This window comes from Microcebus murinus, chromosome 23 (assembly GCF_040939455.1).
Source record: "Microcebus murinus isolate Inina chromosome 23, M.murinus_Inina_mat1.0, whole genome shotgun sequence".
Taxonomy (NCBI): domain Eukaryota; kingdom Metazoa; phylum Chordata; class Mammalia; order Primates; family Cheirogaleidae; genus Microcebus; species Microcebus murinus.
Window position 1 is genome coordinate 31,758,080 of NC_134126.1, and position 69,542 is coordinate 31,827,621.

Here is a 69,542-nt window from a genome sequence, read left to right on the forward strand (position 1 = left end):
GGGGCGGCCCCGCCCCGCGGCGCTGCACTCGGGCTGGCCCGGGCCACGCTGGCCACACCTGCAGGACAGCCGAGGCCCAGAGCAGAGCTCTCTGCAGAGTCGGGCCTGGGTGCCACCTATCTGGAGGAGACCCGGCTGGGCTGGGGCTGCTCTTCAGGAAAGTGTCCCCGGGCTGCGATTGTGCTGGGCTTGCTGAACCGGGGCAGGGAGACCTGCTTAGGATGCGCTGCCTCGCCCGACTGCTCCCCACCCGCCGAACCCCGCCAGTTCCCGGAAGGCTGCGGGCAGCTGGGACGCACGCAGGGTGGTGAGGATAAAGGGAGAAGATCGCTTCACTTAAGGGCAAACCAGGGTTTTCCCCTCTGAACTCGGCACGGAGACCTCTCTGGTCCCACGTCTCCCACCTCCTCGGGCCCAAGTGAGGTGGTGAGCAGTGAGTGGGTTCTGCTGGGACACGCTAGGCATGACTTATAAGCCAGCTACTAATAGGTAACACTAATAGATGCTGTTAGCCTCTGTACATTAGGCAGCTGCCGCGTGCTGGCGCTGTGCAATGCAATCGACACACACTGTAGTTACAGTAATGTGCAAAGGTAGGTGCCACATAGAAACTCCCATTTTACACGCAAAGAAACTGAGGCCCAGACAAGTGAAGTGAGCCATCCAAGGTCATACGGGGCAGGATCCTGATAGCTGAATTTTTATTACAGTTTCAAGATTGTGTGCAGGGCACACTGCCCACCAAATTAAGTCAGGGGTCCGACAGAAACAAAGAAAGGCGTATTTTCAAGAAGTCGCTCCTGCATTAGAGCCAACAAATATTCGAATGATTTCTGATTCTGCCATGCAAAGTATGTGCACGTCCATCCTTATCGTGGAAAAACTTGTGTGAGAAATAATGTTCAGATCTGACTATTGCAAAATTTTGGTCACTCACCTGGGCAATCCCCGGACTATGAAGGTAGGGTTTTACCACTGCCCCTCGCTCACAGAAAGTGACTGGTGGATTCACGGGGTCCCCATCCCACTCGGCTGTGCTGGGCGGTGCCCTCATCTCTGCCCCCATCTGGACCTGTCTGTCACGTCTTGAGCCAGGGGCCCTGGCTCCCTCATCTGTTGATCCCAGGGCCCTCCATGCTGAGATGTTGAGTGAACGAATGAGGAAATCATTCTCAGATTAGATGATCTTGTACAAGATTCCATCTTTTAAATATCAAATATAGAGACAGAAATTATGAACAAACTATCACAAGATTAGGGTTGTACTTTTTTACAGTTGTCAAAGTGCCGTAACAGGTCAAAACAACGGGCACTTTAGAAAAAGAGTAACTTTGGTCTTGAACGGGTCCCATGTTTACCTCATTCATGTCAATGTACACGGTGACAAGCAATGACACTACTTGTCAATGTTTCTATTGGAAGGCTTCATTGATTCATTGGCTCAGTCTTTATATAAATCCAGCATGTGTTTATTGAGCACATACTGTGTGCCGGGTACTGGCTGGCTGTCAGGGTTGCACCTGGGGACAGACCAAGATTGCTCCCTACCTTCATAGACCAGGGGAGAGAGATATTAAACAGACATTAGGCCGTGCACAGTGGCTCACACCTGTAATCCTAGCACCCTGGGACGCCGAGGTGGGCGGATCGCTCAAGGTCAGGAGTTCGAGACCAGCCTGAGTAAGAGTGAGACCCCGTCTCTACTAAAAATAGAAAAAAATTAATTGGCCAACTAAAAATATATAGAAAAAATGAGCCGGGCATGGTGGCACATGCCTGTACTCCAAGCTACTCGGGAGGCTGAGGCAGAAGGATCGCTTGAGCCCAGGAGTTTGAGGTTGCTGTGAGCTAGGCTGACGCCACGGCACTCTAGCCGGGGCAACAGAGTGAGACTCTGCCTCAAAAAATAAATAAATAAATAAAATAAACAGACATCAGGCCAATGACCACTTAGACATATAGATAGGCATTAGATACATACACACATAGGTACATAGATATATTAATAGATATACGAACATATATATACACACACACACACACACACATATTTTTTGAGACAAGATCTCACACTGTTGCCCAGGCTGGAGTGCAGTGGTGTCATCATAGCTCACTGCAACCTCAAACTCCTGGCCTCAAGTGATCCTCCCGCCTCAGCCTCCCACAGTGCTGGGATTACAGGCGTGAGCCGCCTTGCCAAGTCTCCAGCGAGTTTATGTAAATCTCAGTGCTCAGAACAGTGGCTGGCACCAGGCACAAGCGCACGCTCATTCACTGGTGTCTTGGGGACATTGTGAGATAGGAAAGGTCCCCTGCCCTCAGGATGTCTCCCTGTCATTTGCCCTTACTTGTGGTGCTCGCCCCTCCTGCCCACCGCCCACTAGGGCTCCTCCCCCTCCCAGGCCTGCGGCAGAGGGTGGGCCTGACTGGGCCCCTCCTTCCCACCCTCTCCTTCCTCCCAGCCCAGCCTGGGCCCTGCCGGTCATGGGAAGATGCGCCTGGCGGTGAGTCAGTCCCGCCGCCTTGCCCCGAGGCGTGCAGCCAGCCAGTGACATGGTGACAGGGTGCGGGGCAGCACTGCGGGGACCCCACCTCCCGCGGGGACCCAGAGGTCTCCTCTGGGAAGTGCAGGGGCATGAGCCCAGGCCCCTACACCCTCTCCCCAGGGATTAGAGCTGGGTGTGGCTTCTAGGCACTGCACCTGAGTTATTGTCAGCCCCACCTGTGCAGCCCCGTTGCCAGCTGCCTGGCCTGGGCGTCTGTCTGTCTCCCGCTGCCCCTCCTCGCTTTCAAACCTGTGCCCCAGACTCCGATGGCTCCCCCTTGCCCGCCCCTCCACGCTGGCTCTCGCTTTCACGCTCCCTCCCCACATTCACACCCTTCTGCAGCCCAGCCCTGCTTTCTTGCATCTTTTCCCTCTCTGACAGGTCTGCCCTTCCAGGAAGTCCCCCCAGATTGGCCAGGACCTCGCTGCTCAAAGTATGGCCCACGGCCCCGTGACAACAGCACTGCCCAGGGGCTTTGGGTTTTCACAAGGTACCCTGGAATCCACCTGCCCCTCTGGCTGGAGAATGATTGAGCCGGGTTACCTGTGGTCTAAAGGCCTGCTGGAGCGCCCCCTGCCAGGCCTCATGCATTGCAGGGTCTCTCCCAGGCCATGCCCACCTGGTTTGCCATCTGACCTGTTCCAGGATGACCTTTGCCCCCATGGGATCCCGGAATCTTTCTCCAAAGTTAAGCTTAGGCCGGCGCAGTGGCTCACACCTGTCATCCCAGCACTTTGGGAGGCTGAGGTGGGAGGATCGCTTGAGGCCAGGAGTTTGAGACCAGCCCGGACAACATAGTGAGACTCCGTCTCTACAAAAAATTTAAAAAAAAATAGGCATAAACAATCTAAGTGCGGCTGTCATTAACTGGTTCTCCCAAGGTGGGGTTCTGTTTAAAAGTTTTCTGCAATGAAATAAGTCGGGAGGGGCTTCATGCCACCCCTCTGTGTTTTTCTCTTCCTGTCTCTGCCTTGATACATATTAGCACACGGATGCTTCTGAGATAATGAGTAAGGAAAACTAACTGTTCAACCCCGTTTAGCCCAGAGTCTTTTCTAAGACTCGGACCTCATTTGTCACTTAGCACCTGTGAACAGCCTGTGGAACTGACTTCAGGAAATGCTAATCTAATTTCCCGCCCCCCATCCCCCACACACATTACTGAGATTTTCCTGTGAGGCTCTTGGGATTCAGAGGGACCTTTGCACCCCTTTCCCGGGGTGAGAAGCTGAGCCTGGTGGTGGTGGAGACAGGGTCTGCTGGGGCTCCTCCCCCAGTGCCCTTCTGGGCTGGGATGGGATGGTCCAGGCAGCGCCACCTCACCAGGGTCTACGGGGCAGGCTGTTCCCACCAAACTTGATTTCTCAGGTGTGCCAGGTAGCTCAGCCTTTTTTTGAGTTTCCAGTGCTCTTTGTTCTCTCGAATCCACCAGCCTGGTGCTGGAGCCCGGGTCCCCGCCAGCAGGGAGAAGACCATTCCTGTGAACCCCTGGGCCATTGTCCGAGGCGTCACCCCCAGCTGGGGGAAGGCAGGGAGGACTTGCACAGACCCAGTGCCGGGGCTGGGTTTATGCGGGAGGGAGGCTCATTTGCCTTCCCCGCCTGGAGAGCGTGTGGTGGCAGAGCTTTCCAGCCAAACCCCTTCCCCGGCTTCTGCTGACACCGAGGTTAGATGGAAGGTGGAACTGGCAGGGCCAGTCTGACAGCCTGACTCACGGCTTCTGGCTTCTTCTTCGGCCCCTGCCATGGGCGGGTGCAGGGGCCGGGCGGGCTGGGCAGGGGCGGGCGTGGGAAGCTGTGCAGGAATGCTGAACTGGAGGCTCCCAGCCCTGGCCCGGGAGCCGGGGCAGGCTGGGGCCAGGGTTTGGGGTTCGCCGGGATTCTGGGGAACGAGATGGACATGGGGGAGGAGACCCTGGGGCGCGGGCGCTCTGAGCATCGCCTGCAATAGCAGAGAGCGGCCTCGGGCTGCCCAGGCCTAGGACACCCACGTGGAGGTCTCCGTGGACTGGAAGGGACCCCAGACGCCCCTCATTTTAGCAGAAAGCAGCCGGGCGATCAGGGTTGCCCAAGGCAACCAAGGCGTGTCCTGACAGTTGCATGGAGACATCACTGCTGTGGCACCTGGGCTGCTTCCCCAGCTGGAACTGCCGCGCTCAGAGTCACCGGGAACGGATTCGTCCCCAAGCTGGAGCCGCCGGTTCTGGGGAACCCCGTTTCCCAACCAGCACACACTGCGCGGGTCTCCCTACTCCTCCCAGGAGGCTGCGGAACAGGACCCCGCACAGCCCGAAGCAGCGGCATTGCCTGGGGCTCCGCAGTCCAGAAAGACCATGGCGTGAGTTGCCGAGGAACGAGAGCTTGGAGACCCCAGGCTCCGGCCGTTTCCAGGCCCAGCAATGGAAAAGACTAGAAACGGAGGCCTCAAATAGGAGAGAGTCCCGCCCCGCTGTGCTTGGTGCTGCTCGGACCGCAGCTGATGTTCTTTTCCCTGTTCAGGGCTCCAGTTCTTAAAAGGGACGATGACCCCCTGAGACGTGTTCAGAGAAGGGTGACCAAGGCAGGGAGAGGGGCACTAAACCGTGTCTTCCAGGAATGGCGGAAGAAGCTGAGCACGGTTAGGCTGGACACGAGAAAACGCAGAGGCTCAGGGTGGCTGTGTGCAGACACTCTAGTTGCCATGGGGGACGGGGGACCTATTGTCTACAGTCCCAGGGGGTAAGGACAAGGGCAGTCAGTGCAAGTGGAGCGATATCAGAGACAGGACTAACAGGACAGCTGACTTCCTTTCTCTGGAGGAGCTTGGGGAGGCGCCATGTGGCCGTGTGGAAGACTGTTCATGGACCTCCAAGGGTCGGATGAGGGAGGGAGGCCTGGAAGTCTTTTTTGTTTTTTTTTGAGACAGAGTCTCACTCTCTTGCATGGGCTAGGGTGCCATGGCGTCAGCCTAGCTCACAGCAACCTCAAACTCCTGGGCTGCAGCAATCCTCCTGCCTCAGCCTCCCAAATAGCTGGGACTACAGGCATGCGCCACCATGCCCGGCTAATTTTTTTCTATTTTTTTTAGTAGAGACGGGGTCTCATTCTTGCTCAGCCTGGTCTCGAGCTCCTGAGCTCAAGCAATCCTCCCGCCTCGGCCTCCCAGAGTGCTAGGATTACAGGCGTGAGACACCGCGCCCGGCCAAGGCCTTAAGTCTCTTAAGGCCAGTGCAATGTGGGAGTCTGTGAATCTCGGGGTCCTCTTTGATCTGGTGCATGCTGGGCACGTGCTGGGCGCTGCGCCGAGCGTTGAGAACGGACACAGAGACGAGCCAGTCGCCGTCACAGAGGGCAAACACAGACGCCCGGGCAAGTCGGGGCACGCCAGGCCTGCACACCGGTGCGAGCACGCAGGTTGCACGGAGGGGGTGGCATGCGAGTTGGGCCTCCCGGGATGAATAGGACTTTGACAGGCAGAGCCGGGGAAGGGCATGCCAGGCAGAAGGAACGACACAACACGAAGCAGTGGCATCGAGCAGGCTCTTCGTGTCTGGGGAGATGCCTGCTGCGGGCGGGCGGAGCGAGGGAGAGAACGGGAAGGGGCGGGACGGGGGAGCGTGTGCGGGGGCCAGCCTGGGAGAGCCTGGGGTGCAGCCGGAGAATCCCAGCTGCAGAAAGCCGGGCACTGGCGGGCGTTTAGGCAGGGGAAGGACTCTGCGAGCATTATCTGTAACGATCGTGCTCGCGGCCGCACATCTGCGCTGGCTTCCTTGCACGCACCCTTACCTCCCTCGCTCCTCTCTTGCCCCATCACACCCACCTGCAACCCCCCACACCCCCACCCCCGCTTAAATACGCTTCACCTGCTCTGCACCTGCACCTGCGCGGCAGCAAAACCTGGGTGGAGAAAATGCACGGCGATTCTGGCAGGTCTTCCTTTAAATTCGTGGCCGCCAACCGCAAGAGGGACTTAGTGCTGCCTGGCGTTCCTGCTACATCTCGCTGGTTGTTTAGTTCTCCTGGAAAACGATTTCATCCCTTCTCCTCTCTTCCAAACATCCAACGTGTCCTCCTCTGTCCTCGCTCTCAAACTGACAAGGCTTCCTGTGTCACTGAGAATGTGGACGCAATAGAACGCGCAATAGAACGCAGGCTCCCAGCGGGCTCCCACCCCTCCCCCGTGACTGCAGGTGAGCTGCCCACAGCCCATCCAAGCGAGCCCCTCGACCGGCGCATCTGCTCCTGACCCCTCTCATCTGCTCAAGGAAGCCACGCCAGCAACTTCTCCCTCTCTCCCTCGGGTCCTGGATTTCTCCTTCCCGGTTATATTATTCACACCGGCATACAAAACATGCTTTTATCTTTACAGAAAGGTCTATCGTAATGTCACATTCCCTCCCCACAGCTGCTCATTTCTCTTTTCCCCTTTCAAAAAGAAAAAATCTTCTCAGAAAACAGGCAATCCTCACTCCCTACAACTCCTTTCCTTCCACTTTCCCCGGCACCCATTCCAGCGAAGGTTCTGCTCCTGCCACTCAACCAGAATGGCCCTTGTCAAGGCACCAGTGACTTTCATGCCTCTACATCTGATGATCAGAAGCTTGCATTTCCAGTAACAGTGAAGTAGCTCCCATCAAATCATCTTTCCTGTGAATTGCAGCTATAAACAAACTCTGGGCAAAAATATGAAAAATAGCAACTACCTGAAGACATTGGAGAGTGACTCAAAGCAAGCAGAAACTGAAGGAGAGCTGACACCCAGAAGAATAAAATTTCACGGTGTCAGTTTTCTGATTTGCATCTTTCCACCCAAGGGCAGGCTGTGATTGGCTCCATGAAGGCTATGCAAAACCCAAGCAGAAGCCTGCAGTCTGATTGGCTTGAAGAGCCAGGGGACAGAGATCAGGGCAGCTGGAATGTGGAGAGGGGAATATTGGGAAGGAAAGAGTCACAGAGAAGTGCCCCAAATTCTGAATATAAACTCTGCCTAAATCTCTGGCTGACCTTCTAACTATGCAAGCGTGGGGGAGAACCCAAGCCGTCTAACTGGAACTAAACTCACCACGAGGCAGACAGAGTTTGAAGTTTGAGTTCAGCCAGTTAATTGCCTGCTGAAACGAAATGTCAATACCCTTCAGGTGAGTGAAGGGTGGAATCCAGAAGCTATACAGTGTGTCATTCACAAAGCCCAGGATGCAATCCAAGCTTACTAACATAATAAGAAAACGTGGCCTACAACTGAGAGAAGAGACGATAAGCGAGGACTGCTCATAAAATGATTTAGACACTGGAATTAGCAGACAACTATTTTAAAGCAGAAATGGCAAATTTGCTTGAAGATGTAAAGAAAAATATGCTTGTGATGAGTGGATAAATACGAAATATTATAAAACATAGAGGTTATTCATTAAAACCAAACAGAAATTCCAAAACTGAAAAAATATAATGTATAAAATAAAAATTGACTGCATGTGCTCAACAATCCATTTACAATGACAGAAGAAAGAGTCAGGGAACCTAAACACAAATCAGTAGAAATAAACTAATCTGAAGAACAGAGAGAGAAGAGAAAAACACAGACGCTCAGTGATCTGTGGAACAATAGCAAAAGGTCTAATATACATGCAATTGGAGTCCCAGAATGAGAGGAAAAAAACACAAGACATAAAAATAATTGAAGATATAATGGCCAAAATTTCCTCGACATGGTGAAAGACACAATATATCTACCTGAGAAGCTCAGCCAATCCCAAGCAAGATATATACACCTTATAGTCAAATTACTATAAATCAAAGGCAAAGAGAAAATCTCAAAAGTGGGCAGAGAAAAATGATACAATACATACAGGGAAACAACAGTAGGAAAGACTGCTAAATTCTTACCAGAAACAATGGTAGCCAGGAGAGGGTGGAACAAGATCTTTAAAGTAATGACAGAAAAAAAAGACACCATCAATCGGAATTTTATACCCAGAGAAATTGTCATTGAGGAATGAAGGTAAAATAAAGACACTGAAAGGTAAATAAATGTAAACTAAGAGAATTCACAGCTATCAGACCTACACAACATGAAAATAATACCAGATGGAAATCTGAATCTTCAGGAAGAAATGAAAAGCACTAGAAATGGTAAATGTTAAAGACCATTTTTCTCTTAATTTCTTTCAAATGTATATGACATTTTAAAGCAAAAGTTACTGTGGGTTTACAATATATGTAAATAGAATACATACGACAGCTCCCACGTAAGGAAGGGGGCTGGTAAGCAGAACTATATGTTGGCAAGAGTTTCCTTATCTGTGACACGGGAATGGCTGTACCTGCTTTTTGGCATCCATAGGAAGATCAAAGGTGATTAATACGTGCCCATCCCTGGTGGTGGCCACGGAACAGGCAGGCATTCTTCTCCAGGTCTGCACCTGTCCCCCACGGCCCAGCTGTTCTCCAGGAAAGTTTTTTTTTTTTTTTTTTTTTTGAGATGGAGTCTCACTCTGTTGCCCTGGCTAGAGTGCCGTGGCGTCAGCCTAGCTCACAGCAATCCCAAATTCCTGGGCTCAAGCGATCCTCCTGCCTCAGCCTCCCGAGTAGCTGGGACTACAGGCATGCGCCACCATGTTTGGCTAATTTTTTCTATATATATTAGTTGGCCAATGAATTTCTTTCTATTTATAGTAGAGACGGGGGTCTCGCTCTTGCTCAGGCTGGTTTCGAACTCCTGACCTCGAGCAATCCGCCCGGCTCGGCCTCCCAGAGTGCTAGGATTGCAGGCATGAGCCACCGCGTCCAGCCCTCCAGGAAAGTTTTGGGCCAGAATGCAGGAGGCTGAGCCCAAGAGGATCTGGAACAACATGTGTGCACCCGGGGCGGGCCCCGATAGCCTTGGAATGCTGGCTGCAGTTTCCTTTCTGAGAGAGCGTGGAGGGCAGGATTGCATGGCCTCGTGGAGGGGTGGCATTTATGCCCCGGAGACTCGGAACCATTCGGTAACTGCTGAGTGCTTTAAAAAAAATGTTTTTAACACATTAATTCACCAGCCATGGAACTTGTGAATGGTCGACCTAAGGGTTTGGGATGTTGGCGGCATGAAATTCTTTCTGTGTCCTGGGTGTCCCTGCTGCACCACCATCGGGGCTGGTCAGCTTTGACCCACTTCCCAGAGAGGATGATGTGTCGCCCGGCAACACTCACACCCTGCTGATGCAGTGGCAGGTGTCTGTGGGATGTCAGGTCAGGGTGGGGGACCTGCAGGGTCACTCGGGTATTTTTCACCCTGTGGCCTTGGCCTCATTAGCTCATATTCTAATCCACCCACCCACTGGCCCCGGACTAGGACGATCCACATGGCAGTTTCTGGTGTCTGACAGTCCAGCCATCGGAACGTGCTATTTATTGGCAACCAAAGCTCATGAGACGTGCAGTCCATGCACAGCAACCAAAGCTCATGAGACGTGCAGTCTCACGGTGCCTGGAGGTGCCCTGAGCTTCTGATTCAGGCAGGATTCGATTACGCAGAGCGTCGCCTTTGTGCGGGGCCTTTCGGAACGTGTTCCCGCGCTGTGGGGCTGCACAGCCCCGTGTGAGCTGACCAGAGTGCACCTGGGCTGGGACAGGGAGACCCGGGTCCTCGGCCACTCAGTCACTGTCTCTCTTTGGGTCTCAGTGCCCTCATCTGCACATTGGAATTTAACACACTGTGCTCTGCCTGTCTCACTAGAATGGAGTAAAGATCAAAACAGAGAATGAGTCTCCAAAAGCTTTGAAAGGGAAAGGGGTCATCGCATGGCCCCTCGAATGCAAAGGCAATTGTCGTCGTTAATTACGTCTGTTCACTCCTTTTCCCAGCCGTGCTGGGCAGCAGAAAGCACCGCCTCCTAAGAAGAGATGCCCAAAGAACGCTTGGTCTCCAGTGGGAGAACAGGGCCCCGGGCCAGGCGAGGTGCAAAGGGGACAGGAGGAAATGGCTTCGAGGCTCAGGGGCAGATGGACTCGGGGGCAGCTTGGACGTGGGGTCTGCGAGACTCGGCCTCTAGGACCGCAAGACCTTTTCTGTGCCACGGTCCAGGCTTCCAGCCGCCCCTGGTGGCCCCCCCCCAGTTTGGCCTTGCCCTTCTGTTCCTGGCCCCTCTTGCTCTCTTTGGACGGTGCCCTCAGGGGCCAGAAGGGCCTGTGACCCTCTTGGCCAGGGACGGCAGAATCAAGACTTTGCAGCCCTTTGGCTGTCCTACACGCTAAATGCACCCACAGCCCACCTAACATCTAACTTCTTCACTGTTACGATTTCTCAGTGATCACGTCATCTCTGGGAGTTTGGGGGAATGGAGACAACTAATGCACAAGTCATTTCTCTGTTTGTGAATAAGAGCTGTGACAACGGTGGCGATGTCATATTGCATTTTGCAGCCCAGTTATGCATGGATGGCTGTGCAGCAGTGATCACGATGTGCAATAGGAACGAGTGAATCCTGCAGACACATTGCTGAGCTGCAGAAGCCAGACACAGAAAAGACCCTCTACGGCCTCCCTTTCTGTAAAGTTCAAAACCAGGCAAAATTAACATATGGGGTTAGAAGTCAGGCTAGTAGTTACCCTTGGGCATGGACAGTGACGGGAAGGGTATGAGGAAGGTTCTGGGATGACATTGTTCTGTGTCTCCAGCTGGGTGCTGTTTGGTTTGGGAAGGTTCACAGAGCTGCACGCGTGTGGAATTATGCACATGTCTGCGTGCATGCTACATTTTAATGAAATTAAAATAAAAATGTGAACATTTATTGATTTTGAATGTGTAATATGATTTCACATTTTGGAGCCAATACATACTTTTCAGGTCTCAAAACAGTCGGATCTCAAAACTATTTAGCAGTCTGGGCCATAGACATGCCATCTTCCCCCACTGGGCTGTGGCACAGCTCTGCCACCCAGGCCGGCCTGGGCATTGCAAAACTTCAGGATGATCCGGGAGGTCAGGGCCGTGGGCTGGAGCCGAAGGGCTTTGCCTGGCTGGGAAAAGCTCACCTCCAGCCCTCCCCAGAGCACCCTGGCCTCCTCCACCCCGCTGGCCTGCACACCATCACTTGGAATTTACCATGCGTGTCCCAGAAGGTCTGGTCCCTCGTGAACCTCTTTTGTGAGCCTCCAGCACTTGATGTAGCACCCAGGCAGAACAGGCATTCAATCAACACACGCTCCTTGCACTTCACTCTTGAAGTCCTCTTTGCTGCAGAGACCCGCCTGGATGGGTTCGCGCTCGGGTGGCTTCTCCAAGTACAAACTGAGTGGCACTGGAGATGCCTGCTCCCTCCCCAAGCCTCACTCTAATTATTTGTGCCATTAGGATAGGAATCCCAGGGTCACCGAGCTATGGTGAGGCTCAGACAGGCCAGCACAGAGCAGGTGCCTACGAGCGGTGTCCCTCTGCCCCCTCTACCCCCGGTGGCATCCTCAATCCCCGTCTGGCACAGAGCCAGTGAGAGGAGATCTTGGAAGCCGATGAGTAGCCCCTTCATTCCTCAACAGCGCCCCAAATAATGCACCACTTGGAAAAGTCAAAGAAACGCTAGCAATTTATTGATTTCCTACATTTCCAAAAGAGTAAATACATAGCGTATCACACGGGAAAACTGGGCCCGGCCAGAGCAAGGCTTTTGTACAAACATGAAGCAAGGGGCGGACGGGCTATAGGGAGGCTCCCCCTGCCCCCACCTACCGCTAGCCCCGGCCGTGCCCCTCCCAGCCACCCACCCCCCAGACGAGCCCCGAGGAGGACAGGCAGAGGGAACATCATGCCTCTTGGGTCCCCAGGAGGAGCGTGGAGTCTGGGTTGCTGGTCTGCCCCCCACCCCCGGAGAGGCTGCTGCTGGCCAATAACTGGATTTGTCTTCAGCACGGGACCTCCTGGGGTCAGGGTGGGGACAGAGCCTGTGCCTGTCTTCACTCGGCCTCAAATTGGAACTTCTTGTTTGGGGTGTCGATCCTGGTACGTGAGGTCAACGTGGACTTAAATTATTGAGACTGCCTCGGAGCCCAGCAAACTCCTTCTCTGGGAGATGCATCCTCAAGCCCTCTTGGTGTCACCTCTCCCAAAGTGACAGGCATGGGTCAGAGGCCTGGGTGACCAGGCCCACCTGGCTGGCCTGAGCGGGCACAAGCGGTTACCGAAGTCAGGCCTGGCCCACCCGCCCTCCTCGGCTCGCCGAGGGTTGAAAAGCTGCCTCTTTCCCAAGGCGGAGGGCTGGGCCCGCCAGGCTCTTCCTCCGGGGGACGAAAACGAGCCAAGAGGTCAGAGTGGTGCTAGGGGGAAGCGGCATCTCCCGGCTGACAGCGGTGTCACGGGTCACCTGCAGTGCGCACAGGCTGGGGCCGGGCGGCAGGTGCCCTGACAGGCTCCCTGTCACGCCCCCAGTGGGTTTCACAGAGAGGAGACGGGAGGGCCGAGTGCCAGGGAAAGGTGGGGACGGACGCTGGCTGCAGTGTGGGCTTGCTGGTGCCCTGAGATGACACTTCCCTGTCCTGGTCTATCCTAATTCTCTTCCTCCAGGGCTCCTGGGACCCCACACCCCCTTGCTGGACTCACAGCAGGTTTGGTGCGGAGCATCTTCCTGGTTAATTTCCACCCCCCACCCCTCCCCTCCCACAGGAAGCCTGAGCAGGTGCATGCCCCACCCCGGCCGGCCCCCTCTCCGCTGGGAACGAAGACGAACGGCCATTCCCTGCACACCTCTTTGGCTTCCTTGAGCGCCGTTTCCGCCTCCTCTGTCCCACAACGAGCCGGGCTTTGCCGGCCCCGTCTCTCTGGCTCCTGCTTCCCCCCGCAGACCTCACACAGCAAAGCCAGACAGGAAGCCCTGCTGTCTCTAGAAAACACACCCTGCCACCCCAGTCCTGTGGCACTGCAGGGAGGCGGCCTCATCAGACACACTAAACTTCCCACGCGATGCACCAAACCTCCCTGTCTGCAAAGCAGCCTCTCACGGGGGGCGGGGGGAGGTCAGCCCGGCCTCAGGGCCTCTTCCTGCCGCCCTGGGATGGCTGGCGGGAAGCCCACGGGCCTCCTGCATGGGGGGGAGCTGGCTCACTGGAGCCCCCCACCCTGGCACAGTGCCTTCCAGGACCCACAGGCAGCTCACCAGAAAGCACATGCCATCCTTGCCTATGAGCGAGAAACACGGGAGAGTCTCTTTCACCACCCGATGAGCTGCGCTGGAATAGCTTGCCTAGCGTTCTGCAGTCTGTGGTTATGGTTTTAGGCACGCACGCACGCACACACACACACACACACGCACATGCACATGCACACACACGCACACACATAGGCACACACACGCACACACATAGGCACGCACACGCACACACATAGGCACACACACGCACATACATGCACACACACACGCACACACATTTCCATTATACACATATATATATATACCATTTCTCAGGGAAAGAAGTATTGACATCAGACATAAGCCCCTTTAACTCAAGAAAGCCCCCCAACCCCCTCAATCCCCACTGCCTGCCAGTTCCCCCAAGGAAAAAAAAAATAAATGAAAGATATTTCCATCATCCTCAGTTTTCAGGTCTCCTCTCAGTCGCATTTGAACTTTTCCAAATACTGCACAGGATGGACAGAGTGACCCGTCCAGCAAGGCCTGAGGTCTTCTCAACTGGGTCAGATGTTTCTGGAAAAAGAGAAGGCCCCGAGTTAGCATTTATAGCAAGATGGTTCCACCCCGGTGAGTCCGGCCAATCCCGCCGCCTCTTCCCACTGTCATCTGCCCCGAGGTGCGCTCTGGCCTGAGCCTGGACTCGGGGCCACACCTGACGCGTTGATGGGTGGCTCCTGTGGATTGAGAAGCTTGTTACCTTCGCTCCCCCCCCCCACCCCGTCCACTCTGCTAATTGCTAAGCACAGAGACCGAGCTCATTAAGAATCCACTGAATTGGGCTGGGCGTGGTGGCTCACGCCTGTAATCCTAGCACTCTGGGAGGCCGAGGCAGGAGGATCGTTCGAGGTCAGGAGTTCAAAACCAGCCTGAGCAAGAGCGAGACCCTGTCTCTACTAAAAAAAAAAAAAAAAAAAAATAGAAAGAAATTAATTGGCCAACTAAAAGTATATAGAAAAAATTAGCCGGGCATGGTGGCACATGCCTGTAGTCCCAGCTACTCGGGAGGCTGAGACAGGAGGATCGCTTGAGCCCAGGAGTTTGAGGTTGCTGTGAGCTAGGCTGACGCCACGGCACTCACTCTAGCCTGGGCAACAGAGTGAGACTCTGTCTCAAAAAAAAAAAAAAAAAAAAAAGAATCCACTGAATTGAATCTTTTCTTCTTTTCTGTTCTTCAAGCTGTTGCAGCCCATCTACCAGGAAAGAGCGTCTGCGGTCTCATCTCACATCTGTCTGGACCGAAGTTACAGCCCGGTCTCCCCACCAGGACCCTCCGCAGGTGCCGGGGTTCGGGAGGGTGCTGGCAGGCAGCCTGCGCTAAGAAGGTCCCTGTGCCTGGCTCGCCCTGTCCTCGTCCCGGGCTACTTGCAGATGGCTCCAAACAGGGACAGCCTCTGAGGACCCTCTCCAGGGTCGATGACAGCTGATTTGGGGATCTGGCTGCGGTTCTCGGCCGGGCTGCATCAGAAATACTTCAGATGCTTGTTTAAAAATGCATTTTCCTGGACCCTAGACCACGGCTACAGAGTCAGAACGGCTGGGGTTGGGGCCAGGAGTGCGAGAGCCGCCCAGGTGACTGCAGTGAACAGGAAGGCCTGCGAGCCTTTGGCATAGAATCGCTTCTGAGGTTTTGGTCCCTAGAACCGTCAGCAGGAAATAAGCTTGTCCACCCTAGGCACGTGCAGAGACTGGAAAGTGGACTAGAAAAAGGATAAAAAAGTGAGCTATGAGTGGCTAACCCCAGAGTGACATATTCTATAATTTCTGTTGCATATATCGTATCGCATGCTGTCTTCCACGTGAATGGCACCGCCTGTCTTGTGCAGTGTGCAACCTACACATTTGTGCCTGACAGTCCTGCACAGAAACCTCTGGCCCTTCTGACATTACCAGGACATTGTGCACCCCTAATATCTTGTGGTGGGACGGCTCATGCTCCCGGCCAAGCTGTCTACACAGCTGCTGGCGTTGGCCGGAGCCAGGCTTTCAGCCAGGCCGAAGGAGGCTTCTGTGTCCCGGCCTGTCCGCGCTCTCTGAGACGGGCGGAGGCTGTTTGTTGCGGTGGTCCTGGAGGCATCCCTGGCCCTGCGGGAGGGGAGGTTCTTACCTGCAAGGTGAACTTGCTTGGACAGCCTCTTCCTAGAATCGGGAGGTGAAGTTCCTGAGGCTGTTGGCCCCGGCTAAGGTCCCCAGCATGTTCCTATCGAAACCTTGCTGCAAAGACAGAAACACCGACTGTGTGGCTCAAACGCAGCGTGGGGCTTGCTGTGGGGCAGACACTGCCCCCCCAGAGCACCCCCGGCTCATACGGCCTCTGGACACGCGTGTGTCCTGACCACTATGCACAGGTGTCAGGGGCTAGAACCGGCCACATGAGATGTGCAACCAGACATAGCGCCGCCGCTCTCCGTGGGTCGGGGAACGTGTTTGGGCTTCCATCGGCGAGATCGAAGTTCCCGCTTGTCTTTGTACGAAACCTGAATCAAGGCGTGAGGATTCCGGCCAGGACCCATGAGGTTAGAGAGGTTGTTGGCCGTTCCTCCTTCCGACCATCCCTGCCTGTCGTCGTTAATTCCCACAGGAGCTCTCGGGCAGGGTGGACGTGCGTTTCCCAAACACAGGAGCGGGCGGCCGGCAGTGAGGCCGCAGTGCGAGAAGGCTCTGCCTACTTGTCTGCTCTCCACCTCCGGCCCCGGAGCACCTGCTGCATGGAGACCGAGTCCTGCTCCTGTCATTTGTCCCAGCGAACAGCAGGTGCTCCGTGAACACGCTGGGGAGCGAGTGAGCAAGGACAGCATAACGTGACAGCAGCAGCAGGCCCGGGTCCCCTTGGGAACAGGGGGAGACGGCACAGGGGACTCAAAACAGCAGCTGGTGGGAAGCCCGGCTGCTCCCGAGCTTGTGCTCGTTTCCCCTGCAGACCTGCCTGCTGGGTCCTGCTGTGCTTGGCTGCATTTGGCAGATGGAACCAGGGCGTGAAAGGCACTGGATCCCTGCCTTGCTCTTGCTCTAACCCTAACCCTAACCCTAACCCTGACCCACCTGTCTAGCCAGAGTGCCCAAATGACCTGTCTGCCTTCTGTCCACCCTGTTTTCCAGTTGCTCCCACCCCAGGCCTCTCACCCATTTCCTTGGTTTCCTCTGCGCTCCACACACCCAGCACCCCTCAGAGAGCCCCGAGCCCAGAGATCCTGTCAGAGCGCGTATCACGCGATGCATCTGCACGCCCACGCTGTCTTGGTCTCTCAGCCGCTCTGGGGTCTGTCCCGTGCAAGCCTCACGCAGCTGGCTGGGGCAGGCCCCCTGCCTCCCTCTTCCACCCACCTGGCCTTCCCTCCTGGCAGGGAAAGGCTTTGCCGGGCCGGGAGGAACCACCCCGGCAGGGGTTGCTGACTGACGGGGCTCTTACCTGTCTGAGGACGCCCTGCAGCTCCTTGCTGGCCCACATGTCAGACAGGAGAAGGCGGGCGGCCTCCGCGGCCTTGGGCGAGGCACTGGGCAGGGGACAGGCGTTTGTAAGACGAGGTTCTAGCAGGCACGAGAAGGACGTCCCCCCTCCCGCCCTCGGCCCCTGGTCTTGGAGATGGTGGGGAGGGAGAGGCCCCAGGGGTGCAGGAGAGAGGAGCCCAAGTGGGGCGGGCTGAGCCCTGGTCGCTCTGCACAGTGGGGGCAACCCCAGCCCTGCCATACAGGGGCCCCAGGACTGTGCTCAGGGGCCATGGGGCGGGCAGGTGGGAGGGCCCTCCCCACCACAGCCCTTGTCCTGGGGGGGGAGGGCCTCATGGGGCAGGATAAAGCTCCCCTACAGTTGGGTCCGCTGCCCCTCTGAGGACACCGTGTCCGCGTCCCCCAGCTGAGAAGTGTGCCACCGCCCCTGTCCCCTCCGCATAGCCCGAGGCCTAGGTGCCGGGCCCCCGGCTCCACTCACTCTCAGCATCTAGAACTTCCCCAGCCCTGCCTCCCCCGCCCTGGGCATTTGCCCCGCTTGCTCGTGGAGAGCTGCAGGGCCCCTGCTTGCAGCAAGGCGGGGAGGGGTCGCCTGTCCCGCCGCGCACCTGCCGCGGCTCAGGTTGATGACGTTGTTGAGCATGCTGCTGGTGAGGAACTGCTTGGCCATCTGCGGCTGCGAGGCCATCAGGTTCCGCACGGTGTAGCAGGCCGAGGACAGGATGTCTTCGGACTTGTTGGTGTTGCCCGTGTGGCTGGTGAGGAGCCTGGTCACCTCTGGGAACACCTGGTTCCCTAGGAGACGGAGGGGTAGGGGCGCAGGGTCAGGACGACCCAGGGGAGGAAGGGTTCCCTCCGGGGCCCCGGTCTGGGGCCGCCTCCTGCCAGGCTCAGGGCTGGGAGCCCGGGCGGGGCCTCTGCAGACCTGCGCCCAGCCCCAGGGGACCGGCGGCCCTGTCTGTCTGCACACCTGTCTCTGGCAGGCCTCCCCTCCTGGGACGCTCCCCCCGGGGGGCGGTGACGAGGGCGACCCTGCAGCAGGCTCTGCAAGGCGAGGGGCCCGCCGCGCCCTGTCTGGGGGTGGGGGGAGGGACGGGTGGTCTCACCCATCACTCTGTGCAGCACCGGGTGGCGGGACATGTTGCTCAGCAGGGAGGCTCCGGACCGCACCACGTCCGAGTTGCCGGACTGCAGGAGGCGGGCGATGTGGGGCAGGCCCTTCTCCTTCAGCCCGATCAGCTGGCTCATGCCGCTGGACATCTGGGGAAGGAGAGCCCAGTGAGGGGCCCCGGCTCCCGGCTGGCCCCGCAGGCAGCAGCGGCCGGGAATCCCAAGCACAGGACCCCGGGGCCTCTCCCCTTCCGCACTGGAAGGGCCAGCAGGTGCGCAAAGACCTGCTCCCACGCGGACACCTACGGCGCACCCAGCGCCACCCGGAAGCTCCCGAGGGCAGGGACGTTTCAGCCCCGCATCTCCCTGGTGCCCGGCCCAGCCCCAGCATGCACCGGGTGTGCTGCCCCCGTCTGCAGGGTGAGCTCGGACGCCGTGTGAGCCGCGTGGACGCGGCCGGGGGAGGCCCAGGGAGAAGCAGGGAGCGGGGCCTGGCCCGTGGGCGGAGGCCGGGAGTCCGCAGGGGGGGGGCGGGGCTGCTCACCAGCCCCTTGCTGGCCGTCAGGTTCTGCAGGGCGCCCGCGCAGGCCTCCAGGGTGGCATCCTTCTTGCTCTTGGCCATGAGGTTCAGGTAGGTGCGGATGGCATCTGAGTGGTACAGCCAGCCGCTGCCCTTGGGGTTGGCCTCCTCCTCGGGCAGCGGGCAGTCGTAGTTGTTGTTCTGGGAGGAAGAGCAGGTCAGGGGGGAGGCCCGGAAGGGGCACAGCCCGAGCGTCCGGTCTTCGTCCCCCCAAGCTCGGGGGTGTGGCTCCGGGTGGGAGGGACCGAGGAAGGGCCCACCGAGGCAGGGGGCCTAGAGATGCACCCCGGCGCCCTTTCCTCTGTGCATGGGGGCCGCCCCGTGGGGATAGGGACAGGCTATGGGCCTGCAGACTGTGTCCAGAGGGCAGGGCACTCCCGGTGTCTCGGGCCCTCTGCCCCAGGGCGGCCCGGCCAAGCCTCCAGCGGTGTGAGGCTGCTCCGGGCCGTCACATCGAGACGCTTCTGCCCTTCCCAGAGTCAGAACGTGGGTTTGTGCCCCGTCCTGGGCCTCCAGGGTGGTCCGGGGCCTCGACTGCACAGCTGGGCCCAGCGGAGGAGGCCTGACCGTCCCTCTGCGGCACCTGCTGCCTCCAGGGAGACGGCCGGGAGGGCTCAGGAAACCGTGGGAGCCAAGGCCAGACAGGGGTCAGAGCTCTGGCTGCCCCCACATCCTCAAGGGCAAGGGAGAACATGGGTGAGACCCGGCCCATTACACAGTGAGGGAGACTGAGGCCTGCCAACAGAGGGCTGGAGCTTCGGACCTCTGGGGCAGTCTGGGCTCCCGCAGTCCCGAGCACACAGCTGGTCTCTGCGTGCGAGACGGAACGAAGGCCTGCTCCCCGGCTCCCGGGCGCAGCGTGAGCCCCACATGAGGCTGGGGTGTGGGCCCGGCCCCCAGCGCCGGGCTCAGGCTGCAGCAGGCCCGAGAGGAAAGGGCGGTGGGGCAGGGGGCCGGGCGCGGTGCTCACCATCATCTTGTCGCTCTTGTTGCTGAAGCAGCCGGTGGAGGACTTCTCGGTGTAGGCGTTGCGGGCGTTGTACTCCAGCTGGCGGTAGCGGGTGGGCACCTCGGCGTCCAGGCGGTAGGAGAGGTTGTGCAGGACGCACATGCAGTTCTCCACGGACTGCGGACAAGCGGGAGTCAGCGCCTGAGCCCCTGCCCGGCCCGGCGGGCTCCCGGCTCATCTCCTGCCCACACAGGCGGGAGCAGCGGGTGCCCCCCACACCCTCCGTCTGGAAATCGCTCCTGGGGACACTCGGGGACCTGGATCTGAACCTCTCACTCCCAGGCTATGTGAGCTTGAGCGGCTTGCCTCGGCTTTCTGGGCCTCAGTTTCCACCGCCTCCTGCACTGGGCGACGGGGAAGATGAAAGGGGGAAGTGCCCGCCATGGGCCCCACGCGTGGCAGGACACACGGACCTGGCCACTGTGTCGCCTGCTGTGGACGCAGCGCAGTGACAGGCGTCTGCCCTCCTGGAAGGGCCTTTTGGAAGCGGCCTTGGTGTCGCTAGGCTCCGAAGCCATCGAGCCCCCTGCCTCTGCCCTTCCCTCTCTCTGTGACCAGCCCTCGGCCTCCAACATTAAAGGTGCGAGGTCCGGCCGGGCGCGGTGGCTCACGCCTGTAATCCTGGCTCTCTGGGAGGCCAAGGCAGGAGGATCGCTCGAGTTCAGGAGTTCGAGACCAGCCTGAGCAAGAGTGAGACCCCCATCCCTACTATAAATAGAAAGAAATTAATTGGCCAGCTAACATGTATATAAAAAATTAGCCGGGCATGGTGGCGCATGCCTGTAGTCCCAGCTACTCGGGAGGCTGAGGCAGGAGGATCGCTTGAGCCCAGGAGTTTGAGGCTGCTGTGAGCTACGCTGACGCCACGGCACTCACTCTAGCCTGGGCAATAAAGTGAGACTCTGTCTCAAAAAAGAAAAAACTGTGAGGTCCACACAAGGCCTGGAGACTGGTACTCCGTAATGGCAGCCGGGCCCACACCGTTGTCGTTTTGCCGTGGTGAAGCCACCAGGCTCAGGTTTTGGGGCGGTGCAGAGGATTTGCATTGTTTGGCCACTGCTGGGGTTTGAGGGACTCGGGCTTCCAGGGTTAGGGTGACATAGGTGTAGGGGACGTTGCCCACTGGAACCAGGCTGAGCCTCCAAGCAACAAGGCTGACCTTGGAGGCCCTGCTGTCACTCCCAGGGGAAGAAGCAGGAGATAAAATCCCTCCTCCTGGAGACGGTGCTGAGGACCCAGGTGCCAGTCCCCTGGAGGTCTGGGGACCGCTGCACCTCCTCGTCTCCCACGTCACCGTCCTGCTGTGCTCGAAATATCCCAGCCTTCAGTCTACCCGCCCGCCACGACCTTTCCCCTCTGCCTCTTCGTGCTGGTGTGTTGGAAAATCCAGGGAGGGCAGGACGGTGGCTCTGCCAGTGGCGATTTTGGAGGCAGCGGGAAGACAGCGGTGGCAGAAGGAGCCTTGTCTCGGGGAGGACCAGCCCTGGGTGCAGCTGTGTGGATTGCTCCGGCCGCAGGGCAGGGCTGGCACCGCCAAGGATGGCGAGGCTGGCAAATGTGCGCTGGGCGCTTGGTCTGAGCCTGTTCTTTGTGTTTTTTTGAGACAGAGTCTCACTTTGTTGCCTGGGCTGGAGTGAGTGCCGTGGTGTCAGCCTAGCTCACAGCAACCTCAAACTCCTGGGCTCAAGCGATCCTCCTGCCTCAGCCTCCCGAGTAGCTGGGACTACAGGCATGTGCCATCATGCCCGGCTCATTTGTTCTATATATTTTTAGTTGCCCAATTAATCTCTTTCTATTTTTTTAGTAGAGACGAGGTCTCGCTCTTGCTCAGGCTGGTCTCGAACTCCTGACCTTGAGCAATCCTCCCGCCTCGGCCTCCCAGAGTGCTAGGGTTACAGGCGTGAGTCTCGGCGCCCGGCCTGCTCTTTGTGTTTTGCTTCTTAACTAATCGAGTCCTTCAAACAACCCGTGAGGTCCATGTGACCGCGGCCCTCTCCTTAGAGTTGAGAGTGAACTGGCAGCAGAGAGGTTAAGCAGGCAGCTGCTGTGTCCACTCAGTGTCTAAGTGAGGGAGAGGGAATTCGCACGGGCGCGCTGCCCCCAGCGCCTGCCTCTGTCGCCATGGCGGTAGTCCACATCCCTCCACTGCCCCAGACTCTGCCGCTGCCGCCCGGCCGGTCGCTGGGCCAGGCTCCAAAGGCACCCGGGAAGGGCAGCCCTGACTCGTGGGGTCTGGGAGAAAAGCGCCAGGACGGGGAGTCCAAGGAGCCACCCTCACTGGTTGCAGGTGTGGCTCTGGGCTTCGGAGCCCTGGACAGGCGGACGGATGGGGGTGTCGGGGAGCTGGGGGGACGGGGGCTGCGCGCTCACCTTGTCGTCGCAGCGGCTGGCCGCCACGCAGTTCTGCACGTAGGCCATGAGGGAGTCGATGAGCCCCGAGTAGTTGCGCATGGCGTGGCGGCCCGCGTCCGCCGAGCTCAGGTTCCTGGGGGACGGCAGAGAGCGTGGGGTGCAGAGAAGGTGGGGACAAGGGGGTGTGGCGGGGCAGGCAGAGGGGAGAACAAGCAGAGAGAGAGGATGGTGGAGGTTGGAGGGTGTGTTAGGAGGAGGAAGGAAGGAGGGGGAGAGGAAAGGAGTGAAGAGGGGCAAAGAAAGGAGGAAAAAGGAAGGAGAGAAAAGTCATTTAGCCCATCACGCCTCGCCCTGGCAGAGGCTGCAACGTGGTCTCGGTTGAACCCAGTTCTCGCTCTTCCGTCTGCCCGGGTGGTCCCCGGGTACGTGGTTTTATGGCTGTCACTGGCTCCATGTGGCCACGGCTCCTCTGCAGCTGACAGCCCAAGGCTCACAACTCGGCCACTAGTGGCCACGCACAGACCGGGAGCAGTGAGCTCCCTGCCTGCCACTCTCTTTCTGGGGTGCAGGAAGCAGCTCGTGTGTGGGGTGCTGGATTGGGGATGGAGCGGAGGGTGGGGACCAGACAGCCCTCCCCATGCAAGCGTGCTCTTTGCAGCAGTGGGCTCCTTCCCGGGCAGCGTGTGCCCATCTGCCTGGCGCAGGGGGGCGTGTGGCAGCCCTGCAGCCCCATGAAGTCCTTAACTGCACTGGTGTTTTTCGTGTCCCCAGCTTCCCCCCTCTCTGGAGGCTGCTGCTGGGGGCTGGCAGGGAGACGCACAAGTGGAGACACGGAGGCACGTGCCGACTTCACTCTGGAAAGGGGTTCTCAGGGGTTGGGGAACAGCAAGGCGGGCCCCTCGAGGGGGCCTTTCTCTACCAGCTCTAAGCTCTGTACCAGCGGCCCAGTCCCCACCAGCTTGGACACTCCGCTCCCAGAGCGAGCACGCCCACCAGCCCCACGGGGGCCGTGCCACACCCTGGGCGGGGCCCAGGGAACTCTGGGCAGAGCAGTGGCATCTCCATGCCAATAGATATGGCAGACGGCTGAGCACCGCAGCCGGAAGTGACTCACGGGCAGCCACATCAGTAGACTTTTGTCTGAAAGAATGCTCTTCAAGATGCTACAAGAAATGCATTTTTCCAGGGGGCGGAGGAGAAGGAAATGGTCGAACCAGTTCGGATGTTCAGATCCAGGCATTTCCACTCTTAGATTCCTAACTAACGTCTGCTGTGCCCCCTCAGAGGAGGCGGCAGGGTCCCCAGCCCCGTCCAGGTTCAGGGAAATTAGGGACACCTGGGCCCCGTGTCTCGGCATCTGCCCGCGAGAGCCGGTGCCGGGTTCTGCTGTGTTCCGTGTCCTGGCTGGGTGCTGGCTGAGATGGGGCCTGGGGCTGGGGCAGAAGGACCCCTTGGGTCCTCTCCTCTCACCTCAAGCAGCCCGTGGCATTGAAGAAGACCTCAGGGTCCACCACGTCCCGGGACATGTTGCTGTTGCCGTCGCGCCAGCCGGAGTAGGGGATGATGACTCGGTCGGCCAGAACGGGCAGTGCATCCGCGATCAGCTCCTCCTTCAGCTCATCGGTGGAAGACAGGTTCCAGAGCAGCCCTGGGGGGCGCGGGCCGTCAACCCACAGGTGCCAGGCTCAGGGGCCCCAGCCCAGGCTCTGGCAGACAGGCCCTGCTTCAGTGTCACCTTCCAGGTGGGCCTGGTCTATCAACCCTATCGTCTGCTTCCTGAACCCGTTTCTCAGCATTTTCGCTAGACTGCAGGTTCTTTGAGGGCAGGGAGCATCTCGGAGCTCTCTGTCTAGGTCCAGACCGTGCATATGGAAAGTTACCAGAAACCATTTGATCGGTCAGTGGCTTTTAACATACATTTCGGAACTCCGAATCTTCTAATGTTCTCTATTTCCCATCTGCAAGCCTTTCTGGAAATACTTGTCAACTGTTATTCTGCAGTCCAATTTGAGGTCTTCATGGTGACAAAAAGCACCTGCACCCCCCACCTGGAGTGCTTAGCGTGTCTTTTGGACACAGGGCAGGTGCATAAGACTCGTTAACCCCTCCCCTGCCAGTCTGACTCTCTCCCCATCACCTGCAAATCCGAGGGCCTGGTGAATATGGGTCCTGCCTGGACACTGGCCTTCTTCCAAGTGCCCTCTAACCTCAGAAAGACCATGACCCGTGATCCTTGTGGGTATGCACGTCACCCAGGGTCACCATCTGGACGCCACTCACGAGGCCAAGGCCATTGGACTCCCAGGATAGTAGCCCTGGGCCAGATCTGTGCAGCTGTGCCTTGGCCTGTCCCCAGCTTGGGGCTGCAGCCATCAGCCTTGCACAGGTCCCCACCCTCCTGGCTCTCCGTGGCGGGGGCGTCCTACCGGTCAGTTGCTTCTGGATCTCGGTGTTCCCGGTTCTCCTCAGGAGGTTGACGGCCTCGCGGATCCCGTTCTGCCGCCGGGTCTCCAGCTTGTTGGTGGTGCTGCGGAACACCAGGTTGCGCAGGGCCCCCGCCGCGGCCTGCTGGACGTTCTGGTTGGGGCTGCGGAGGAGGTCCACCAGCTTGCAGATGCCTCCCAGCTGGTAGACCTGCCGGGAGAGAAGCACCACGCCGCCTGGTCAAGGGAGGGAAGCCTGACCTCCTAATTCTCTACCCAAAGTGGATTTTTCTCAGACCAAAAAAAAAAAAATATATGCTGTAGTTCAGAAGCATCTAAGTCAACCAAAATAAACAAGCAGTGTGAGGTCACGGTAACTGACCCAGACCAGGAGCCACAAGGCCTGGATTCAGATCCTGGGTCGCCCAGTCCCAGCTGGGAGACCCTCCTCCTTCCTGAGCCCTACTTCCTTCCTTTGCAGAATGGTGGTGAGGACCAGATGAGACAATGGATATAAATACATTTCAAACTCCTAAAGCAGGACACAGACATAAGGAAGACTCTGCTGTGGAAACTCTTTCTCCTGCAGTAGAAATCTTGATGCTAACTAACCCTGGACTCTAGCAACCCGTTTATGTCACTATACCCTTCGGGTGAGTTGCGGAGCCCTGTGGGAGTCCTCCCTGCCAGCCAAACGTGGGAGGCAGGAACAAGCCCAGGTTTCCACCATAAGATGCCTGGGGAGAGGGAAGGGGGTAGGAGGATGGGAGTCGAGGGTGGGAGAGGTCATGCTCTTCAGTGGAACTGGAGAAAGGCGATTTCTGCTGAACCCACGGCTAGCACTGCAGTGTCTCTTCCATGACCAGTGGAGGAAATGCACCTGTCTAATGTCCACTCAACCAGAGGGCTTTGCTCTGCAGAAGGCTGAGATGCCCAGCTCAGCCCTAGGGCAATGCGAGGGCCTCTGGCAGCTGGGCAGGGTGAGACGGAGCCAACGGCAAATGCCCGCACCCATCTCTAAACGCAGGGCCAGGCCCTGCACAGGCCTACCGGGGAGGAGGGTGTGCAGCCAGGTACCTGTTGCTTGGCAGATTCATCCTGGAAGCAGGTGTGCTGGATGTAATAGGCCCCAATGGCCTGGTACTTCTCATCCTGGGAGCTCAGGTACTGCACCGCCTTGGGGATGGTCAGCCCGCTGCACTCAATGTCCTCACTGCAGATCCTGTGGGGAACGGGCAGTGGCGGATGCTTACAGGGGGAGCTGGGAGTCCTGGAGACGGGGCTCAGAATTCCTCCTTGCACGCCTGTGCTGCCACAGCCTTCTCTGCCCTCCAGGGAGTCAGAACACGGCAGGCCCAGGCCCACTTGGAGACCAAGCACCCTTAGAACAGCTCAGCTCCTTCAGAGGAGGCAGACGCACACCCGCTGGCTTTCCACTGTGAGAACACGGGCTCTGAGAGGCTCTGGCTGTGGTCAGCGTCCAGGCAGGCAGGTTATCTCAGCACTGAGGAAACACTCCACCCTCTTCCCTGCGGGGAAACTCCTCACTCACCCTTCCATCTCTCAGGTTTGTGCCCAGTATTGGGAAAATGAAAGACCATGGCTGTGAGCACATCCATCCACCCATCCATCCATCCATCCACCCACGCATCCATCCATCCACCCATCCATCCACCATCCATCCACCCATCCATTCACCATCCATCCACCCACCCATCCATCCATCCACCATCCATCCACCATCCATCCACCATCCATCCACCCACCCATCCATCCATCCACCCATCCATCCACACATCCACCCATCCATCCATCCATCCATCTATCCATCCATCCATCCATCCATCCATCCATCCATCCATCCATCCACCCATCCTTCCACCCATCCATCCATTCACTCATCCTTCCACCCATCCATCCATCTACCCATCTATCCATCCACACATCCATCCATCCATCCACCTATCCATCCATCCATCCATCCATCCATCCATCCATCCACCTATCCATCCATCCATTCATCCATCCACCCATCCATCTACCCATCTATCCATCCACCCATCCTTCTACCCATCCATCCATATACCCATCTATCCATCCACACATCCATCCATCCATCCATCTATCCACCCATCCTTCCACCCATCCATCCGTCCACTCATCCTTCCACCTATATATCCATATACCCATCTATCCATCCACATATCCATCCATCCATCCAGCCAGCCAGCCAGCCAGCAATCCTTCCACCCATCCATCTATCCATCCCCAAGTCTGGCTCTTCTTACACAAAAACTCTCACATCCACCTCTTCTTCCCATCCTCATGGCCCCCACTTTCCTACTGATGATGACCATGCTCGTGACTGATCAGCAGCAATAGACCCTCTTTTCCAAGCTCCCCCACCCAGCGTTTTATACCTCTTTATCCGAGAAGTGGTCCTAAAACCCTGTTCACTGTGCTGTTCCCCGGCTCAGAAAAAATCAGCAGCTTCTCCATATTACAGGTTCAGGTTGAACCACAGGAACCGGCTGATAGCCTTGTTTGAGCCACAAAACCAGAAACTAATACCCTGATCACCTGGCTCCACTGTGTCCTCTTGTACATTCCGAGCCCCTTAACAAGGGTCCCCTGACCAGGTCCCAGGCACACCTGAAGGGAACCCCTCCTGGAGGATCCTCTCCAGCTCCCACGGTGTTGAGGCACAGGCTGGCGACCGACTGTGTCCTGGTTCCCAACCGAGATGGAGCGTTGTCCCCGTGCAGGGGCAGACCCTTCTGTGGCACCTGGCTCTACTCCACTAGATATCCCTCGGCATTTATAGAGTGAGCCCTCTCCTCATTTGTACTAGATTCACGTTCTCAATACCAGGTGCTTGATAAATATGCATGATTTTAGGCACAACAACCCAACTTCGTTTCTAGAAAAATCACCCAAAGGTTAGAGCTCTCTGTCCCTGGGCCAGCAGTACCCCTGCCCTGCATTGAGAGACTGTCACCCTGCGTCCGTCAGTCAAATGTCACCTCTAAATGGCTTGTCACTCATCCCCTCCATATCTTACCTAGACCCTCCACTCAGGGCCTCTGGTTGGGGCAATAAGCCAGGGCCAGACGCTGCCCTGATCAGCCTCCTAGGGCGTGGAGTTTCCTAGCCCCTCTCCAATCACCCTGAGCGCACCCTGTAGCCTTTCAGCGGTTAGGAGAGGGCTGGCTCCCTAGCGGGGCTCTGTTTATTTTCAGAACACTGCGGTACCAGCAGGGAGAAGCACAGGATGTAGAGGCAGCCGTGTGGCCTTGGGTGAGCTACTTAGCATCTCTGGGCCTTGTTTCCTCCTCGGGAATCCTGGCACCTGCCTGGAAGGGGTTGTGAGAATTAAGGATGGAGAATGCAAGGCTCCCGGTCGCTAGGAAAGGCAGTTAATCGCGTAGCTCCAGAGCAGCTCGGGGCCGTCCTCAGGGCTGTGTCCCTGTGCTCACCCCAGAGACTGGCGTGTAGCAGATGCTCAGTAAGTGTTTGCTAAATAAATTAGTGACAGAGATCATTCCGGTGGTGAGGAAGGACAGTGGGAAGGTTCACGCCACTCTGAGCCCCGAAGGGCAGGCACAAGGTCACGCACGACACCCAGGTGCCATGGGCTCCTTGCGGGACAGCCCATTCGGTCTCCGTTCTTCCCACTGGGCAATGGCCCTTCATCCTTTATGTACAGGAGTTGTGCTCTGTTCCTTAACATTGGATTGTGTCCCTCTGTTTTCTGTCTGTCTGTCTTAGTCATTCTCTGGAGTTACCTGTCTTAGCACCTGTAACCCATTCTGTCCCTGCAGTACACACCAACGCATGTTCCTGTACTCTTTCGGAACACAGATAGAGACTGACATGCCTCAGATCAGAGGTTCTCCAGCTCTAGCGTGAACCACAGTCACCCAGGCGGCTTGTTAGGACACCGGGCCCCTCTCCCAGTGTTTCTGAGCCAGTAGGCCTGGGTGGGGCCCAAGAATAGGCATTTTCAACAACTCCCCAGGGGATGCTGATGTTGCTGGTCAGGGGGACACATTTTGCGAGCCACTGGCCGAGCCAACCTCCTCTGATTAGCCTCCCTTTCCCCACCGCCTGTGGCCTGTCAAACCTCCACGCTGGGTTCCATCTCCCCATTCACCCCGAGAGCTCCCGGAGGTCAGGGGCCTCCCCACACGGTGAGGCTGTGTCTCCTGCCATCCTGGGAGCCCCTTGCAGAGCACGGCCAGGCTCGCGGCCCCCGCCCGGCGCCCCGCCCTGGCCTAGAAGCACTCACTTGGAGCTGGCCCTGGAGTGGCCGAAGGACAGGTCCTTGTTGCAGGAGATGGGCGGGACGTACACCGGGTCCTGCTTGGAGGCGCAGGAGGGCGGGCGCACCGGGCACTTCTTGACGGCCTTCTGCCCGCTGCAGGTGCTGTAGAAGCTGTAGCGGTTCTGGGTGTTCTTGTGGCCCTTCTGCAGCGTGCCCTTGCGCAGGGTGCCCCTCGGGTCGCAGTAGAGGTCGGGCTCGCTGCGGCTCGCCTTGATCTTCTGCATGAAGCAGATGTCGCTGCCCGCCCCGGTGGTGGTGTAGCTGCCCCGGGGGTAGCGGCACGCCCAGTTCTCCATCTGGCTGTAGGAGCTGAAGCGCCTGTTGTCCGGCTCCCGCTTGAGGGTCCCGTTGTAGATCTGGGAAAAGAGAGAAGGGCTCCGTCGAGGTTCCTGGGCAGGGATCCCGGGTCCAGCCGGTCCTGGGCTACACCCCTCCCTCCGCCCCACATGATGCTCGGGGAACCCAGGACGTCTGCAGCGGGAGGAGCCTCAGCCGTCACCTGATACACTGCTCTGCACACCACAGGCCGTGGCCCATCATGGGCCATGAAATCGATTTAGCAGACTGTGACCGCCATTTTAAACAGTATTATTTGAATAGTATTATTTAAAACGGCGGTCACAGTCTGCTAAATAGAGTAATAAATCCTGGAATATAAAGTGTCAGAGCGCAAAGCAGGTAGGAGAGACGTGGACTGTTCTGTGAGACGGTGTATGGGCACTGGACCGCAAGGTCAGAGGTGTCTCTTACTGTGGGATGCAGTCAAAAAGGCTGGACAGCCGCTGACCTGGTCCCGCACAGGCACGGCCCTGGAGGGGGGTGAGTTGCAGGCCCAGAGGGAAGAGGGGACTTGCAATAGCCGCTCAGCGAGGCAAGGGAGGAACCTGGGCCTGAGCCTGTGTCTGCAAGGCCTGCAAGTCCTCACCCCATAGCCGTGCCATGCCCGGGGGCCAGAGGCTTGGACATAGCCAGCCTTCCGTGGTCACCTGTGCTCAGCACACGGAAACTTCTATGCCGGCCAGGACTGTTGTGTACTGTTCTTTCCTGCTAAACTCTTCACCTGGCCTCCCCCCTGCCAGGGCAAGGGACTGTCAGCTGGGGGCCCCCTGGGCACACGGAGGAAAGCCCCTCTCCGGCGCTTCGTTGCCGGGCTGGCAGTGGGAGAAGCCGGGCAGAGGCTCAGCCCAGCAGGAAAACGTGGGATGGACAGTGAGGCGTTCCCCGGGCTCTGCGAGGGCCCCGCCGGGAGGAGCCCCGGGGCTGGAGACCGTGGGAATTCGCTCTGGAGCAGAACCGTCCGCGGAGGACGTTCCCAGGAGCTCGCATGCCGGTGGGTCCGGCCTGCCGGGACTTGTCCTCAGACCAGAGGATCAACATGGAGCCTGATCAAGTGTCTCCGCACAGGTGCTGGCTTGGGGCTCACCTTTGCTGGGATGAGCTAGGGCCAAAGCCAGCAGCTTGGAGCCTGCCCACCTCCCCCTGAGAGAAAGCATGAGAGTGCGTGTGCGTGTGTGCGTGCGTGTGCGTGCATGTGTGCAGGGCAGGTCCTCCGGCAACTGGGTACTTCTCCTCCGCACCAGACATGGCCACAGAAGGCCAGGGAGGGGCTGGGTCCCCTTCACACCACAGGGAGCCGTGGAGCGCAGGGACCTCTGTGGTCTGAGCTCCTGGAGTGTCAGGCTGCCAGCCAGATGTGGCTCGTGAGACCCAGAAGCCGCAGACTGCCTGCCTTGGCAGTGGCCTGCCCATCTCCTTCTCCCACGCACCCAGCTGTGTGCTCAGGCAGGTGGGATTTTCCTCCCCAAGCTGGGGCAAACCGGCCTACCCCACGGGGAGGTGGCTCGTGGGGGTGGGGACAGCACGGGGCAGAGGGAGGAGAGCCGGGCGGTTTCTGAGCATTTGGACGAGGAGGGAGCCCCTTGCAGACTACGGGCAAGATGCGCAGCCCGGCAGCCCCTGCTTGGAAAGGGCCACTCCCTCCGTCGCCCTCTGGGGCGGGACGGTGGCGGGCGGCTCCTGGAGGCAGAGCCACGCACTGCCCAGGGCGAAGGCCGCTGAGCCGTAGATGGAAGTGCAACAGGAGCGCCCTTGTTCTCAGAAAGTGACACGCCCGGACGTCTTCTCGGGCACCCGAGGAGTCCAGATGCGCGTCCTGGCCCCGGCCCAGCGGGGATGCGATCATGCTGATTAAGCCTGACGGAGGCTCCGGGCTCCGCTCCCCCGTGCTGGGAAAGGCAGCAGCTGCCGCCTGCCAGGTCCTGGCGAGGGTGGGCTGCCCGCGGGGAGCGGCGCCAGCCCTGCCGCAGGGGAGCCGGTGATCACGGTGGGACGGCAGAGACGCCCCCGTGGGACCGAATTTCCTGGGCCCCACCGGCCACGCCCGGCGGTGTCACCCACCCTGGGAGCCCCCCCCCACCAGCCCCTGGTGTCACGGTGCCGGTGGGCTGAGGACGGCTGTGGGTGACCCTCTCGTGCCACCAGGGTGCTTTGCTGTCGCTTCGACAAGCAGGAGAGAAGCTCCCCGTCCTCCCCCAGCACCACAGAGGGGCCTGGTCCCCTCCAAGGCTCGGGAAGGCAGGCTGCCACCAGCCCTGCCAGCGTGGGTGGCCTGTGGCTTGCTGAAGCCTGGAGTCCCTACGGCCCAAACGGCAGCTGCACCTGCTGTCTGGGTTCAGGCCTCGAGCTCGCCGGAGAGGACGACCCAGTGGTCAAGAACACAGACCACCCTGCCTTGCCAGTTGCCCGATGGGTGGTGCCCTTGAGCGTTACTTAAGCCCAACGTGCCTCAGTTTCTCCATCTGTAAAACTAGGGTCGTACCCAACACCTAGGGTTGTTGGGAGAATTTGATGAACTGTTCATAAAGCGCTTAGGATGGCACATGACATAAGTGTTCGGCGGGACATTCTCATCCCTCTGACTCTCGGGTCCAGGACAGGCCAGCTGCCTTTCGGGCCCAGATCCTACAGGAGGGCTCACGTCACCCCCGCCAGGCCTAAAGGTGCTGCAGGTGGGCACGTGGGCCGGGAAAGGAGCACGCAGCGGGACCAGAGGCCCCTGCTGGGTCTCTCCCACGGCCACAGCAGGTCTAAATGTGTCTCGGAGAGATGGAGGCGTCACACCCGGGGCAGGACAATGCCCCAGGCATCGCAGCGTGTGCAGGGCCCCGGGCTCCGCGCCCTAAATGCCTGCAACGCCCCGCAGTCACCATCACCGGCACAGACGCCCCCGCACGGCTCCCTGTCCCGTCTGCCAGGTCCCGGGAGAGCAGCTGTGGCCGGAAGGGAATGCGCGGGCGGCGCTCAGGCACCCGGCACAGGTGGCCGGGCCGCTCTCCCGGCCACACCCCCTCACCCAGATACCGATCTGCTGGCAGCGTCCTCCTCTTGGAATACAAAGGACAGTGACACACACACACAAACCCTTGTCTGGCTGTTCCACGCTTCCTTGGGAAGCCCCAGCCCCAGGTGGGACGGATGGATGGGAACATTCCAGAGGCTGGAAGCTCGTGGCGCGGGGCAGAGCTGACCGCTCAGCTGGGCGCGAGCTGGGCTGGCCAGGCAGGTGGAGCCAGGGTGTGCCCAGAGAGACGCTTGGGAGACCAGGGGGGCTCCGGGGCACACCTGGAACCGTGATCCAAGGCGGGGCAGGGAACTCTGTCTGTAGCCAGGAGCCCCCGGCCGGTCCCTGCTCTGCTGCCCTCCTGCCGGTGACGTAGGGCTTGCAACTCGCCGTCCGTCCGTCCGTCCATCTTCCTTCTCCCCCTCATTCTGGGAGAAGTGCGGGGTTAACCCCACACCGAACGCTCCCTCTCTCCCTGTTCCCCCGGAAGCCGGGAGGCTCTCAGGGTCAGCCCCTTGCTTTGCGGGCAGGGAGCCAGAACCAGAGGGCGACTGGACCCCAAGGGGAAGCCGCACAAGCCCCAGACCCAGGGCCTCAAAGAGCTGAAAATAGCCAGTATCCCCCCGAGAGAGCCACGCAGTCTGGAGGGCCCCCCCTAAACTGGAAAAGCTCCTGTTTTCACAAGATCACTGGACAGAACAGTAACCAGTCAGGAGGAGGCGGTGTCCCTCTGTCTTTCCACCTGAGAGTCCTTTCCGACTCCCCCTTTCCACCCCCACTGCCCAGGCTGTGACAGCTCACTGCCGGGCAACCCACCGGCCCCCACCAGCCCCACCCAGCCCCCACCCAGCCCCCGGGGGCTCTGGTCCCTGCCTGGCAACGCCGCCACCTCGACCTTCCTCAAGCGGGGCTGTCATTGGCCCATACAGTGCCGGAGAGCCCACCTGGCCACACCTGCCTGGCCAGCCGTCTCTTCCCTCCCCTGTGTGCAGCGCTCCGCGTCCCCACGACCTCAGCCATTTCCTGCCTCCCTGCTTCTGCTCAGACCCTTCTCCACGCTGCATAGCTTTCCTCGCCTGCCCCCTCCCGATCCCACATTTCTCGAGGCCCCCTCTGTAACCTGTCACCTCTACAGAGCCTCCGACCCGACACCAGGAATGCCCAGAGTGGGAATTACCCACCCCGACACCTGGGGCCTGTGGTCTTGCTCGTTCTGCGGTTGCTAAGGCAGGTTTCTGTCACCACCCTACGCTCTGCAGGGCACAGGTGCCCCTTGCTGTGCCCGGAACAGGCCGGGCTGCCAGCAGGGGCTCAGTGGAGGGGCGCCATGCTGTGGGGACGTGTGCGGGGGAAGGGGGTGCAGGCCGCCCACCGGCACTGGGTCCCACGGGCCCCGGGGGAAAGGGGAGCCACCCTAAGCCAAGCGGGCTGCCGGGAAGGCAGGGCCACCCTAGACAGGGCGAGCCAGTCTGTGCGGGGCGGTCCGGAAGGCTTCCCGTCCCCCTCGCTGGACCTGCGGGACGGCAGCTGGCCGGCTGCGCCCAGGGAGCTCCCCTGGAGGCGGGCTGACCGGGCAGAGCTGCCCGGCTCCTTGGGAGCCAGGTATGTGCCGGGCTGGCCGAGATGAAAAGAGTGTCTGTGTCCCCAGCTATTAGCCCGTTTTGAAACCAAGCTTCTGCCAGCAAGGCAGGGCGGCCAAACCGGCTCTCCGGCAGGACACACCCTGGGCTGCCCTGCGAGTCACACGCCCGGCAGCGTGTTCGTTTGCCGTCTTCAGCAACTCGGGCTCCCCACGCCCTTCTCGAGACAGTGTGTGCACACACGATTCCACGAGTCCTTGCGCCTCTGGGGCCGAGGGAGGGCTCTCCCAAGCAAGGACCCCGAGGACAGAGTCTGCTTGCCGCTCCTCATTCCGCACCCACGGGAGGGGCCTGGTGTAGCAGGCAGGTGGCAGCCCCGCCTCCTTTCACTGGGGGTCCGGTCAGGGGTCAGGACTGGGGGGCTGGACAGAGCTAGCCGGTCCTGAGCTGCCCTGCACTGTGGCTTGCCGCTCTAGGAACTTGGAGAGGACAGGTCCTCCGCCAGCACGGCTGCCGAGGAGGGCGCACCTGGGCTCCAGGGCGTGGAGCATCCTCCCAGAGGGGTGGGGTGCTGCTTGCTCGGCAGTCTGAGTCAGCACGGGAGCCGGCGGAGCCTGAGTCACCGAAGATGGGACTTCAGCAGGAGTGTCATCCCGTCTCCCCTGGGCATGCCTCTGTCTCTGAGAGGCAGGGGTCCCACCCTGGGCTGGCCGTCCTTTCCTTCCCTGCGTGCTGCTATGGGCAGAGCAGCCCCGCAGCTCAGAAGCTTTGACGCCTGGACTGAGAACAATCCCGTTTGGCCTTGGAGGGGTTGGTGGTGGGTGTGTCTCACTGCGGCGTCCTCTAAGGCAGGGAGGAGCTGCCCCCACAGTTCGCCAGCACCCCGAGACCAGCGGTGCCCACCCAGGAGTGAACTCCAGAAGCCACCTGCAAAATGTCTGTGACCTGCAGGACAGGCTGGTGGGGACCAGCTCCCCGACTCCTGAGAAGCAGCACAGCAGAAACCAGAAACAGCCCGATGCCAGGCTTGGGCACGTTCCGTCACCTGAATTTTTACAATATAAAAAAAAAACCCAAAACACAAAAGTTTTGATGCCAATCCTGATAGTGAGGGCTTTGCCAGAGATCTGGTCAGGGTCCCTCATAACCTTTGGAAAGTGGAAATTGTGAGCACACGCCAATCAGGCCAGTACTCACAAACGTCTGTGAATAATTGAGGGGGAATTTTCCAAAGAATCAGGATCACTGAAGCCCGAGTGGAAAGACCCTGTACAACTCTGGGCTGTGGCTGGTGGGTCTCGCAGGAGGGGCGGCTCTCTCCGGGGAGACCACGAATCTGGGATGAACAAGGCACCTTGGCCTCCAGGGTCTGGACTGCAAGTGTGCCCGCACAGAGTCAGACCCGTGTGGCTCCTAGGGCCCTGCAGGAGGTAACAAGCCCTGGAGCCCCCCGGCACCCAGCTGAGAGCTGGTCCCCCGATATCCACCGTCTGAACACACTGTCTGATTACCCCAGCCCGGCCCCGCCCCATTTCCGCACCTGCACCTGCACCTGCCTGCTCGCTACGCTGCGGGAGAAAGATTTCTGAAACGCTTCTCTTTCACCTCTGCCCCTCCACGCCTGGGAAGCAGGTTTTTCCCAGCTTCCGATGCTCTTAGGACGGGCCTGGGAACAAGGACCTAAGGTTCCACATCCAGACATCTCAGCTTTGTTTTGGACGGGAATCCCTGGCGGGCAGTCACCGTCCCAGACACCGTCCACGCTCACGGGCCGAGAGGCAGAAACCCCCCAGCCTCAGCCGCCTCCCTTCCCTGGCCTCAGACCTGTGTCGCAGCCAGGGTCCTTCTGCCCTCCCCGAGCCCTGTGCCCTGTGGTCGTGGCTTCTGGCTTTCGAACGCAGAAGTGTAAAACGTCTTAAGGTGTAAAAAACACAGAAGTTTTGATGCCAATCCTGATAGTGTAGACTTTGCCAGAGATCTGGTCAGGGTCCCTTATAACCTTTGGAAAGTGGAAATTGTGAGCACAGGCCAATCACGCCAGTATTCACAAATGTTTGCAAAGTGTTTGTGAATTTTGCACAAACAGTGCAAAGTTTGCTCAACTGTCCCTGTGACAGCTCATCCTAGGGAGGGCAAGGGGAGGGACCATCCAGATGTGCAGTGACACCTGGAGTCCTGGGGGGTGGGCCAGCTCCCTGCATGCACACTCGAGGGTCAGGAAGAGCCCACTGGGCCAGGTGGCCCACTCTCTGGCAGGCAGTCAGAGGGAGAGGCTGGCTGGCCCTGGAGCCAACCGTGTGTGGGCAGGAAGAGGAGGGCCAAAGGTGGGGAGGTGGAAACAGCCTGAAAGGCAGATGCTTACCCTGCCCCAAAACAGAACTCCTTAGAGACCCGACAGAGGAACGCAGCCATTCCTGCTGCTTAGTCAAGAGTGTCCCATGCAGGGAGGGGCACTTGCTGGGCCCTCCGTTGCCTGGGCAACAGATCTCCTCTTTGGAAGATAAGCCTGTGTCCCTGAGTGCACACATGCTCCCACATGCACTCCCCGCCCTCCCGCATGGGACACACATCACTCTGCCCCAGGTGGACTCAGGTAGGGAAGGTCTTTGGAAGTCCCTTCAGCATACCTAGAGCGCCTTAGCATACTGTGGTGTTAACAGTTTGCACAGGGCTCCCCACTCATCAGCTTGCGTCCCTCCTCCCACCTGGCCACCGAGGCGTCCGGGCAGAGAGCAGCAGCTGCATTCTCCCTGTGCACGTTAAGCTCGGAGAACTTGAGGCTTGTCCAAGGCCACGCCGCTAGAACGTGGCAGGCCCTGAACCGGGACTCAGGACTCTCACCTCTCTCCTGGTGTTTGTCCTCCAGCCACTGTGCCACCACAGTTTGGTGACACAAAGTCTCAATGGCAAAGATCATCAGTAGCTAGGACCCCTCTGCAGGAACTCCACTGCATTTCTGGGCAGCTGCCCACCCCAACTCCTAGAGGACCCCTCCCTGGGGAGTCTAGACATAGGAGGTGCCAGCCCCTCCTCTTTCAGCCAATTGTGAGAGGTCCTTGGAGACATTTAAGAAGTGCATTGCTGCTCAGCCGTGCGACACGATTCTACTGCCCAAAGACCTGGGCTGGGAAACCCTCTGTCCCAGGGGACGCCTGTGGGCAAGGAGACTTTGTAGTCATGACAACTGGCCTGTCCTGGCTAGGACCACAAAAGTGAACAACGCTGAGAAGAGTGACTGTTTGGCACCCCTCCAACCACACCGTGTGCTAAATGCACCGCTGAGCACACACACTGTGGGCTGAGAAAATGGGGACACCTGGTCAGGTTGGTAGCTGAGCTGAGCCCTGGACTAACTGTGTCCCGCAGTTAGTCTAGTCTTGCTACGCTGCTTCAGGCTCAGGGCGCTAGGCCACCCTGCTCCAGGCCTCTACAGGGGGTCAGGAGAAAGGTGGATGGAGGGGTGGGCCACTCGCTGCTACCCCTGAGCACCCCACTCTGCCCCCAGCACCATGGGTCCCCCTGAGAGCTGCCTGGGGCTGGAGGCAGACGTGGAGGAAGCTTGGGGGTGTCCTGCAGACCCGCTCCAGGTTGGCTGCAAAGGGCCATCCACCCCCGGGACGCTGCTTTCTGCCCTTTGAGTTAGTGATGTAAAGTCTCCTTTCAGATCAAATCCATTCCGACAGCCAGATTGTGGTGGTGCACGCCTTTAGTCTCAGCTACTCGGGCGACTGAGGCAAGGGGATCGTTTGAACCCGGGAGTTTAAGACCAGCCTGGGCACCATGACAAGACCCTGTCTCTAAAATTAAGCAAGCAAATAAATAAATAAATAATAAAATGCATTGGAATTTAAAAGTACTTCCATTAGAACTAAGTAAGTAATGGTTGGTTCGATGATTTTGCAAACCTGGTGGCAGCAGAGTGCACAGGACGGAGGTTTGGGAAACAAGATTGCCCACAGTGGCAAAAGCAACACGAGTTGACAGCGTAACCAGGAGACCTGGGCAAGGAGCAGAGACCGGGTTCCAAGTCCCAGCTCTTCCCGGACTAGCTACAGAGCTCTGGACGGTCCCCTCAGCTCTCTGAGCCTCGGTTTCCCTACTACAGGGTACACAGGCTGCTTCTGACGCTCGGCAGTCTGATTCCGCCCGGGCTGCAATCACAGGCGGCCTCCTCCCCTGCCTGGCTCAGCCCCGGCCTCGCCTCGCCCCGCCCCTGCACACCCTGTGGGTCTGGAGCCGGCAGCTGCTTCTCTCCCCACCTGTGTCTCTGCAGCTGCCCCGTCCCCTCCCGGCCAAGCCGATTTTGTTTTTCAGCTGAGCTTGCTCTCCTGGGGCAGGCGGACCTCCGCAGAGACATGCCAGGGCCTCGGGGGAGAAAGCTGGCCTCACCCTGGCGAAGGGTGGGGACGGCTCTTCCACCCACTTGGGACATGCTGCTGCATTTGTCTCACTCAGCCGAGTGACAAAAGGAAAACTCGAACCAGAAAAAAGGCACGGGAAGACCTCCCAGGACTTTGTTTCCATGTTCCTTTTCCCCATCCCTGCCTGCCTCCTGGCTCCAGAGCGTGGCCAGCAGGAGAGAAGGCCCGGCCTCGTCTCCCCCCGCCCCCCAGACTCCTCCCTCCTCTCGCTCTTCTCGCCCCCCCAAGGTCCACTGGGGTGTGGACTTGCTTCTGCCAAATCCACCGGTGGGGTGCTGGGAAGGCCCACGCACTTGTCTGTAGCTCGATTTCCCTGCAAAGACACTTGGGATAGCAATTCCTGGTTTGCCTACTGCGCTCACAAAGACTGGGATCAAGCTGGGAACTGAAAACACAGCCCTCTGTGTAAGTTCGAAGTGCGGGATTATTAGATCTCATTCGCGGGATTATTAGATTGCTGGGCAGCTGAAGATCTCGGGGCACTTCCCTCCCGAGAGACTGCAGTTCACCCGGAACCTGAGCCCTCCCTCCGTCCCCAGATCTCGAAGAACCCCGGAACTAACGCTGGAGAGGAAGGCTCTGAGATCACCTGGTCCCACCCTTCATTTGCAGACAGGGAAACTGAGGCCTGGAGAGGCTTCAGTTAGCGTGTGCTGCAGAATTTAGCTTTTAATTATATCCCCTCTTACGCTTGTCTGTAAGTTGTTTTTTTTAACTATTGTGTAAGGCTTTTAAAGACTTGTTGGTTGAGTAGATTAGTTCTCATCAGGACCAAAAAAATCCAAAAAAGAACTCCCCACAAATCCCAAAACAAAACTCCAATAATTTCTGCTGGAGTAAAATAAAGAAGATTATAATTATCCTTAATTCTTCAAATCTTCCCTCTGAAGTTTCAGAGGCTCTACTTTGAATGCGTGTTGGGAGGGAGGAGGCAGAACAATGGCTAAGGCATCCAGAAGCTTCCTTCTTGGGAGAACACACTAGTCTATTCTTCTTGGCGAGAGGAGTATCTGCCTCGCAGCATCTGGCTGGGGTGGGAGAAGCTGAGCCCAGGTCGAGGTGAGCACTGGTTCTCCCAGCCTGGCCATAAATGCGGAGCTGGCACAAAATGAATGGGAACGACTGGTGACCACTTGCTGATGGGTTAAGCTAAAGGACGGGCACGGCTGGCCCCTGTTGTCTCTGGGGAGAGTGGAGCTCCCCCCGTGCTGGCTGCTGACCGTATCTGGGGCTGGCAAAGCCTGGTGCGGTCCACAAGCCATCCAGCTGTCACACTGAGTCCCTGGGCGGTGACATTCTGACCAAACTGCCCTGGGCCTCCCATCCTCTCCCCTACAAGAGTCTGCGCTGCCAGGACAGTGACTGGTGAGGTTCTGCCCTCTCCTGGGTCTGGCCCCCTCCCTGGGGCGGGAGGACGGGGAGGGCCAGGGTGCTCACTCCGCGCTGAGGGGCGTCAGGAGTTTGCAGCCTCGGGAACTGGCTGCAGAGGGCCAGGGAGGCTTACGAGATCTCCAGAGCTGGCAACACGAAACCAGCTGCCCTCCTTGGGGCGAGGCCCGTCCTTTGTGAGCTGTCAGAAAGGTGCTCTCAGACCACAGCCCCCCACCCTGGTCCTCTCCGAGGAGGGTGGCCCTCCCTCCTTCCACACCGGCTCAGAGCTCGGCTCCTTCAGGGGCCTGTCCCAGCTGCCTCCGCCTGGAGCTCGCCCCTGGAGGACAGCACTGGCATTTGCTTGCTGGAACCGTGTCCTCCTCCCTTTGCAAGCCCACAGTGCTCACACGGGCCGTCTCTGTCTTCTCCCCGCCAAGGAAAGACACAGAATAGGAGTGTCGGAGCTACAAGGAGGCGAGGGTCCGAGCAGCCACCTCGTCTTGTGGGTGATACTCCGAGGTCCGGCGGGGGGAGAGCCCCAGCAAGAGTCCCCTGCGCGGTGACGGGGGACCGGCCCCCCAGACCGCGCCTCTTCCTTTCCTCCACACCCTCTCTGGGCTGCAGAGAGGCCTTCCTGGCTCACCGGGGCCTCGGCCGGGCCGAGCGGCCTCCCGTGGCTCTGAAAGGTTGCAGTCAGCCATGGGGGGAGAAGAAGCACAGAAAGGAAGCTCCCCGAGTGTGGCCCCGGCCCTAAGGGTGACAGAGACTTCCTACACGGAAAGCAGAGCCACTCAGATGGACCGTGGCTTACACAGGAGGCCCACCCCCAAGGGACACCCCACACGCAGACATGTGCCACAGGCACACAAGCGTGGGGAGCGTCCCAGGAGCAGCGCCTCGTCTGTGCAGACACGCCAATGCTCGGCTGCTCCTCCTGCAGGGAGGGGTGCCCGGGAGCCGCCCATGGGCTCTCGCTCGCTTGCCTCCATTCTCTCGGGAGGCACATTCTGTCCCTCGGCAAGTAGGAGCCTTGCCTCTTCTTGTTGGGCGAGAGCCTGGGGCCTTCTCGGGACCCTCCTATCTCCCAGGGCCGGGCGGGGGTGAGTCACCAGCTGGCAGCAGGGACACGGAGTTGGCAGACACACCAACTGCTCCCTCTCGGAGCAGGCTCCGCGGCTGCCTGGAGTGGGCGCCTGCGGCCTGCTCTCCAGCCTCCCCTCGCCCGCCCCGCCAAGGACAGACGGGGCAGGAGCGCTGCCCGGGGAGCCGCCGCACGCCCCCGCGACGCAGCACTCAGAGCTGGGAAATGGGGTCAGGGAGAGCGAGTCTGGCCTGAGACCTGCGTCGGGGGAGTTACTCAGCAGATCTACCTGCTGTGCCTCGGTTTCCCCCTCTGTAAAGCTAAAGCAAACGACGTCCTTCCACCTCTCCACCCCGTTGCAAGGGTCAATCAATTGCCGCCGCTGTGCCAGTGCTGCAGCTGCCCGGACGGAAGCAGGGAGGAAGCAGTGAAGCCTCATCCAGCCCTCGGCCTGCGGAGAGGTCGGGGCTGGAGGGGCCGGCACGGGCCCTGCGGAGACCACCACACGGTCACTGTGGCCGCGGGGCCCTTTGTCCACTCAGGGTCCGCTCTCGGGCCGTGCAGAGCCTCAGACAGGTCCTTGGTGAGGATCCAGCCCAATGGCCATGCTCCGTAGTTAAGAAAGCCACAGTGTGGAGAGGCGAAGGCCACCCCAGGCCCTCCCTTGCTGGCAGCAGCCCAGCGGACACCGGGATCCAGGCCTCGCAGTGCAGACCTGATCCGTCTCACCCACAGGCCTCCTGCTGCCCTTGGAGATCGGCATTTCCCCCCATTCCAGAGACGGCCACGCCGAGGTTGAGCGAGACTAGGGATTGACTAGCCAATGGCTGGCCCGCAGAGCCGGGATTCAGACCTGAGGTCCCCGGCCAAGGCCCAGGGCTTGCTCCCGCGGCCCCGGCTGTCCCCGGGCCTGGCCTTGTTAGCTGCGGACCGGTCGGGACAGCCTCCCTCTGTCGCCCCCAGGGCAAGGGTCCTCTGCGCTTCTCTCTGGAAGCCCCTCTGCTGTGCCTGGCCCAGGGCTGTGTCCCCGCGGACCCTCCGTCAGCGCGGCTAGCCGCCACCGACTGCGGGTGACCTGCCGACCCGAGGAGCTCTGTGCCGGGATTTCCTGGCCCCTGCTGAAGCCTGATTCGAGCCCCGTCCGTCCCCCACGCATCTGTACGTCTGTACGGAGGAGCGGCCAGGCTGCTCTGGGCCTCGGGAGGGCGGGGTCAGCCCTCTGCAGGGCGGGGGTCCCTAGCACGCTGTCCGCAGGACTCTGTCACGACAGAGTGACCTCACGCCGACAGATCAGTTAGCAAAGACAGCTGGGAAGGGGCGGGGAGAAAAGTTCGCTAGCGAGTCCCGAGGTAAAGTGGAGAAATGGGGCCAACGAACGGGACAGAGCCAAGGCAGAGGCGGCCTTCTCCCTCCCTACACTGCTGGGGACCCCCGCTCTCCACCCTCGGGGTGCTGGGCTGGGTGTCGCCAAGCACGGCCACGTGATTCCACCTGGCGGTCCCCAGGGCGTGCCCTGCTCCGGGCCTCCCGGCGGATGGTGCCGCCTGGTTTCTCTCCTCGAGGGAGAGATCCAGAACAGGATGTCCCACCCGCGACCGAAGATCGTTTCGCTCCCAGAAGAACTGAACGCTCAGGGCATGCTTCTTGAGTTGAAAATAGGAAAAGTTTTAGAGCCGGGGGTTGGTAGAAAAGGGGATTGTCACCTTAATCCGGGAGCGTTCCCTGGAAATCAAAGTTGTCGCTTGCTTCAGCTTCATCTGGGACAAGCCACGGGACAAAAGCCTGTTTTTGGCGTGGGAGGAGAAGGGCTGCGCCTTCCGACTGCTCCAGCTCTCCTCTTCCTGATCCCGGCCCACCAGGAGAAGGCATTCGAGTGACGGAGGACCACTAAGAGAAGCCAAAAAGCTTTCCCCTTCTGACCAGAAACGCAGCAGCCCAGAGTAATTCTGCTCGGCTGCCTCCCCGGGGCAGGAGCAGGTAAAGGGGTCTCGTTTTGTTACAGGAACGAGCAAGGAGACCCTGAGCCAGGGCTGCCAGGTCTAGCAAATGCGTGTGCAGGACGTGTAGTTATAGGTGAACTGCATACGAACGATTCATAGCTTTTAAGTGTGTCCCAAATATTGCATTTTGCTGCATTCCACCCGCTAACGGTACCCAGCCCCCGCTAATGCTCATGGCCCAGCGAACCCAGCTCTGTCTAGGAAGGAGAGTCTAGAGTCTCGGCCCCTCTCCTGCCCCTGTCGAGCTGGGCTGACCCCCCAGGAGCCAGCAGGCCTGGCTGGAGGGCAGGGGAGGGAGGCAGGGAAGGGATCAGAACCCGTGGGTCTCTGGCGAGTGCCTGGAACAGGATTACAGAGTTAAAAACACTGAGATTGCGGACACACAAAGTGGCCATCACAAAAAGTGCCAATGTCTGTGGTCATGAAAACCAAACTCCACTAGGTTAGGCGCCAGGAGGTCAGGGATGTAGTCTGCTGCAGCATCAACCAGCTCTGGGGCTTCGGGTGAGTGACGTTTCTCCTCTCTGGGCCTGAGTGTCCCCGTGTGTGGAATGGGAACCCCGATGGGCTCTGAGATTCCACGACCCTGCTCCTGTGGGACCCTGAGTGCCAAAGATGCCACCCGAGACCCTTGTTTCTGAAGGAGGAGGAGGCAGGGGCGGCCGGTGACTTCCTGTGGACCAGCCGGCCCTTTACCTTAAGCCCCCTGACGCTGTTTGTAGGTCACGCTGACTCTGTTTTACTCTATGACGAGACTCCCTACGTTCACTCTTCTTAGTTGATAAGCAGCCCTGTGTAATACATAGTAGGATTCTCTAAAAAATCATAAGGCTGTGGCTGATATAGACTATAAGGCAAGACCACAGCATCCTTAGCGCTTTCTTTCTGGAATCGCCTGCAGATTCTTCACGTATTTAAATGAAACGTGGGCACCCGCGGTGACAAAGCTCTATTGCAAAATTGGACCTTCGACATTTAGAATCGGAGCCAAATCTGAGGGGTGAGATGCTCACTCCAGCGGGTAACGTCGCGTGCTTGCTCGAACACAGGGCGCGGCCACAAAACATGATACCGGCTTTTAAATCTGGCTCCTAAAATGACAGTGGAGACGGTTCTAACATTTTTAGGGGCTCTAGAAACATTCTGAGCCCTGGCAGGGCTGGTGCAGAAACGAATGCCTGTATTCTGTCTGTCTGTCTGCTCTGTGCTCCTCCCAAGCCGACCGCAGGTTCACGGAGGGCGGAGTGGGACGGTTCTCGGCTGGGCGTCTGCAGCCCGCTGCTGGCGGCCGCGCCCGGCAGTTGCCCGGCGCGAGCTGGCTGGCAGGGATCACACGGTGCCTGTAGGAAGCCACCCTCCGCCAGCTCCCAGGAGCTCCGGAGCACACGCTGAGGCGCCGGTGCAGACAGACCACACCCTCCGCGCCGCGCTCCAGCCCCGGCCGCCATGCTGGCTTCTCCGGCGGGAGGGAGTGAGATGGTCCTGTGCCAGCCTGCCATCCATGGGAAAATCCCGCAGGCCCAGGGTTATCTGGTGCCACCCATCTCGTCACCTCCCCTCCCCCCGCTCTCCTCCTCCCCAAGCCTGAGTCCCGCGTGGCTGTGCCCAGGCCTCGGCTGACTACACGTCTGGCTCCCAGATCAGTGGTTCCACTTCCTCTCCACTCGGCCCCCTCCCTCCGCCCTGGCCCCCCGTGTGCTCAGCTCTTCCCTGTTCCCATGGCCGCTCCCAACGTGCCCCGGCAGCTGCCCCGCGTGAGTCACGTCTGCATCCCGCCAGCCAAGAAGGGGCAAGGAGGGCTGGGCCTCAGGGCGCGGAGAAGGGAAGGGATTTTCACTGGTCGTCAGAAAATGGGCGCAGGGACGGGTGGGGACACTTGGGAAGCATGAAGCCTGGTGAGGTAGCTCAGGATTGAGCCGACTCAGCAGAAGCACAGTGCTCAGCGTGGGCCGGAGGGAGGTTCCCTGGAGAAACGCCTCCCCCTAAAGATAAAGAGCTCCTTTACAGCTCTTGGTTGCAAGTTTCCACGGTTACACTGCCCGTGTGACGACACCTCGCAGTTAAATGTAGCATGACACCGACTTGGGAGGGAAGTAGGCACTCGGATGTCATCGTTCCCATTTTATAGATGAGAAAATGGAGGCCCAGAGAGGTTAAGAGTTATTTTATCTAAAGTCACAGAGCCAGAGAGCGGCAGAACCAGGACTAGAACCTAAGCCTTCTAAGCTCTGATGTGGTTAACATCATGTATGCAAAGGCATGTAAACATCTGTGTTGTCAGCGTAATTATTCATCCTGACAGCCGGTCCGCTGATCTGCCCTTTCTGGGTTTCAACTAATCCCTTGACGCTGCACTATGAAGCCGTGCTCTCAGACTGTGCGGTCATCGCCCCTGTGTCAAAGCCCTTTACTCACATCTGTGCCTGGTCTACCAGCTTACTGGAACCCGTCAGCAGTATTTATGTTGCAATAAGGGTGTCCACTGACAACGAGAATCAGAAAAAAAAGTGAAGGAAGTAAATCTGTGGCAACCCTAGCCCATCCCTCCCTTTAGTGCCCCAACCTGTAACACGGGAGAAAGACATAACCTCCAAAAGTAGCCCCAACAAGAACGTAGGAAGGAAGGAGTCAACCCAGTGGCAAAAGAACACCCGACTCCTAAACTGACCCCCACTCCCTTGTCCAGGATCGGGGACATCTGACAATCGGGAGTGACGTGTGTGAGCAACGCGGCCCAAAGCAAACGCCGCTGGAATCCTGCGGCCCCACGAAGACAGAGCCCCACCTCGCCTTATCCCATCGGACAATGTCTCGAGGGCTTCACGAAAGGGTTCCCAAGAACAATAGCGGCGAATGTGGAATCAGCAAAAATTAGTGAAAGTCATAGAATTTGGGGACTAGGAGAAAGCTTGGGTGCCACCTTGCCCAACGCCCCTGTTTCCAGAGCAGAAGGAAAGTCCTGCGCTGGCTGCCACCGCAGGGCTTGGCACAGAGTAGGAGCTCAGCGAACATTTGTTCGGTAAATGGACGGGTGAGTAGGGCAGGGTGAGGTCACTTAGAAAGACTGGCAGCCAGGATTAAAGGGTCTAGAATAATCCCTACCCATGTTAATAAAAAATATTCTTAGCAATTACTGTCATCAGTTTTTTTTTTTCCTTGTACGTTAGTTTGTTTAACCCTGAAAACAACTCCACGAAGGAGACTTTGTTATATCCACCTTACGTGTGCAGAAAGCCCAGAGTTCGAAGTGGTCTGCCCGAAATCGCATGCTCGGTGTGAGCAGCAGAGCTAGAATTTGAGCGCAGATTTGTCTGATTTAAGCAGAAGCGACACCCCACTCTAGCACGCAGCCTCCCACGCAGGAGTGGCCACCGTGGACCGGCTGGAGTCCCCTCTGCGGCCACAGCCAAAGACCAAAGAGAGCCGTCTTCCCGTCAGGATTTTCCTAGAAACATCTAAACTGCTCCACAAAGGGGCCTCAGGAATTCAAACTTTTCCCAAATCCATGATCGTATTGGGAAATGGACTTTTCTGGCTGCTCTTTTTTTTTTTTTTAATGATTTTCCTAAAATGTTCTCATTTGAGACATTCAAAAATATCCAATCAGCCCAGGAGCCACCTAATGAGATAATGGCCGAGCAAACAGACCCAGCCAGAGTGGACGGGCCGCGGCTCGAGGACCAAAGCCTGTACCACTGTTTAGCAGCCAGTGCAGGTTTTCTCCACCCTGAACCCCCAAAACCATCCCCACGAACACCCCAGGTCTTTTAGAGGGAAGCAGTTCCTTACCGGGTACCCCCACGAGCCGTTCCCCGCCTGGAACTTGGAGTAGTAGTTGCTCCTGCTGGTGGTGCCGTAGCTGTGATTGTCGGCCAGGCCGTCGTACATGGAACCTGGAGGGCGGAGGAAGAAGGAGGTCAGGACGGGAGGGCTGTGGCCGTCCCCAACCCTCTTCCCCAGAGCCACACTTGAGCGCCCAGGTCCTCCTTGCCCGGGGAGAAGACCAGGCCTGAGCTCCCGGAGGAGGGAGATGGAGAATGTCACCTGCGGGTCACCTCCCTCTAGCTCCACATCCTCCTTCCAGGGCCAAGGGAAGGGCCACCAAAGACTGCTGCCCCCTTCCCGGCAGCCTAATGGCCTCCCTGCTGCTTGGAGGAGGTTGACACCTACAGGTCAGGAACTGGTCCGGAGGGCCCAGGAGCACTGCCAGGCCACCCCAGGGAATCACCATGCCGCGCTCCACAAGGATCAGCTTCCCACTTGGGGGAGGCAGGCGGGACCCCGACATTCCTGGTCCGGCAGCGACGGCTGATTAGTCAGATCCAGGGAAGGAGCCTGGATTCAATTCTCGGCCTGGCCCCTACCGGGGACCAGGCAAACGCCGCCCCTTCCTTCACCTCCAAGGTGCTGTAGCTGGCAATCAACCTCAAAGGCCCGCTGAGGATTAATTAATGTTTTTCGGGTGCTTGGAGACCCACAAATGACAGGCTCCATGGGAAAACAGAGTGTCATTAGGGTTATTAGCGGCACAGTGGCTTTGAATCACAGAAAGCAGGACTGGATTTTGGGCTCCTGGTGGGGCCACCCCCCATCCTCTCCCTTTCTCCGGATGGCAGGGGGGACTCTAAGGGCCGGCCTCCACTCTGAACAAGCTGGCCTGTTCCCTGTGCTCGTGCCTTTGCAACACGCCAAAGGTAACACGCTCATGACGTGGCGCACACCACCCCCCTTGCTGAATGCACAGCCATCGAATCTCACACGTCTCTCTCGAAGCCAAGCTGGAGACCACACCTCCTCCAGGAAGCCCTTTCTGATCAGCGCTGCTCTCTCCCTCCTCTAAACGCATACTGTCCTGCCCTCTGTCGCCCAGGTCTCATTCTGCTTGGTGTCCCACTCCCTTGGCTGCTCCACAAGGGCCTGCGTGGCCTGGGCGCCCAGAGCAAGGCCTGCCCTACACTCTGGTCACATGATGGCCTCTGGGAAGGAAGACAGGTGGGATGCAGGGAGAGCCTCCCAGGAGGGGTGCGCTCTGTTTCTCCAAAGCGATGGTCAGACTCCGCCATCAGAAACCCCGTCCGGGGGAGAGGGTTCGACCGTGATCTCACCTGGCTGAACTAGCTCCGCCCATCGGCCCACCACTCGGACTCCCAGCCTTTCCCTTGGGGGTGAAACTGTCTGCGCTGGGAGTAGAGGGGAGGGCAGAGGGGCAGCTTTGGAAGGAGGCAGGCATCCCTGCCTGCTGCCGTCTCCTCTGTCCCGTGCCAGGTGACCCCCCGTACCCACAGCAGAGGGCATTGCCCCATTCCCTGCCCCACCCCCAGCAGGGACGGCCACCTGCACACAGGGCTCTCAGGCTATGGCAGACACAGCGTGTCCTGGGAGCCTGGAGGTGCTGGAATTGGTCCTGGCTCTGACCCGTGGGCAAGCCACTCTTTCTCTCCTGGCCTCAGCTTCTTCTTCAGTCAAAGGAGGGGGGTGGCCTCTGTACCCCCCACAGGGCCCGCACAATTCCAACGTTCCATGGTGGCCTGATTACGGTGACACACGCCCGATGGCATTCAGAGGAGCCCGGCTCCCCCAATCCCGAGGGAGGTTCCACTTGCGAGGAGAGGAGGAAGGACACACATCACACCTCTGCCACCTGCCTCGAGTCCTCCCAGAGCCTCCCCCGTGCCCCAGGCCCAGGCCCAGCTCTGCTCCCCCCATGAGATCATCCTGAGATGCTGTCACTCGGCCCAGTGAGGGAGTCTCTGACGTCCTCCCAACTCCCTGCTGAGCGTGGCCGCTCGTCCCTTCCATTTCCTCCAGCGGCCACTGCTTGGGAAAGACGGCCTTGCCAGGAGGAGGCGGGAGACAATCCCGTGGGCTCAGCCACGCAGGGCCGGTGCTCACCAGGGAAGGGGGCTGCAGCCAGGCGCGCGCGGGCAGGACCTTTGACACCCGGGTCTCCCCACCCGCCTTTTGCCCAGCCCACTCCCATCACCCTTCCAAGGCTCGGCAGGCCAGCGTCTGTATGGGCAGGTAGATCCCAGCAAAGGGCAGGTGGGGGTCAGCCAGCTGGGGTGGTGACGGACAGACCTCTATGGAGCCCCGGGGAGGACTCCTGCTGTGAGAGGCTGGGGGAGGGGCCTCCCATTTCGGCCTCCATGCCTTCCAGGAGGGAATCTGCCTGCACGGTGGCACTGTCCCTCTGGGTCATCAGACGAAGCACCTGCTCCCTCCACGCCCTGCACCTGCCACCTCCCTCTCACCCACTCTGCTCCCTGCGAAGGTGGGGGCCTGTCTACCGTGTAAGCAGGGGTGACCCATGGACACACAGAGGTGGAGCTGGAATTCCCAGCGCCAGTCCCCAAGTCCCAGCAGTGACTCTGGTAAGACAGGCGTGAGCTGTCACTCTCACTTCTGGTTGGGCCAAGGCCTCCAGGCCCCTCTGAGCAGCTCCTGAAGGCATCCCCCAAGACGCATCTGCAGCTGGGGGCCTGCCCGCCTCCTGTGAGAGGGAGGCTGCCATCACGCCAGCCTGCACAGCTGCTCCAGCAGAAGGTAGCAGCACTCGGGGCAGGATGGAGGCCACAAAGGAGAGCAGGAGTCCAGAGCTGTCACACCGCCGAAGTCACACCTCGCAGTGTCCCAGATAACGAAGGGCTGTAGGCGGCAGGTGAGGTCTGTCTGTAAGAGTGCTGCTCCCACAACAGAATGGACGGCCCCCTCTCCTGACCCCGGGTGTCTGTCTGGTCAGCAACGTCCTGTAAAGCTGTGGTCCCAGCCCCCAGTCCTCAGCCTGTTAGGAACCCGGCTGCACATCACTGTCTGAGCTTTGCACCCCTGTCCATCCCCAGGCCGTGGAAAAATTGTCTTCTTTGAAACCGGTCCCTGGTGCCAAAAAGGTTGGGGACCGCTGCTGTGAAAGTCAAGTTCAACGGCAAGAACATGGGGCTTCTAATGAGAAGCGATGGCTTGCTTTTCCACCTGGTCCTGGACGTTCCTATACACTCACTTCTAGGAAGCCTTTCCTGGTGAGTGACACCTGGTCCCATCCCCCTCCCATGCCTGTACCGGCCCCCACCGCCATGTGCTTCGGGCACTCTCCGAAGCACCAAGCATGTCTCTTCTTTCCTCAGGACCCTGGGCACAGGCACTGCTCCAGCCGGAGCTCCAGCTGGGGCTGGCCCCGTCTGTCGCCTGGCTCTTGTCCCCTGCCCAGCCGTGCGGGCAAGGCGCCTGGAGGCTGGCAGCTCTGTGTCCACATCACTGCAGGAGGGGTCAGGGTCCGTGAACGCCACTCATCCAGGCCCCCTCCAACCAAAGAGGTGTCTGGTGGACGGATGGGGCCAACCCCAGGTCCCGGGGTGGAGGGGATCCTGGTACCCAGCTCACCCCACGGAGTCACCCCATCCTCCAGGCACGTGTCTGCCTTCCCACTGTTCTCCCCAGGTGGGCACGTGTGCCATGGGCAGAAGAGATGGCGGCTCCCCAGTGACACCAGCAGCTGGTCCTCAGGAGGCGTCTGCCCACCCACGGCCCCCCGGGGTCAGAGGGCAAACATCCCAGGACGTATGTTGCTCTCCCTAGTATGCAAGCAACAGGAGCTGCCCTGTCCGCATAGCGTGTCCCGTGTATGTCAGCGGTGCAGGGTATGAAACAGTCCTAGGAACTGCCGCGCAGGTGACCGGCGTCCTGACGTGCTGCTGCCCTTTGGTGCCTCAGACACGACCGGCTGATTCCCTCCTGTGTCATCCTCGTGCCCCAAGCTTGCTCACCGACAGAACCTTTGAGACTGGAGGCAGCGCCTCCCGCAGGGCAGCGGAGAGCTCTCCCCGGTGGGGGCAGCAGCCCTTCGCAGGTGACTCACCCTTTCCACCTCCCGGCTTCCAAACGGGGCACGCCCACCGCACCTGAAACCTCCTTCCTCCGCTTCTCGGTCAAGCCCTCCCCCTGCGCCCAAAACCTCGCACAAAAGTCAGCTTCTCTTAAAATCCACCCCACCCAGCCCTGGGAACTCCAAGCCCTCCGCATAGCCACGGCGGCAGTCCGTCCAGGCCATACACCGACTCGGTGCGGGCTCGTGCGCTTCTTGGAGTGCAACATCTGTACACCCTGAGCGTGTGTGCGTGTGCATGCATGTGTGTGCACATATGTGTGCATGTGTGTGCAAGTGTGCATGTGTGTGTGTGTGCATGTGCTCGCCCGTGTGCTCGAGTGCGCCCTTGTATGCAGGGTGTGCACCTGTGTACCTTCTCCCAGAAAGTAGGGCCTGGGTCTCCCCCGCCACGCTGGGAGCTCCCTGAAACAACCGAGTTTCACTGTTGCTAGACCCACACCCCACACCCCCAGTGCCGGGACCAGGTTCTGCGTAGAGAAGGCTCTTAGGGCACCGGGCTGCCTGACCAATAGGCTGCCCTGGGGACAGAGGTCACCTGAAATCCCCTTTCTCTGCTCTCCCTCCCCGCCCCCACGCCTCTCACTTGCTAGACCTGTCATAGGGCAAGCTGCTCGGGAGGCTGATTTCTTGCTGAGTCTGTCTCGATAAGGCTGAGACAGATTCAGCCCTTCTAGCGTCTCCACTTGAAAAGAGCGCCCCTGTCCCTCATTCGGTATGGAAAGCTAGCGAAAGGAAGCCCATTCTCCCTCCGCCTTGGAAACCCTCTCCTTCACCCCCAGAACTTCTTCCACCTGCGGTGCCGCCGAGGCGCGAGGCCCATAGCAAAGGGAATTCAAACACGGTAACAAGAACTGCCAGGCAGATGCTTGTTAGACGATGCCCTCAGAGGTGTCCGCGAGTGGGCAGGGCTGAGTGGGCTGAGTCTGCGGAGTGGCTCTGGTGCACGCCCTGGGGGAAGGCGACGGCCAGCCGTGCTCCCATGCCCCCCGCCGGACCTCTGGGAGCACCGGAGACCTCCCTCCCCTACGCCGGAGCCTCCAGGAGCCGGGGGAGGGCACGGAGTTCAGCACACCCTCGCCAGGCACTTTGATGTGGTTCTTGACCTCGTCCTGGGCATCCACACAGAGCAGAAATGCCAAGACAAATTGGGCTGCTACGGCCTGTGCTCTCGCTCCTGGCTCGGCAGCCCACGTGACCCCCGCCCTGCCGGGGCGTGCTCCGCCCGGCTCTGCCGAGTCCCGCTTCTGCTCGTCTGCTTGCGGCCACTAGGGAGGACTCTGAGGACGGGAGAGAGCACGGGCACTGCTGGGGACAGGATGGGCACAGGGGCAGGGTGGCGGGTTGGATGGGCAAGGGCGGGAATGGGCTCAGCCACCTGGCTGGGGGCCAGAGTGAGAAACTCTCGCCAGGAACTAGAGCATTAGGGGTGTGTGTGTGTGTGTGTGTGTGACAGAGAGAGAGAGACACATGTGCCTGTCACTGCAGGGGCTGCATATGCATGAACAGGGGGACCAGAACAGTGGCTCTCAAACCCTGCTGCACATCGGAGCACCCCGGGAGTTTTCAAAGCCCCGGCGCCGGGCCGTGCCCCACACTAACCCACCGAGAATCTGCCGACAGCACCCAAGGAGTTCCATTTTTCACAGTTCCCAGGTGATTCCAGTGTGTAGCCACGTTGGAGAACAGCGGATTAGAAGACTCCTTTTCTTGTTTACCGAGGCTCGCCCCGAGGGAAGAGCCTCTCCGGCACAGCCCAGGCGAGCTGGCCAGGGGCGAGTGGCTCGCAGAGGGGAGGAGGAACAAGGTCTCTATTTCCAGAGAGCGTTACCATAACAAAGCACTTTAGACGCGATCTGATCCAACCTCTGACGGCCGCAGAGACCTAAAGAAAGGTAGTGGCTTGTCCAAGATCACACACCAGGCAGCGCCAGGCACGGGGCCGGGCTTTGCCACAGCACAGGCTGCCAGGTGGGCCATGTGTGTACGCGTGTGTGTGTGCATGTGTGCGGTGTATGCATGTACACATGAGTGTGTTTGTGTGTGGTGTGTGTACGCGTGTGTATATATGTGTGTGTGTACATGTGCGGCACATGTGTGCACACATGCGTGTGTATGTGTGTTGCATGTACATGTGTGTATGTATGTGTGAACATGTGTGGGTGGGAGTCCATGTGTGCGGTACGTGTGTACACATGCACCTGTATATCTGTAGTGTGTGTACGCGTGTGTATGTATGTGTGTACATGTGTGGGTGGGAGTCCATGTGTGCGGTACGTGTGTACACATGCACCTGTATATCTGTAGTGTGTGTACGCATGTGTATGTATGTGTGTACATGTGTGGGTGGGAGTGCATGTGTGCACACATGCGTGTGTGTCTGTGTGGTGTGTGTACATGTGTGTATGTATATGTATACATGTGTGCGGTGTATGTGTGTACACTTGTATGTGTATGTGTGGTGTGTATGCATGTGTACATGTGTGTGCATGTGTGTGGTGTATTGTGCACACATGCGTGTGTATGCGTGTGCTGTGGTGCTTATAATGACCTTCACATGAAGACATCTAACATTCCTCCATTTTGTTCAAATATCACACACCTTCCAGAGATCATGCCCCACTGCAGAAGCACTTTCCAGATCTTTGAACCTAGAACAATTGGCGTATTGATCCTACACTTTGGCATGTGGGGGAGAGGAGCTTGTATTTTTTTTAAAAAAATCTCTGCCAATGAGCTCAGCAAAGGAGCAGGATGCAGGCAGACAGCATTCGCTGGGAAACAGCCCGGAACACTCAGCATGTTTGCATGTGTTGCGACAGGCCGACGGAAATTCTGGCTAAAACTACCACTTCGAGCCAAGATACACTGTAAAGAAACAGGAATCGGTGCATCTGAAGGGTAATTAGCACGCTCGGCTGCCGGAACAAGCTGAAGCGCGGATACCCTTTACTGTCTCCCAGCTCAGCTTCGGCCCCAAGGAAACAAGCCCAGAAGTGACGTCTGTGGTGGGGGAAGGACAGCCTTCCAGAGAGGAGGACGGGCAGCACAGGGGCAGAGGGCCACGCCGAGACACAGCCACTCACAAACAGGAGGAGCCCCTTCACTGTGCTCATGGGGGGGGGGCTGGCACAATTCTGCCCCCAGGGGCCGGAACAGACACGGGAACCCCCCTGGCCCAATGTCATCCTCAACGCCTGTCTCTGACCAGAGACACATAGAGCCTTGGCAATTTTAGACGGGAAATAACGCTTCTGAGAAGAGCGGAGAAGGAGAACTTCAGGCCCAAGGCAGGAATAAGGAATCACAGACGCCTGAGCAGGTGGCGAGACACAAACCGGGCAACGGTGCTGGCCGTGCAGGATTTTCCCGGAAGAAGTGACGAGCAAAAGGGAACAACTGTCACTGAACGTCATGTGTGATGTTGGGGGGGTGCCTAGGGGTGGACCAAGTGAGATTCAGGATAAGCTTTAGGAAGAGGGTCCAAGAGAAGCTATGAGGATCTGGAAGGTGGAAGGTGCTTCCTCTCAGGTTGGGTTCCAGCCCGCCCTGCACAGCGCAGCTCATTGTCCACCCTGGACAGCCTTTCCCGCCCTCGGGGAGGTCAAGGTTCCCAGGGAAGAACCTTGCTGAGCAGTCACCTCCCCCTCCGTTCCCTCTGGTGTCCCGCAAAGTCTGGGAAGAGAAGTCACCGGCACCTGGCACACACAGACATATCCAGAAACACAGCGTGTGTGTGTGTGTGTGTGTGTGTGTGTGTGTGTGTGTGTGGAGGGGCAGGGGGCTCAGAGCAACCTCCTCCTGCAGGTTCTTTGGGCCAGAGACCCTCTTCTTCCTCCTTGGGGACTCCATGGCCAGGGCAAGGTGTGTGTCTGTCTGACCTGCCATTTCTGGGAGGGCTCAGGTGGAGACAAGCATTTGGTTCCAGGCTCCTTCCATGGGGGCCTTCTTCCAGCCCCCAGTGGCCCAGTTCCCCCTCACTGGCAAGACAGAAAAGAGCCCTCGTGGAGAGGAATCTGAGGAAAGCTGGGTCTAGCACCAGGGTCATGGTGGCTGGTCCTGACTGTCCTTCCTGGGGCACAAGGAGCAGTGGCCATCCTGCCAGGCAATCTGTGGGGTGTGCCTGGCCTTGTTTAGAGCAGGGCTGCTTCTTCTTCTTCTTCTTTTTAATTTGAGACAGAGTCTCACTCTGTTGCCCAGGCTAGAGTGAGTGCCATGGCATCAGCCTAGCTCACAGCAACCTCAAACTCCTGGGTTCCAGCGATCCTCCTGCCTCAGCCTCCCCAGTAGCTGGGACTACAGGCATGCGCCACCATGCCCGGCTAATTTTTTCTATATAGTTTTAGTTGGCCAATTAATTTCTTTCTATTTTTAGTAGAGACGGGGTCTCACTCTTGCTCAGGCTGGTCTCAAACTCCTGACCTTGATTGATCCTCCCGCCTCGGCCTCCCAGATTGCTGGGATTACAGGCGTGAGCCACCGCGCCTGGCCTAGAGCAGGGCTTCTTAAGTGGGAGCGCCTGATGGAATTCAGGGGTCACAGGAAGATTAAAAAAAAACAAAAAAAAAACAACCCAGAGAAACCGACTCTTTGCTCTGGGAGGAGACTAAAGGAGAATTTGAGCCTGCCCAGGGGGCAAGGAAAGGCCTGAGGCAGAGTCCTTCCGTGGCTGCCAATGCCTTCCCTCCCAGGAACCAGAGCAGACTCATGACCTGCAAACCGCCATGGGAACCAGGGAGCAGAGTGAGTGGAGGTGGCCACAGAGCACACAGGGAACGCTTGGGCGTTCCCGATGGAGAAGACAGAGAAATCTGATGGAAACAGAGCCAGACAAACCAGAAACACCAGCTCCGCCTGGTCCAACCGCCTCTCCCAGCCAGGACGCCTCGGGGAACCTGGCCCCCTGCAGGAGCCTCCCGAGAGGTGAGGTGGAGGGGACACACCCACAGGGCTGGTCCTGGGGAGGTATGTGTTAGCGTCAGCGCCAGCCCTCCCCTGCCTGAAGCCCCCTGGAAATCTTGGGGTGGAGAAACAGGGAGGGAGCGAAGGAAAGCCCATCAGATGGATGTTACGCGCCGACACCAAGGCTGGAAGCAGACACTCAGCCAACAGCCCGATAGGTGGGAAGAAGAAGTGGAGTTTGGGGCACCCAGAGCCAGTTTGAGATCTTTCTGGAGCTATGAGCCAGGACCCCAGACTGGGACGGAGTGGGGGTGGGAATGGGACGGGGAGACCCTTGTGCAGAGAAGAGAGTAGGTTGGCTTGAGCTGTGCCCGGGGCTCTAGCCGGAAATGGGGGCACTCTGCTATCCAAATCTCCCTCCCAAAGCGGCGGGTGAGCAGCTGCCAAGGCTCCGAAGGAGCGGGGAGGAGGCAGGTGCTCTGGAGGCGGCATGACCTGGAGCGGAAATCTGGCAGGAGAGGAGCCAGGAGCCCGGACCAGGGCAGAGGGCACCGAGAACAGCAGAGGCCTTTAGGCCTGGGGCGCGGGGACTCCTCTGCCAGCCACACCCCTCCCTCAGCTCCACACAGAGCCCACTCAGGAACGGGGGAGCAGCGGAGGCAGAAAGCTCGAGCTGGGGTGTGTGTCGGGGGTGGGGTGGGAGAACGGGTGGGGGTCCGTCTCCTTTGTCACCTTCCTCCTCCGGCCCCTCCTTCTCTCCTAAGGGCCTGGCCTAATCCCGGTGACCCGTGCTGGTTTGCAGTGGGCAGCACACACCGAGGGTTTGTTCACTTGTGTGTCGTCATGCTTCCTGGGAACCCTTTGTATTAAAGTATCTGGTCTAAAACGTCTCCACGAATGTCCCTGTCAGGCCCTGCGCCTTCTCCTGGGTCCTAGCCCTTGGTCCTGCCGCCCCCAGTCACAGAGGGTGGCGGGAGCCAACCGTTCCCCACACTCAGATTGGAAAAGTGCCAGTGAGGGGCTCAGCGGAGGTCTTCCCTGAGCCTGGCCCCATAAGGCACTTGTTTCGACTTAAGCTGGGTGGGGAGGTGGGTAGGGGGAATCCGTGGGAAAGAGGGTTTCTACATTTGGCAAAGCACATCCCTGGCCCCCTTCCCTGTCTCCAGGTGCCCACTGGGCCTGCAGTGGCCTTCAAAGCAGGTTCGCCTCTTCCCATGAGGCTCCTGCTAAGTGCCCTGTACTTGTCCCCACTCCCTGTGCCACCTCCCATACGGCAGTGGCCCTCCTGAGCCCGCACGCTGGTCTCGGTGACATCCTCACCCAGCCCCACCGGGCCTGGGACACCCCCGGGCCTGGGCGCTAGACACCGGCCACAAGCTGAAGGTGCCAGCACTGGCAGCCCAGGAAGGGCGGCGTGCAGCACACAACAACCCCCAGAGTGCAGGAGCCTCGGCCCCCAGCACAGGTGGGCAAGACAGCACTCGGGACTGATCCCTGGCACAGGATGTGAAAGAGAAAGCCGCCCAGATCCAGGGCTCCCAGCAGGAGAACCGTGGGCAGGAGACCCTCAGCCTCCTGTGGCTCTGGACAGACGCTCCTGGCGGCAGCCCCCAGGGAGCCACCCACCCTCGCCTGGGAGCGTGCTTGTTGTCCAGCTTGTGGGGCCGGCCGCGGCTCCACCCTGTGGGAACCGGCCAGGAGCTCGGCTGCTCGTGCTCATCGCAGGCCCTGCCCGGGCCGGCAGCCCTCGATTCCCTGCGCCCCTGGATGCGTGCGCCCCTCGGTCCCCGCCCACGCACGCACGGAAGGGGCGCAGGGACGGCGCGCACGGAAGGGGCGCAGGGACGGCGCGCACGGAAGGGGCGCAGGGACGGCGCGCACGGAAGGGGCGCACAGAAGGCGCGCACGGACGGCGCGGGCGCCCGGCCTTTACCTCGGTTGGAGTGGCTCAGAGTGGACGACTGGGAAGACTTGGACTTATGCCGCTTGACGGTCATCATCACCTGCTCCTGCACGCGCTGACTGCCCGAAGTGCCTGTCTTCATCTTTTGGTCCGACGGCAAAGCCAGCGTGGAGTTGTCCTGCGCCTGGAAGCATTCGTACGCCAGGGCGGTCTTGAGCGGCGAGTGGTTCATGGTGGCGCGGGGGGCGCGGGCCGGGCCTGGGCGAGCGAGCGCGGCGAGGTGCGGTGTGGCGGCGGCGGCGGAGCGGGCTCTTGGGGCTCTTCTCGCTCTCAGCGGCTCCCTGTGGCCATAGAGTGAGTGGTCCGCGCGTGAGGGCTCCCGGCGGCTGCTCCTGGTGCCTCCACCCCGGCTCGTCCCTGCACTGGCGAGGCCCGCCCTCCGTCAGACAGGATATACCACCCCTGCCCTGCACCACCCACTCCGCCGGCTGCGCGCTCAGACACGGAGCTGCAGGGCACCGCCGCGGGAGCCAGCGCACCTGGGGGGCAGGGCTGCCAGTCCCCAGTGTGAGACTCCCTGCGTCTCCCTTCCCTAGCGTCCTTTCTCTCCCTGCCCTCGCCCCGTGAGCAAGGCAGGTTGCAGGCCCCGGGGCCCCAGGGAGACGCCCCTCTGTCCTGTTCCTGCTGGCTCATGGAGAAAGTATGTGCTCAGCTCAGGCACCCAGGGAGCCTTCTCTCTAGGAAAAAAGGAGTCTTTCTTGACCTGGCTGCCTGGGAGACCAGGTGCCCGTCCCCTGCTGTGCTGAGGTCATGGCAGAGACCAGCCTGCCAGTGGGGGCTCCCAGGCTCTTGGGGGGAGCACAGCTCCTGCCCAGAAGGAACACTGGATCTCCGTGGTGACAACCCTTCTGCTCTAAGTCAGCCTCCAGTCTGAAGGGAGTGGGGGCAGAAAGGCCACACCAGACTTGAGATATAAAACCACAAAGCAGTACACCTGTCATTTGTGGGTATGCCCTGCTAAGCACCACGTGGACGGTGGATCCTCTCTGAAGCTGCAATACGTACACCCTCCTAAAACAGCGCCTGGCACGTATTAGGCACTCAGTAAAAAAAATTACAGTATGTGTAAGTGAATGAATGAATGACAGCAGACTTAAGGTGAATTAAGTCTAACTTGACTCCCACCCAGATCCTTACTGAAAACCTGGAGAGCCGTCTTGCCCCTAAAAAGACTCCCCTGTGGACTTGTGAGGGCCCGAGCGTGCGTTCTCCCGTGCACACTCACACGCCCGCACACGCGTGCAGGCAGGTAGCATCCTCACGGGGTAGCCCGCACCAGGGAATTTGGAGTGTGACAAGAGCTGAGTATTTTTTGAAAATATGTACTTTGATGGAAATCTTTCTAAAAGGCATCACCCTCTGCCTTTCCTCCTGAAAGCAAACGGCACTGACCCTGCGCGCCGAGCTCTGCGGTGACGCCGGCTCCTCGTTCCGGGCGCCCACTCGTGGACCGCGCAGTGCTGCAGTCCGGCCGGCCTCGTAGCGTCTGGGCTGCACCAGCTGTGCGAGGCCGTCGCTGCCGTCACTCTTGCTGTCGTTCATGTGAACGCTCACACGCTTCGCATCTAGTTTGCCCTCCTCATCTGCAGAGGAAGGGACAGTTAGAAACCCCATGCTCGTTGACATTACATGTCGAGGAGAGAGAGAGAGAGAAAATGGAGTGACCGCTTCAGGGACCACACGGAGGTAGGTCACACCCGTGCTTCCTGAGAAGTGGGCTTTCCATGCGGGGAGCCCCAGTACTTCCCTAGAAGGCATGCCTGGTGTTACCATAAGAGCAGATACAGTTTCCAACAGAAACAGTTTTCTAACTGAGGGTTGTGCTCCTACCAGAGATGTGACCAAAACTATGTCACGGATAGACGCGAAACACCTGTGCACGCCTATCACCTCTTAACGTCATACGATTCCGCTCTCAGCCATAGACGGCCAGGGCTGGACGGGGCCTTGGACTCCATCCAGCCAAGCTCCAAATTCCACTGATGGGGAGAGGAAGCCGTCTGCCCCGCAGCGCTCTAGCCAGGCCTGGTGACTCCTGGTCCAGTGCTCATTCCAGCCTCCCTTATAAAAGTCCTATAAAATGGGCATTAAAGTACACTGCACACTGATTATACAAGGGCCCCAATGTACTATAAAGTACACACGACAGCATATAAAAAATACAACTCCATTGTATCACAGATTTGGCCTATCTAAAACCTAATATGCTAGCTATAATAAACGTTAATTAAGTCTTTAAATAATGATGATTTTGTTACCTTCCAGGAAGTAGAAGGGCCCCGAAGGAGTTGATTGGAGTAGCCCATGTTCCTATAAAAGGCAAGTCCACGGAAGCTGAAACTGAGTATCTTTAAAAGCGCTTCCAGGTACAAAGTCCAGTTTTTCTAGCTACTTTTCTATTATTTTGACATATTGGTGGCAATCGCCAACACTTTACTATGCTCCCAGCACCAGGCCTACAAGCCAGGCGTGGCTCGGAGCTTTTTATACGGACCATATGGCCATTTGAGTCCTTACTGCGATTCTACGAGGTGGGCGCCATCGCCATCACCCTTCTTTCTCAGGCGAGGAAATTGGGGTTCGGTGAGGCCACCCAGCGTGCAGTGGGCAGAGATGAGGCCCTCGAGCACAGGCGGCCTGGATCCGGAGGCTGGGCACGCCGTGGCAGGGCCAGGCGGCCTCCTCATGTTTCCCCTCGACAAGCAGTGGGTTCCAGGGATCAGTCTTCTAACAGCACCCTGCTTCCATCCCACGGCACGGGGTCCCAGCCCCAGCTGTGTCCCTAACTAGCTTCACGGTGTCAGGCGAGTCCCTTCCTCCACCCCGGGCATCAGATCTGTCAAGCGACGGCTCCTAACATCCACTCTAGCCCCAACGCCCCGCAATTCTGGTGTCAGAGTTGTGTGGATGTGCAGAGCAGGAGAGTCTTGGACCGGGTGGCTTCCAGCGGAGGAGAAGGAGAGGACGGGACGGTCAAGTCGGGGCCGGGGGAGGGAGGTGCGAGGTGGAAGGGTTGCTCTGAGGCTCAGGTGTGTGGTTTTGAGCCAGCAGGCCAGAGCTGTTCCCATCACCTGTCTCTTTTCTGCCTGCCTGAGTCCCACCCCACCTGGGGCCCCGTATCAGAAATCAACCAGGAAAGAGGGTGACACTGCTAACGTGAATAACAGATGTCGAGGAGGCATGGTCGCATGACCTGCACTCTGAAATGACATGCTTCCAGATGACTGTCAGGACATATATGCAGATGGTAAAAAAAATTCTAACGAGCGTGAGTTCATTTGAGCTGGGAGGGTGCGGGGGTGGTCTGGGGAAAGCCTCCCAAAAGAAGTTAATTTTGATGTGATTCTGAAACAAGACCAGTGAATTGTCATCCTTGAAGCGATGAGCATGAACGGGCTTCCGATCCTCTTTGCTGCCAGTCCTAGAGGAGCGTCAAACGCAACCTAGAATTCGCTGTCCACACTCAAGGCTGGCAGACTTCGCGTCCCGTGACCTCAGCGTCCACTAACAGGTGGGATATGGATTCAGTTACTCAGCAGGTATTGACTGAGCATCTACTGCGTGCTAGGTCCTGTCCCGGGCACGGAGCATACAGCGGTGAAGATGAGGTTTGTGTCCTCATGGAGTTTACCTTCTAGAGAGGCGGGGAGGCCGGAGGGCTGGCCCAGCGCGGGCTGAGAGGCGGTTCTCCGGGGCTCCTGCCGCTTCTAAGGGTGTCCGGGCTGAAGCTTCTCCTTGCTCAGTTTCAGCCTCCCGGGTGAGGCGACCACTTGGAGCTGAGTCCCCAGCGGATGTGAGCACCCCCGGGATGCTGGGAAGAGGTCACCTTCCCTTCTGAACCCCTGTGCTTGCGTCCTAGAGGGACAGGCACAGAGTAAACTTGTCCCTGAGCAGGCAAGATGGTCGCAAATTATACTGAGTGCTGTGAAGCAAACAAAAGAGAGGCTGGGAGAGGAGACGGGGACAGTGTTAGCCTCGGTGGGCGGGGCGCGCTGGGTGGGCCGAGACCTGAAGCGGGAGGGGTGGCTGCCCGTCTCGGGAGCGGGGGACGGCGCTGCGGGCAGAGGGGACAGTGAGTGCACAAGCCACGACCATGGCTCGTCCTTGGAACCGGCAGGCCGGGAGAGCGGTGGGCTGTGCTGTCCGGAGCGGCTTTGTGTGATGACGGAAACGGTCCGGGTCTGGGCTGGCGATCTGAATCACTTCCAGTTACATGAAGTAAGAATTCAGTTCTGTAGACACGTCGGCCCTGTGTCAAGTGCTCCAGCGCCGCGGGTTGCTGGCAGCCGCTGTATCAGTGCAGGGTCACACTGGGCCTTCGAAACGGGTTTGAATTTTATTCTCAGAGTAATGAGAGGCCATTAAAGGGCCGTAAACGAGGGGTGACAAGACATTCCCACCTTCTGCCGTCCCACCACCCGTCAATCCCATCCTGTCCCTGTGGAGGAATCTCCTGGCCAAATGCAGTCCCCTCCTGGGGCTCTGTGCCCGGTGCCTGCCTGTGTTGTCACCCTGGTCTCATGCCCTTGTCTACAAGTGGCTGTAGGGCCTTGAACAGCCTGGGGGAAGGGAAGTGCAACATGCATCTCTGTTTCCTCACTGTCCACATGACTGGTACACATCAGGTGCTCAATAAATGTTTGTTTTGTTGAACTGAGCCCACATCTTTTTCTGGAGCAAGGCCACGTGCCAGACCCTTCCCGGGTCTTTTGAGTGACTGGGGCTCAGAGCATCTCTCAGGACCCTTGTCCTCGGTCCTGCCCGCAGGGACGCCCTCAGAACTCACGCAGCCCCCACCCATCTCCCTGGGCTCCCGCCAGAGCACGGGGCGCCTGCCTTTCTCAGTCCCTAAGGGACACTGACGTCAGGAAGTGGGAATTTGCTTAACCCTGGCGCCGTGCTGGACATCTCAGGAAAAACGACCTGCGAAGCCGTCCTCACAAGGGTCAGGGCAGACCATGCCTCGCAGAAACCCCACAGCGGCTCCTTCCAGACTCCTGCACCCGCACCGCCCTCTGAGGGTCCCAGGGCTAGAAGTGGGACAGACCCCAGCCTGCCACCCTCGGTACCAGCTGCGGCCACTGTGTCTGCAAGGTGGGGGGTGTGCAGAGAGGCCCCCAGCCGTGGGTGGGGGAGAGAAGGACAAGGGGGTAGGTGGGGACAGCAGAGGCCACTCCCCCGCCCATGGGCAAGCACCCCAGTGAGAGGACCAGAGCATGTGGCCACGGATCCCCCATGCCTGAGGGCTGGGGCCGGAGGGCAGCCTGCCTGTGCCCCTGCACCAGCCTGCTCCACTCTGGAAGGAGCTGGGGGAGGCCTGGCAGTGGGAGGGGAGAGGCAGAAAGGGGCTGGGCGTGGAGGCCCAGCAAGGAGGGCCGGAGTGAGTCCCAGGCGTGCTGGGCTGGGCCGGCGGCAGGGCGAGGCCGGGTGTGCACCTGGGCTCACAGCACCCTCTCAGAGCTGCCCTGCTGGTCTCGCTGGGCGGGGCGGTGGGGGGGAGGGGGCCGGGGGAGGGGAGGTGATGAATAACACAGCAGGGACCCAGCCCCAGCTGCCTGCCTGCTGTCAGCACCAGATTTGCCCGGGCCCCGGGCCCCGCTGCTCTGCCAACCTCAATTCTGGTCCTATCCTCCCGACACTGGCTCACTTGGGGGTCCTGCCTTTCCACCTGCCCTCTCCCCCGGCCACAGCGCTATCTTGCAACCCCGATAGGACTAGGGCCCGGGCCTGGGCCACAGCCTTGGGATCCTGCTCCACCCCCAGCTCTCTCTGGAACCGGGAGATTCCACGTATGCTCCGGGGGGAGTAAGAGCACGGGCTTTGGAGTCCGCAGAGCAGGGTGCGTGCACATCCCAGCTTTGCCGCTGCTGGCTGTGTGACCTCGAGCAAGCCACACGACCTCTCTGTTTCTTCATTGATAGCATCACATTGGTAACACCTACCTCTTGAGACCCTCACGACCATACATGGGCATTTGTGTCAAATGTCTAGCGCAGAGCTCGGTGCCCTGTAGATGCTCAGTAAGAAGCAGAATCTCTTCCTTCCTCCGGCAGTATTTCCCAGCTCCTGCCCTCCTGTCCTCTCGCCCACACTCTCCAGGTTAGCGTTAGACACAGCGCCAAGCCCCCAGCCCTGCCCGTCCTCCCTACTCTCGGGGCCTTCAGACATTGCCCCCCGCCCCGGGGCAGGGCCACACCCGCCCCAGGCCCTGCTCACAGCCCCTCTCCTCCTGCCCCTGCCCTCCTGCCCTCCCCGCTACACTGTCGCCTGCAACCGTGGCTGTCGCCACTGCCCTAGGAGGCTGCAGGAGCTTAGAGGCGGAGGGGACCTCAGAGCCCATCGAGTCGAGCCCCTGGGTCTGTCAGGAGACGCCGCCGAGTGCAGAGAGGCGCGGCGACATGGCCTTGGGAAGGACTCTGTGTCTGGGTCCTCCTCCCCCAGGTGGAGACACGGGTCCCCTCCTCCCTCTTTGGCAGGTGGCTGGGGTGGGGGCTGGGTGACAAGCTTGAGCTTTAGAGGGGAAGCCGAGGCAGGCGAGGGCTCCGAGAGGCGGCTCCTGCAGGAGCTGCCACTGCCTGTGCAGTGTCTGGGCTGGCGGCAGCCTGGGGAAGGGCCGTGGGAGCTGCGGAGCTGGTGGGGCCGGGGTGCGTGGCGAGGGCTGAGCAGGCCCCTGTGCCACGCTCTGTCTCACAGACACCTGCCCAGCCCCGGCCCCAGCCCTGCACAGCCTCGGTGATAATTTCGTGAGTCACCCGCCCTTGCCTGCAGACAGGGCAGCCACACCCAGGGCAGCTGGCACCCTGGACGGGCTTTCTGCTCTGAGCTGCTGGGCGGGCAGCCTGCCAGGCCGTGGATGGGCACTGATGGGGAGCCAAGGCGCGCCAGGGCCTTGGGCCAGGCCGAGAACCTGCTGAGTGGCAGAGCCTCCTGTCTGCGTTGCCCCATCGCCTCGGCCAGGCCCTCCCGCGGACCGCCCCGGCCAGGGGCCTTCTCCCCAGGAGGGCCAGGGACAAGCCACGGCCCGGCGTCTCCCCGCCTGTCTCAGCAGGGCCCTGGGCATCAGGCTGCTCCCAAAGGGTCTGTAGCCTCCTCCAGCTGGGCTACAGTTAGGAGCCGTGACCGGCCTTTTGTGGCTGTCTCTGCCAGACACAGCCGGGACTTCAAATGCCATCGCAGCCCTGCCCTTCGGAGCCCGGCTCGAATGCTCTCGCCTCTCCCAGAGCCCTTCCAGTGTGCCCGGCTGGAAGCGATCCCCTCCTTGAACCCTTAGAATAATCTGCTCCTCCTGTGCCACCCAGCACATCACGCTGTCCCCGTGCACGCCGGGCTCTCCACATCGCCAGCGGGACAGGCTACGGCGCTGTCAGTATCTGAACGGCCCAACACGCGTCCACGCAGGCCATCCATGCAGTTCCATCCGTGTGTCCTGTTATGACCAGATGCCTCTTCCAGCACCTTCTTGCTCCTCCCCTGCCCTCCCCTTTGCCAGGCCATGTCACCCTGCAGAGGGACACCACCATGTCTCGACATCAGGCCCTGCTGGGGCCGGGCCCACTCTGACAAAGAGCCCTCGAGCCCTCCCTGACGCTTCGGCCTTCCAGCTGTCTCCAGGCTCGGTGCTCCGCTGATGGCCACAGCTGCCCAGGGAGGGGGGTGGAGGGCGGGGCGGCCGGGGCTCGGCCCAGGAGAGCTGGGGGGGGCCCTTCTCAGCCCTTTCCAAAGAGCCTCCCCGTACCCTTTGTATCGGCCCGTCCTGGCCCTTGACTGGCCCATCGAACCCAGGGAAGACCCTGGGTGGCCCCTGTCACGGAGGGTCATGTCACCCGCCCCACTGTCCTAGAAGCTGGTCAGTGAAGCGGGGGTCACCAGGGTGGGGTTGGCAAGAGGGGTCAGCTCAGGGCTCCCTGGTGACCCCCAAACCCCAGCTTAGGCCAAATGCGCCTGCCTCACTGCTCTCAGCTCTAGGAACCAGACAGGGGTGAGAAGGGGTCGGGATGGGGCAGGGAGTGGGGCAGTGGAGGCAGAATTTGGAGGCCTTTTAGAGCCACCGAATACTGGAGGCCACTGACATTGGAAGGTGAGTCGGGGGGAAAGAGTTTAGTTTTCTCTGCTGTGAGGGATGTCGTGTGATGACTCTCAGCGAGAGTACCTTCCGGCGTCCTGGGGCAGATTTGCCACTGTCCCATCTTTTCCCACACAGAATCGTGGTGACGTGTCAAATCTGTCCAGTTCTTTACGGTCTGCCGAGTGGTTCCCTGTCCTTTAGCTCCTGGGATCTGCCCACCCTGTCACTACCCATCGTAAGGATGAGGGCACTGAGGCTCAGGGAGGGCCCGGGACTTGCCCGAAGTCACTGCTGGGTCATGGCAGAGCTGGGTCTCACGGGTGCTGCCCACGAGCCCACACCGGCTGCCTGTCCTCCAGGCCACACCTCACGTGCCCTGAGATGTTCCTGGGGCGGAGGGAGTTGCTGAAATCCAGTCGCTAGGGGACACGTCATTGGGATGCATGGTAGCCCCACAAAAAAGATATGTCCACGTCCTACCTCCCCAAAACCTGTCACTGTGACTATCCTGGGAAAGGGGTCTTTGCAGATGTAATTAACTTAAGGATCTTGAGATCATCCTGGATTCAGGGCAGGTCCCAAATCCAAGGACAGGTGTCTTTCCAAGAGAGAGACGGAGGGAGACCCGAGACACGGAGAAGAGGGCCAGGTGAGGACAGGACAAAGGTTGCAGTTATGCGGCCACAAACCAGGGAACACCCGGAGCCACCGGAAGCCGGAAGGCGCATGGAACGGGGCCTCCAGAAGGAACCAAACAGGCCAGCACTTTGGTTTTGGACTTCTGGCCTCTGGGACTGTGAGTGAGTGAGCACCTGCTGTTTGAAGACACCAAGTCGGCGGTCATTTCTGCAGCAGTCCTGGGAAACTAACAGAGACACGGACCTCTAAACTGTCCCGGTCACGTGGCGTGAGCTGTCCCTCTCTCAGCGAGCCCACTCGGCACGTGGCTTGGTGGGGGAGTGAGACCCGTGACTGCTGGCGGTGTCTGTGTGGGGGTGGGCAGTACCAGAACGACACAGTCCCTCAGCAATGGAGCTGTGCTGGGACCAGCCGGCGACCGCCAGCTCCGGACAGCCGACCTCTCGCTCCCCGGCCCCTGGCCGCCCGCCTTCACACGGTTCCACTCCGCACCGGGGAAGAGCGATGCCCCAGCGGCTCTGGGAACAGTGGAGCGGCCACGGCAACGCCACCTCTGTGCCGGGAGGAATCTGTGAGGCCAGTTACGCCTCTGCCAGGAAGTCGGAGGGGCCCGGCCTGTAATAACTGCCCGTCTCACCTCGGCGGCCCGTCATTTTCATTCCTCCCTGCTTAATGGGATGTCTCTGGGCAGCCAGAGGCAGCACAGCCCCAATTAGACGCAACCAAGGAAACATAATGGGACTTTGTCTTTCTATGGGGCTTTTCATTCTGAGGCTCAGGCAGTTTTATGAGCCTTGGGAGGGCCCCTGCTACTCCCTTTATAGACGGGTAAACTGAGGCACTACACAGGAAGAGAGCCAGAACGGGGCTATCTTGTCCAGTTACCGATCGGTGCTACCAACCAAGAACTTTTGGTTCTGAAGGTCCGTCTGGCTCCCTTGATGGTCAGGTCCACCAGGCTAACAGGAAACTTTTTTATTTTCCCAGAATGTCCTCGGGATTTGCTGTATCTTCTAACAGACGGTCAGAATGAGGCTCAGCACCCCCTGCCCAGCCTAGTGGGAGTCTAGGATTGGTGGGGCAGAAGGCGGGTATTATCACAGCAGAGAGAGCACTGCTTTGGGAGCCCTTGGTACCTCATTCTACCTGGTACAAAGCAGATTTCTGGGCCCGGCTTGGCTACCAACCTGCTGTGTGACCTTGGTTGAGTCACTTGCCCTCTCTGGGTTTCAGTTTCCTTGCTTGTAAAATGAGGGGGTTGGAGAAGACGCTCTAAGTCAGTACTTCTTGAGTCTCAATTCACGGGGAATTGAATCCGCATAAAATACAGGTTCTGATTCAGCAGGTCTGGGGCGGGGCCTGAGGCTCTGCGCTTCTCACCAGCTCCCAGGGCTGCTTGCTGCAGGTCCCCAGACCGCACTCAGAACAACAGGTCTCGGGCAGGTCATCTAACCACGATCTGTGAAATGCCATCCTCTCCCTGTCACCACCGTCACCACCTTCCCCAGGGAGCCGTGTGAAGGACAGATAGGCTAATATGCGTAAGAGGGCTTTATGAGCTGTAAGGCCCTGTGCAAATGGGTGGTTTTTTTTTAAAAAGTCACCAATAATAGGATTAAGACTTGATGTTTGCAACCTAAAGACTTGGTTCGAGACCAGGGTCTGGCACGGCTCACCAGCTAAGCAGCTCCTAGGCAAAGGCACCGTTTCTCTGGGCCTGTGACGTGGGGTAATAGGACCTACCTTGTGGGCTCCTTATGAGGATGAACCACGATAAGGTCACTGAGACTGGCACCAGCACAGACCACCCTGTGTGTGAGGTCACCCAGGCATCATTCTTCATCTTAACCAATGTCTCACGTGCAGGGGGCTGACGCCTCCACCCTCACCTGTTCTCGCCCCCCCTTGCTGGAGTTCACCTCCTGGGTGGTGACACAACGGCCACCTGGTCTCCAAGGTCCCACTCAGGCTCCTCTACGTTCCTACGGTCCTAGAGGCTGGGCCAGCAGCTCCCTCTGCCCGAGTCCCCCGATTGCATGTGCCCTCGACTTGGGCTGCTTGGGGGATCTGTGGACACCTGCCTCAGCTACCCCCAGCTGCGGTTCGGGGCTTTGGGCAGGAGGGAGGCCACCTGGCTTAGGTCAGGGGGACCTGCATTTCATTTCCCCTGGGAAACTGCCCGCCACCTGAAGGGGCCTGGGGCTTGGCAAAGAGGCAGTCGTCTCCACGGTGACACAGCCTCCTGCCCCCATCCCTAGCACGAGCCACTCACAGCGGGGACACTGTGACAGCCAGAATCAGCCGTGTGCAGCCCTCTGGAGTAAGTCTGGTTATGTCTAAACAGAACGATTACCCTAATTGCTGTTTGTGCTAATCACACTGTCATCGCCGGTCTGACGACTGGGGAGGCATTACTCACCCCACCTGGCCGCGGAGCCGCAGCCTGCTACCGGCCGGAGCCCGAGCCCCCGGGGAGGGAGGGCCGAGAACGCCACTCGGAGGGACCCGAGGGCCAGGCCAGTCCTGTCTGAGCCTCGGTCCACCACGGCCCACCCTCCAGGCCTCTGGGGCTCTCTAGCTGTGATTAGGGTGTCTCTTAGTTTCTAGGTGTGAAGGTTTAGGTTTCCAGGTGCACAAAGCTTACACAAAATACTTCAATGTTCAAAAAAATAAAAAATGACCTCATTGTACCAATCCTACTGAAGTCACAGGCCCCCTTTCTAACCACGGCGGGGAATGGAGGGTGGGAAACAAACCAAACTTGCCCTTGTAAACTAGCTGGGAGGCTTGCTGAACAGTCTCTTTGGGATTCATTCTAAGTCATTTGAGTAAGCAATCAATTCGGAATCCAAACCGTTCCTCTGGGCTGTTCCCGCCCATCTTGAAGGGGCTGCCCCACCCCTGCACCCCCGCACCCCCGCACCCCCGCCTCCTGTCCCAAATGCACGCTGCTCGTGGTACCAGGAGAGTGGGGGGCTGCCCCACCCCTGCACCCCCGAACCCCTGCACCCCCGCCTCCTGTCCCAAATGCATGCTGCTCATGGTACCAGGAGAGTGGGGGGCTGCCCCACCCCTGCACCCCCGCACCCCCGCCTCCTGTCCCAAATGCACACTGCTCATGGTACCAGGAGAGTGGGGGGCTGCCCGCCGCCCTCTGCCCCCCATTTTCAGAGCCTTCTGCCTCATCTGCGCCCCCAGCCTTGCTAGTGCTGTGGGAGCGTGGCCGTCTCTCCCGCTGGCCAGACAGCCGCCCATCCCGGCTGGCCCCGCAGATGCCCCAAGTCCTGGCGGAGACAGGAGCTCCGTCCCAGCCTGGGTGTGCCACCCTGCCGCCTCCTGGCTGCGTTGCCAGCAGCGACTCCCCAGCAAATCTGCC

General features: G+C 59.3%; 1 protein-coding gene across 1 annotated transcript; it reads right to left on the reverse strand.

Moving 5' to 3' along the window:
* Positions 1-13,298: 13,298 nt before the first annotated feature.
* Positions 13,299-57,991, reverse strand: PKP1 (plakophilin 1). The gene is made up of 14 exons (XM_012744319.3): positions 57,433-57,991; positions 46,508-46,611; positions 28,890-29,281; positions 25,679-25,823; positions 24,605-24,812; positions 23,649-23,826; positions 22,197-22,311; positions 19,788-19,943; positions 18,782-18,958; positions 18,234-18,387; positions 17,736-17,922; positions 17,090-17,174; positions 15,788-15,894; positions 13,299-14,196 (listed from the first exon to the last, which is right to left on the reverse strand). The coding sequence occupies exons 1-13, from the start codon at positions 57,632-57,634 to the stop codon at positions 15,820-15,822; spliced, it is 2,178 nt and encodes a 725-aa protein (XP_012599773.2). The 5' UTR covers positions 57,635-57,991; the 3' UTR covers positions 13,299-14,196; positions 15,788-15,819.
* Positions 57,992-69,542: the final 11,551 nt, after the last annotated feature.

Excerpts from the sequence above, each read along its gene's own strand:
- PKP1 (XM_012744319.3), bottom strand. The coding sequence starts at position 57,634 with ATGAACCACTCGCCGCTCAAGACCGCCCTGGCGTACGAATGCTTCCAG. Across the intron at positions 46,612-57,432 it reads TCTGAGCCACTCCAACCGAG|GTTCCATGTACGACGGCCTG; the intron begins GTAAAGGCCGGG and ends TCCGCCCTCCAG. Across the intron at positions 19,944-22,196 it reads CCAGCCGCTGCGACGACAAG|TCCGTGGAGAACTGCATGTG; the intron begins GTGAGCGCGCAG and ends GCTTGTCCGCAG.